General features: G+C 34.9%; 1 protein-coding gene across 1 annotated transcript; it reads left to right on the plus strand.

Moving 5' to 3' along the window:
- Window positions 1–31,729: 31,729 nt before the first annotated feature.
- LOC114288565 (uncharacterized) lies at window positions 31,730–38,663 on the plus strand. The gene is made up of 8 exons (XM_028232095.2): window positions 31,730–31,902; window positions 32,462–32,545; window positions 33,097–33,229; window positions 34,031–34,099; window positions 34,214–34,285; window positions 34,401–34,472; window positions 36,384–36,631; window positions 38,312–38,663. Exons 1-8 carry the CDS (start codon window positions 31,842–31,844, stop codon window positions 38,443–38,445), a joined length of 873 nt encoding a protein of 290 aa, XP_028087896.2. The 5' UTR covers window positions 31,730–31,841; the 3' UTR covers window positions 38,446–38,663.
- The last annotated feature ends 33,426 nt before the right edge of the window (window positions 38,664–72,089 follow it).

Raw genomic sequence — 72,089 nt, forward strand, 5'->3', positions numbered from 1 at the left:
ATCATCAAAACCATACATAACGTAGCTTAGCTTGACTTCTAACAAAACATCAATCAAATCTTAGTCTTTCAAAACTTGCTTGGAATACTTAACATACATCGACTTAAAACATGGGGTGATGACATTCCAGGCAAAACAAAAGCATAACCTCGGTATCGAGCACACCCGTTCATAGTCCGTCGGTGGCCGATATCTTAACAAGGGTGCTACTTAGGCTTAACGTCCCCTAGCACGAAAGGACGGTGCTACCTAGGCTGAAAGTCCCCTAGCACAGAAGGACTATGCTACATAGGCTTAAAGTCCCCTAGCACGGAAGGACTATGTTACCTAGGCTTAACGTCCCCTAACACGAAAGGACGGTGTTACTTAGGCTTAACGTTCCCTAACACGAAAGGACGGTTCCAAGAATGTCACCCAAAACAAATCTTATACTTGATACATAAAATAGGGATATCATTCATGCTTAACAAAATACTTTTATCAAAACAAGGCAAAGCTTTATTAAAACTTGATAACATAACTTTATCAGAAATACCACTCACATAGTTCTTGGGACGTCGGGATCAAGGCGAAGGTCCAAGTCCTACAAACACATGGCAAGGTCTAATGAACATACTCCCCAAAACAAGTCTTACATGCATGCAAATGATCTCGGGAAAACATGCTGGAAGTTAAAACACTGTTTTACATGTCAAGAAGACATGCTGGGTACCAACCAGGCCTTTGTCGAGGTCCCACACCTCCTGGCCGAGGTGTGGCTACCTAGGCTTCAGCATGCGGCTGCATGTCGAGGTGCGCACAAGACAGACTAAAGGTATAAGTGATCATGCAAGGTAGGCCAAGGTGAGATACGATGCTTGGCCTAAGTGTGAGGTCTAGGTAAGAGTGATCTCGGCGACTACACTTAAGGAAGTGAGGTCTGGAGATCTGGGTTTCCACCCTTGAAGAACATGAATAACATGAACATGGAGATCATGAAGAACATGAATGCTAAAATCATAACTTCTTTATTACAAAATCTGGGATTTCATGCTATGAGTTCGAAAACATGGACCTGGGTACCCATACTTGAAGATCATGCAAAAACAAACACAAAAACATGGATCTAGGCATGAGCCCTCGGATCAAAACATATCTTTTCTTGAAGAACACATGAAATGCCATTTTCTCTTTCTAAAACCGAACTTCAAAACAATGCATGGCTTACAAATATTATCCAATCATGCAATGCAATAGCATAAACATAAAGAACAACGTGAGCAGATCAAGAATCTAGCCTTAGAACACGGATCTAACGGTTCGATCTCTAGGAATCAAGCTTAGAAATCCACACTCTCTCAAGAACTCTTCTTCCTCTCCTAAAGCTTCTCTCTCCTCTTCGAAACAAGTATACAACAAAATGATGGGTTCTCTCTCTCTATCGGCTGACTTAACTCTCAGCTCGGACACGTGGCAACGACTAGTTGGTTCTCCTCAAAAAGGTGATAGATTGACAAGACAAGACTATGACAAAGCGTATCTAACAAGCTACTTGGAATGGCACTCCGGCAAGTGGTGACATCGGCTAAGGACAAGGCTTCGGCAACTAAGGTTCCAATGACCTCGGCTAAGAAGGACAACACTTGACTAAGCTGTGCCACACCTTGGCCTAGATGTGCCACACCTCGGTCTAGGTCATACCACTCCAGGACAAGATCGCTCAGGTGCAAAGGTAACATCTCGGCCTAGATGATACACATCTCGGCCTTGGTGATTCACACCTCGGCCTAGATAATGACATCTCAGCCAATATGCCAGGGCGAATGTGGAGGTCAAACAAAGGGGTTCCAAGATACTTCTAGACTGAAGATGACCTCGGCTTGGAACGACCTAGGCGTAACATGACCTCGGCTAGACATAACCTAGGCTTGGCATGACTTAGGCTTCAGGCAGCAAGAAAGGAAACAAACATGCAACACACTTAGGCAAAACAAGGCAAGATTCATGAATTCAAACTTAGTAAGACAGGATTATATAAATGTATGCAAGCATGGCTAAGATATAAATGTGGGTCCTTACAGAACCCTTAGCTCAACCCACTTCAAAGTAGATGGGCTAGAGTCGTGCTCCTATGCTTGCCCACTTCAGAATAGGCAAGAGGGCTAGGGTCAAATCCCTAGCTCAGCCCACTTTGGAGTAAGCGAAGAGGCTAGGGTTGTACTCCTAGCCTTGCCCAATTTGGAGTAGGAAAAGGAGCTAGGGCAGAACCCCTAGCTCAGCCCACTTCGAAGTGAGCGAATGAGCTAGGGCTGTGCTCTTAGCCTTGCCCACTTTTGAGTGCGGAAATCACCCCCGCACAATATATGTTATGTGTTTTGTAATAATATTATATTTCTTTAGTAGAGTTACAATAATTTATAGTTTAAAAATAAAGTTACGTATTTTTGTGGTAATGTTACACATTTTGTTGTTATAAAATGTTTGGATAAAAAATATACAAAAATGTATAATTTTATTTTTGAACTATAAATTGTCATAATTTTGTCAAAAAAAATATGTAATATTTATCATAAAAATATGTACCATCAAAATACAATACAAAATGCATATAGGGAAGGTTTTCTCTATAATATGTTGACATGTTATGTGTTGTTTGAAGTTCATAACTATTTTTAGTTGACTTTTTTACATTTTATGAATGAAAAAAAATATACCAAAAATAAAGAGAATAATTAACTTTTTTTTTTATAGTAATTTTTTGACTTTTAATTATTTTAAGATGTCCTCAAAATAGCTCTTAACTTCTTCTTTTTTAAGTGGAAAAAGTCAAAAAGAATTAAAATCCAATTAACAAAAGTTTTCAACTCTTTAAACAGGGCCCATCAAAGTTAATCCTGAACCATCATTGGGGAAGGTAACCCAGCCTTGTAGAGCGCTTTTAATTTAAAAATTTATTTCTATGAATAAGAGAATTTATCCAATGTGCATTACCCCTCTCTCTATTCATTCCCAAATTTATTATGGCTCGGTTTATTTAGGCCAAGTTTGACAACTTGTAAAAAAGTTAAAAAGTCAAAAAATTATTCAAAAAGTTAAAAAATTAATACTATTCACCAAAAGTCAACAATTACGGCTGCACAATTTCTCATTCAAATTTTTCCCTACAAATCAAATTTTACAATTTTTTATTACACATTTTTCCATAAAAAGTAAAAAAGTTAACCCAAACATCCATATTTTCAACCTCAATTTTTTAGTCCAAAAAGATAAAAAATGCACTTATTTAAGACATCCCAAATAACTCCTAATATGAAATAGGTAGAAAGCAAGGAGAAAAAAAAAAGTAAAATTTTTTTATGAGTTTATTTAGTTTAAAAGTGGTGAAAAGTAAATAAATAAATAAAAACTTTCTTTTTTTTTTTTGTATAACTCATATTAGCATTGTAAATAAGTTTTAATTTCTTACAAAAAAAAATATAAGAAAGCATAAGAAAAATTGAATGTGTGAGTTATCTATAACTAAATTTTTAAAACTTTATATATATATATATATATATTTAAAAAATTTCATCTTAATCAAATGCTTGTAAAAAAATATATATTTTCTTTTATATATTTTTTATTTTACTTTCACTTATTATCAATTTTTTCCCCCCTAATCAAATGCGTTGTAAATATTCCCCCATAATTCTGATTTATTATTCTTTAATAAAAAAGTTTAAGAACACTAAAAATATACCTTTAATGAAAGCTCTACCTATGTGACAGTAGGCTTCACTCATAAATAATTTGATATATGTATTCCTTTTTTTTTTTTAACTTCATACCACATCATTAAAATTATTATTAGAGTTCTAAATTTAAAAATATGAATCATTGTTCTTCTTTAATATTGCGCTAACTTGGGTCATTTCCATCGAGAGCTACCAGACTTTTCCTCATGAAACGAATTCTACCTTTTACACATGCTCAAACAAAATGAATTTTTTATTAGGTGCTTTGGAAAATTACAAAAAGAGAGTTAGGCCTCGTTTGGGGAGTAATTATTTTAGTCAAAAAGTTACTTTAAGTTGTCACATCACCCTCTCTATTTTTTTATGTATCTTTTCGTAAAAAACTAAAAAGTTACTAAAATAGCATGTTCCCAAACGAGACCATAATGATGGTTAAACCTCCTTATACATAAGGGATTTTTTTGAGAAAACGATTAAAATCTATTTTTTAATTTTTTTTGATTTTTTTTTTTTTTTTTTTTTTTGTGAAAGAGAAAAATGGGTCAAAAGTTGAAAAGTGACTTTTAATCCACTTCTCAAAATATGCCATAACATCTAGCATATCAGTTATAAACAAATGCCTCACTTAGGAGTTAGGATGAAATTAGGATAAGACTATCCTGTGAAAAAATTTATTTATCATAGTACTTTTAAAATATATATCTTATTTTATAAATAATAAAATAATCTCTCAATATAAAATATATATATCTCATTTTTTTATCATCTTATATTCTTTTTCTTCTTTTTTTTTATCAAATTTTTTTTTTATCCGAAAAGAGATTATTCTTATAGTATTTAAATATTTTTTTATGTACATATATAATTTATATATCATATTATATATATATATATATATATTTATATATATAATAAAAAAATTATTCATCTTCAACCCTTTTAATAATAAAATTCTGATTTTGTCCCATGATAGGAGGGGTCCTTAGTGACCACTAAAAATTGTCATTCTGATCTACACCTATTTGACTAAAGCATCAGCACATTGGTTAGCCTCACGGTTGATGTGTTTCACCCAACAACCAATTATTTGTAGCACGAATCTTGAATCTTCAACTAGTGCTCTGAATGGGAATTCACGTGGTGCACCTTTGATTGGCAGCTCCACTGCTTTCTAGCAATTAGTTTCCATTTGCATTTCTTTCTTTTCATTCTTTTTCGAGCATGATTGTGAGTCCTCTGTATATTCTCTAGATCTCAGCCTCTAGGCTATTAGGCCGTTTGTTTTAGAAGATAGGGATAGAATTGGGATTGAAATAGAGGTGAGACTATATATTATATTTATTTTGAGAGATAGAAATTGGATTCATAGTCTCATAGAATTAGGATGGACCTTGATATTGAGATTGAAATAGAAGAGGTGGAGATGGTACTAGAAAATTAGTCCCATGAAATTAGTTTTTTATTTTTTATTTTTTTATTTACATGTTGGGCATTTTTTTAAACATTAATGTTTAATTTTTTTGTGTATTTTTTATTAAGTAAAAATCATAATTTTATTTTTTTTAATATTTATATTTCTTTTATAGGGTAATAATTTAACAATGCTTACATTAACAATTACTATAAAAATAAACACAATTTTATTTAATCCCTTCACTATCAATCTCCTCACTAACAATCATCTCATTATTAATTTTCTCTATTCTGTCTCTGAAAACAAACGACACCTTAGATCTTTCTAACTTTCCTGTATAAGAGCATCCGCATCAGGATCACCAAAATAACAAAAAAACTAAAATATAGTTAATAAATCATCAAATGCTCCCTTCATCAGCCTCAACATTTTTTTCTAAATTAACATTTTCTTAGATTTGCTACAATACCTCAACAACTTTGTTGAGGCACTGTTCAGCTGTTAATGATTTTTTATTATATTTTCTGCAGGAGAATTGAGCCAAAAACTGTAAATCGATCGTTCACCCGGATGTCCCCCCAGACATCCCACCGGATGTCCATGGGTTGCCTGTAGCAAAGAAGGAAAAATGCCGAAAATTAGCCTAACTGGTCGAACCGCCGATTGACCGGTCAATAGCAAATTTTTATTTTTTGCATTTTTTAAGAATTGTTTGGATAGCACCTCATCAATTTAATAAAAAAAGAGAGAATAACAAATACAATAATAAATTAATATTTTAATAAGATTGAGTTAGAATAAAGAATTTGATGCAGTGAATATTAAAAATGTGTCTAGTTAAAATAGAAAAAATAATTTTAGATTAAATTAGCTTAAAAATTTGAGAAGCTTAATACGGATGCTCTAACCCAAGATCCAGTTTCCTTTCTCATCCCCGAATAAATGAAGATGACTAAAACAAAATAAATGAAGATGACTCAAAAGTTGTATTTTAACATTTTGCATAGGAGCAAACGACCTTTTATAAACTTGAGACTTTCAAGTTAAAACATCTTTTCTTTTTTCAGTTATCGATATTTAATTATTTTAATTTTTTACATAAATATTTTATTTAAAGAATTCAAAAAAATAAATGATTCAAATCGATTTCAAAATAGACCTACGAGATCTAAATGCTCTCTCAAATTGATATGATAGTTTGAGAGAAGCCAAACCTTATTGCATTGCAAATTATTTAAATTGTGTTTCAGTCTTGAATTTGTAAAATAAAAATAAAATAAAATAAAGTAGATGAAGAAGAAACAAGGAAAAAAAACTTTTCTCTTTTGTTTTAAATATTTTTCACCTTCTTTATAAATTCAAAATAAAAAAAAATTAAATCAACAATTGTAAAATTAAATAGATAAATAAATTAAACTTTATGTGCTATTCATATCTTATCAAATGGTTTGTATCGTTTTAGCACAATGCAATAATAATAATAATAATAATAATAACAGCAAAAATAAATAAATTTATTTAAGTTTTCATTGGAATAAAATTTGAGAAAATTAGTAGGTATTTTTAAAATTTTATTGTTTTGTTACCTATTAAAAATGAATGTGTTACGTAATTTTACTTTTGTATTATTTTCTTTTCTTTCAAAATCCAAATATAAGGCTCTGTTTGGCAAGAGCTTTTTTGGCTATTTTAGCTACAAAAGACAAAATAAACTATTTTAGTCACAACAAACAAAATATCACATCCAATCCATAATCATTACACTCTTCTCTCATGAAAAAAATCAAAAAATTCAAAAAGTCAAAAAATCCTTCCCAAACCAAACTTTTAGCCCAGGCTAAAATAGTCAAAAAATCAACCCACTTTCCAAACGGAAGCTTAGCTGGAAGTATGGGACACTTAGGATTCATTTGAAAAATGACTTCTTTTTTTTTTTCTTTTTTTTTTTGGAGGGGTTTAAAATATGAGATGAAAGTATAGAAAGTGTATAGGGACTATTTTTAAATTTTACAAAAACACGTACAAATAGAGATGGCAATTTGAAACCGGCCCGATGGGGATCCGACCTCCCGATCCTGAATATAACGGTTATTCCCTGAAAAATACTCCCGACGGGCCGGGGATGGTGATAAAAAAAAATCCCCGATGATATTCGGGCCGGGGACGGGGACACACGTTTCAGTCCCAGCCCGCCCCGACCCCGGCCCCGAGCCCCGCCCCGTTGGTCTCCCCGAATGATATATATATTATATATCCCCGGTCATCCTATCTTTTATTCATTTAGATATATATTTATTCATTTAGACTTTTTTTTTTTATTTCATCTCCATCTACTCTCATAAAGTAGATCTACTCTCTCTCTCTCTCTCTCTCCATTCCTCACATCTCTCCTCCTCCTCCACGGATCACATCGCCATCGTCTCTCTCTCCCTCACTCATAGCGGCTCTTCTCTCTCCTCGCAGAACCCCCGCAACCACAGCCCTAAGAATGGCCACGACGGCTCTGTTCGGCCTCAGTCCGTCGATCCTCCACCACCACATCCTCTGCCGCAGATCTGAACAACACAGCCTCTGCCCGTCTTCCGCCGCAGATTTCGACATCACTCCCTCCTCCGTCGCAGCACCACTTCTATCCGGCCTCCGTCACAGCTCCGGTGTTTGACCTAGACGACGGCATACGGCTTAAGCACTCCCTCCTCCGTCGCAGCACCATTTCATCACTCAGATCTGTTTTTTGTTTTTTTTTTTCAAATTGTTGTTGATCACCAGTTCATCATCACTCAGATCTGTTTATTTATTTATTTATTTATTTTTCAAGTTGTTGATGATGAAGATGATGATAGTTATGTTTGTGTGTGTGTTTGTGTTTCAGATTATTTTTTTTAAAGTTTTTTATTTTTAAGTTGATGATGATTGTTGATGATCATGAAGAAACAGATTTAAAAAAAAAAATTTGTTGTGTTTCTGTGTTGAACAAAATTAAAAAAAAAAAAAACAAAAACAAAAATAGGTTGGGGATTTTTCGGGGTCGGGGAAACCCGATCCCCGTCAGGGAGCGGGGGCGGGGGGGTTGATGGTGTCCCCATCGGGGATCGGGGGCGGGGACGGGGATTTTCTGGTCTTCGGGGATCGGGGACGGGGAGGGTGATCCCCGGCCCCGCCCCGCCCTGTTGCCATTCCTACGTACAAAAAGTAAAAAATAACAAAATGAATCTTTAACTTTTTTTTTTGTATAATTTTTTAATTTTTTAATTAAAATATTAACAGACCATACCAACCCTTAGATGTCATTGCATTTGCATGTTTAGTTTTTGGAACCATTATCTTATTTTCGTAGTCAAATATTTGGGAAAGTGACTACTTAGCCCCTAAAATTCAGGAAAAGCCCTAATAAATAATTAATCAAACAAACCAATATAAAAATAAAATAAGTTATGCTTGAATCTTGTATTGATTGAGGTAAAGAAATATAAAATATAAGAAAATAAAATAATTGGTCCAGTTATGTTATGTTATGATGAAAATAAAATGAATAGTTTTTGTTACAAGATGTTACTTATCACCTAACCAATTAATTAGTTATGGAATATTTATTTGAGCAAGATTAAACAAAGTTAGCCTCCGTTTGGGGTGTGGGTTGGTTTTTTGACTTTTTAACTTTTTTGGCTATTTGAGCCTGTGCTAAAAAGCTTAGTTTGGGAATGACTTTTTGGCTTTTTGACTTTTTTGTGAGAGAATAGTGTAATGATTATGGGTTGGATGTAATGTTTTGTTTGTTGTGGCTAAAATAGCCTATTTTGTCTTTTATGACTATTTTAGCTACAAACCAACTTGCCAAACAATGCCTTGTCAAAGAATTCTCACACCTTATTATTAGGAGGTTAGAGATTCAACTATTTCACACTGGACCGAGTTTAGGCCCGATTATGCTACATAACAACAAATGGGGTAGTGACTTAAGCCTAGCCCATTTTGTAATTAGGCCTACTTTTATTTTCCTGATTCTAAAATTTGAAAAAAAAAAAAGAAAAAAAAGTGAATTACAAATTTACAGTAAATCCCCTTAAACTATGACTCATTTATATTTTATTCTTTTGAATTTCAAAACTCAATAGTTAACCTACTTAAAGTATTGTCTTATTATAGTTAACTTTTTTTGTTAAAATTCTATTAGAAATTTTCAAAAAATAAAATCATGTGTATATCACATAACACATTTATTAAATTTTAAGAGTAGTAACGTCTATATCTAGTGATTTAGTTTGTAGTTTGCCATTAAGATAAAAGAGACAAAATGCAAATAAAATCATCAGATAAGAATATTATTATATTAAAACAATAATACTATAAGTAAATAAGTCTGATTAATAAGATCGACCCGTTAGTCTTCCTTTTCACACATTATTTTTTTTCCAAGAAAAACTGGATCCCATACCTTAGCCATAGTCATCCACATCCCACATCTAATTATGAAATCGATTTAAATTTTTTTTATGATCTAAACACATTGACATAAAAAATAATAAGAAGAAGAAGAGTAAATTACAAATACATCCCTGAGTTTTACTTAAAATAAGGATTATCCTTTGTGGTTTGAAAAATTATAAATATCTCCATTGCCAAATTTTTTTATTTAACATAATTAACTAAAAAAAATGAAATTCCTAACAACTCTCCTATACAATAATAAAATTACTTGAATTATTAATTAAAATATATTTTTGATATCATTAAATATTGTTAATTGGCTTTATGGTATATTACTAAAAGGGGCTATTTACTATGAAATTATAAACTTCAAGGGGTGAGATGTAATTTTCAGAACCACAGAGAGCAATATGTATTTTAATCAAACCTGTATTTATAATTTACCCTAATAATAATAATAATAGGAAAAATATTTGGGAGCGCTAATTGAGTACTCCCAATCCAACCCTAACGATATGAAATGAACCAAGTAAAGGGGTGAGTCCACACTCCTCATCTCTCCTCTCTCTACTCTCTCTCTTCCACCTCATTATGGGTCAAAATGGTGGTGTTATATTAGAGGAATGTAGCATAGTTGGTCTTGTCAAATTATTGTGATAGTAATGACTGCTATTTGTGATAATAGCTTCTTGTGTTTAACATTTGCTAGAATTTGTATTGATATAAAAGTTACTACAGAGATTCCACCATCCTTTGTTGTAAACTTAGGAAATGGCAAACCATTTGAAATCAGAGTGAAAGTTTCTTGGAAATCCCAAGTGTATGGCAAATGCAAATTTTTTGATCATACTACTAGTTTGTGTCCAAGTAAACTGAAAACTCAAGCACCAAGTAAACTCAAACAAGCGTGGAAGGCCAAGGAAGTGGCTGAGACAAAGAAGGGTGGCAAGCAAGGTGAAGGGGTTGAAGTGAAAAAGAAAAAAGGCAATGGCCTTGTTGACGCTTCTATGGTTAACTTTGTACCTATACCTCCTCCATCTTTATCGAATGTGTTTGATATTCTCAATACTTGTGTAGCTAGTGAGGAGGTCTCTTTTTCTACAGATCTTAAGAGCGTGCTTAATGTGGATTACTCTTCTTTGGAAGTGAGTTACCTCTCAAAAGATATTCTGAATGAAGAGGTTTCGAAGGAAGAGAAAGAAATTGTTGAGGATGTGAGTAATATAAATAGGTTAGCTCCTAGACGATTTTCACGTCCCAAAGGGGCTCGTCAATCCCTTTTAGATGAAACATTTATTGTTCCATGGACAAATGCATCTTCTAGAGGGGAAAATAAGAAAAAGCTCCTTAAGAGAATCGCTAATCTTAAACTTGCTCGAGAGGTTAGCCTCTCAATTGAGTCCAAGAAATCAAGTTATAAGACTTCTATGAAATCATAGGTGTGTCCGTTGATTGTTATTTGGCCTAGCTCCAAGGTTTTCTTTGTAATATTTTAATCTACTTGGTAGATTTTGTTTTGTGTAAAAGTTAGGCTTGTTTTTTCCCTCTACGAAAGGTGTGTTGCCTCTGGGCGTATAATGAATTTCACTATAATATATATATATATATATATATATTTTTTTAAATATAAATATGACTTACGTATCGAAAAAAAGAAATGATAGCTTATTGTTACAAAAAAATTGAAAATTTATCATTTTCCACAAATCTTCAGCAAATTCAAATATATTAGTACTCATTTTGATCTCAACCAAATGACATAAATACTTATTTATTTATTTATTTTTCTTGAAGGAAAACAATAATGTAAATGTTAATTTGATCATTTGTTGTTTGATCTCACTTTTTTCTAAATCCCTTCCAAATTTAGTTAATTAATTATATTTTGAAATTATGGTTAAAATTCCAACTGCTTATTTGAGTTGAGACATCAATTTCATATGCAGTTCAACTGAATTTACACAAAATTTTCTTAATCGGTGGTAAATATAAAAGGAGGCTCACACATATATATTAGAAAAACGAATTGCTAATTAAAATTATTATTTGTACTTATAAATAATGCGACAAGTGTGGCACATTGAAGGCACACTTTTTATTCCATCCCATAATTCTTTCCACAGAAATGCCTCATACACCCACTGGGGGTCGACCCCCAGTGAGGTGGCGCCCTGTGATTGGGCGAAAAAAACAGTTTTTCTTTTTTTTTTATGTTTTCAGCGAATGAGAGCTGGACAGCTCACTGGGGGTCGGACCCCCACTGGGGGTCGGTAGCGCTGTTGTTCTTTCCACCCTATCTTAATTTGATTTTTCAAATCAAGAGTTTTCTTAATCTTTTGACACTTGGTTTATCAAACCTCTAGTTCTTCTTAGTCATTATATTTTGTTGGTTTTTCGCTCTACCCTCAGTAGTGTAGTCGTAGACAAAAGACCATCAAGATCAATCTTTATTGTATCCTGAAAACAAATTTGTTGTAATTCGGTGCATAGCATCTAGTGAAGACAAATACTATTTAAAAAAAAAAATGATCTCATAATATGACTCAAAATGTTTTCAATAAACAATTTTACCAAGAGTTAAATCACCTATATCAACATCTAGAAGTCATGCTCCAACATGTATTACATTTTATGATTTAAAGTGTCGGAATAAAATTAACCCACGTACCTTAACGGAAAGATCAACATAGACATGAACCACATACTTTTAGATCTACAAAATAAAATATAATTAATGCTACACAATCGAGATATGAATATCATCTTCTGTAATACTTTACACGGCATTAATAAACTTTAATTTAATCTAAAAAGTACCGATAATCTATTTTATGGAGCTCATTACATAATTTGGTTAGTACATTAAGGTGCCATGTCAGGTGGGTAAATGTGATCATCATAGGGTTTTATTTTTAATTTTTATGTATGTAAATAAAATATGGTAAAAATTATAATCATCATAGTGTTATTAAATTATAAAATTAAATACCCTCCACACACTATCTTAAAAAAAAAACCCTTCACACAAAAATGAAATGGCTGTACAGGTGCCCTATTTGTTTTTTGTTTTTGTTATTTGATAATGTTGACCTTGCCCGTAAGGCAATCAAAATAAGAAAAATTATTGTTGCGTTTGGTAAACTTTTGTAAATATGATTTGAGAGTAAGAGTTGTATTTTGAGTTTGTGAGTTGTGGAATTATGATTTGAGTGTAGAAAATTTGATTGGTTATAGTTTTTGAATAGAGTGTTGAATGAGTTTTGAATTGTATGTAGAATTGAATTTTAAAAGTTTGATGTGACATGTAAAATAAGAAAATTTGTTTGGTGATAAATTTTCAAATAGTTTTCAAAACTTAATTCAACCTATAATTGATAATCAAACACACAACTCATGACTCGATATCCATATTTTTGATTAGCAGTCATAACCAAACTAGTTTTAAAATACTCAAATAAAAAAATGATTTTTTTTTCCAATTCATTGTTTTTAAGCAATTTTTTTTAATAATTTTTTTTCAAATAATTTTTTTTTTGAAATAACTTCTATGTCAATTATTTTATGTCAATTAATTTTTCTGTCAATTCATTTTTTAGGCCTGTACAAACATTTTGTGCAATACGTTTTTAATATTTTTCAAAAATTTTGTTCAAGTCAGCACGTTTAGAGATTACATATTGATAAAAATTAACAAAAATCAGTTTGTTCAATTTTTTTAAATACAAACCAAAACGTAAACATTACCAAATATTATCAACATTTTTTCATTTGTTAAATTTTATTAATTTAATAAAAAAATCCTTTATGTTGTATCTTTTTGTAGGTTCATTATTGTCTCTCACTCCTAACTCTCAGCCACCCGTGAAGCTTATATTATTGGGGGCCATTGAGTGATATTTGACTACAAAATGACAATTCGCCCCTTTTTCATAGAATGCCAGGTTGCTATGTAAGTATAAAATGAAAAGGGCAATAGTGTAATTTCACTCATTCAATAGACCCACTCTCTCCTCTGCTGGGTGTCAGTTGGTCACTGTTCGATAAAGGAAAAGAAAAAAGAAGCCAAAAACAAGCCACAGATTGTCAGTGATCAGTATACGAAAGAAATGAAAAATAAATAAGAAGTTCTATAAGTCAGTATTGGATGAAAAAAAAAACCTTCTAGACCTAAGCCTTTATATAAGTCAGTATCTCTGCATTTGTTTAATTACACCATCTTCACCATCTCATTCCAACAATTTCAGCAACTTCTTCACCCTACAATATTGACTACGTTCAATGTAGATATCCGTGTAAAAGAAGAGAGAAGAGCTTTCATAAGAGGTTAGTTTGAACCACAGTTTCATATTCTTGATAGTTTCAGAGCTGAGTTGTAGAAAGGCAAAAAATCCACCATATGGGACAACCGGCCGATCATCCCGCCGGTCAACCGGTTTCAGTCAGCTACCACCAATTTTCTTGCCTTTTGTGCTCAGCTTCGCTATCTGTTAGTTGCCTTTTAGCAGAGGCTCAGTTTGCCTATTTGTTCTTTTTTTTTTCACACCAACATAATACATTTTGCTATACATCTTTCATACATTTTTGATACATTTTTCTTAACTTTTGCAGTTATCATGTCGAGAACAAAAAGAGCAAGACCCAAACGTGGCGAAACCTCTAACCCTTCACAACGTCAACAACAGCAACAACATCATCGCTATTCAACTGTTGATTTTCTCACATACAATCACGAACAAGCTTATTCAAATTTTGCTAATCGACTAATTGTTACGAGGAGAAAGGTAAATCTACCTTCTCAATATGATCCACTGTTGCTTGGCAGAATGGGTACGATGGGATGATTACCCTCAACTAAATTACCACATAAGGTATATCCCTGTCTTGTATATTTATTTTACCTTCACTTGAGAGCTACTGAGGGACAAATGGAACAGTGTAGTCTGACCTCTTATGTGAAAAGGAAAGTAATCACACTAAACCCCCACACTTTCGCACAAATTATTGGAGTTCAGACAGGAGATTTGTAATGCCATTTTCAAACTGAGGCTCAGTTAGCTAACATTGTTGGTGATCTAACTAAGGTTTATACCACAATTTGTGAGAACCGATTTACCAGCACTAATGTACAAACAAGACATTTAAAACCCCACCTTCGTATTCTTCATCGATGGATAGTTAAAAATGTCACTCCTAAAAAAAGACATTTTGATTCTGTTCTATGTTTTAATGTTTATTTGTTATATTGTTTTGAAATTGGACAAACATTAGATTTATGCTACATATTACTGAAAGAAATGATGGTTGGAAATATTGGTACTCTCAGTGGCCGATCACTACCTTTTGGAGCTTTGTTAACCAAAATTTTCAAAACGCATCATGTCAACCTTGAAGGTGAAGTAGATATGAAAATCACTTCACCAATTTCTGAGTACTGACCCGAGCTGGTGGTGCTGAAAACTTACTGGGCTCTATTAATTTTGAATATGAACCAATACCTGATGAGGAAGAACCCAATGACAATGCCATGCCACCAAATGAACACCTTAATACTAGACTGATTATTCAGTATTGGAACAAGAACGGTACAATCAGTGCCTACAATGGGAACAACAAATGGCTAATCAGGTCAATACATTGGGTACTCGGTTCGATGAATTTGTCGCCGCTCAGAACTCACTAATTCAATAATTTGGTGAGTTTTGTGTAGACTCTGGAAGACGTGATGAAGTGACAACTAACTGCATTGATCAGATTGACTATTGAGTCACTCAGGTGTACTATCACTACTTCTCTTCACTTCCACCACCACCACCTGACAATGATGCTTAACTTGTTTCGATGAGCGTTTAAATGGTTCACACATGCTGTGGTTATTTTGTTATGGTTATTTTGTTTTCTCATTTTGTTGTGATTATTTTGTTCTCTTATTTTGTTGTAATATTTGTATTAACGTTATGAATAGTTTTTTTTTTTTTTTTTTTTTTTTTGCACTGTAAAATTAACTAGTGACAATGTTATAACAATTTGTGAGTTATATTATGAAGTGAAGATGTCATATGCAATTTTTTAGAAAGTGCATATTACACATGTAAACATTAATATAAAAATAAAAATTAATAACAAAACCATTATTTTAATAAAATGAAAAAAAAAATTAATAAAAACTTATTTCGTATAAAAATTAATATAAAAATTTGTTTTTAATAACAAAACCATTATTTGAATGAAATGAAAAAAAAAATTTATTTCATCTAAAAATTAATATAAAAATTAAAATTAATAACAAAACCATTATTTTAATAAAATGAAAAAAAAATTACTAAAACTTATTTGGTATAAAAATTAATAGCACAGTTAAAGTTGATAATAAAACCATTATTTTAATCAAATGAAAAAAAACAATTAATAAAAAATAATTCGTATGAAAATTAATATAAAATTGTATTGAACAATTAAAGTTGATAACAAAACCATTGTTTCAATACAATGAAAAAAAAATAATAAAAAGAAATTAAAATTAATAACAAAACCATTATTTCAATAAAATGAAAAAAATAAATTAATAAAAAAATGTCGTCTACAAATTAATAAAAAATAAATAAAATTAATAACAAAACCATTATTTTAATAAAATGAAAAAAATAAATTAATAAAAAAAATTGTCTAAAATGAAATTAAAAAAATTAAAATTAATAACAAAACCATTATTTTAATAAAATGAAAAAAAAAATAATAAAAACTTATTTGGTATAAAAATTAATAGCATAGTTAAAGTTGATAACAAAACCATTATTTTAATAAAATGAAAAAAAAGAATTAATAAAAAAGAATTCGTATGAAAATTAATATAAAATTGTATAGAACAATTAAAGTTGATAACAAAACCATTCTTTCAATAAAATGAAAAAAAAAATAAAATTAAAGACAATTATAATAAAAAACCATTGTTTATACCACAATCAAACTTTTTTTTTCTTTTTTCCCAAATGGTGGTCGCACGAGCAACTTTTGCTGTTTTTTCAAAAAAATTAATAAAAACTTATTTCGTATAAAAATTAATATAAAACTTAAAATTAATAACAAAACCATTATTTTAATAAAATGAAAAAAAAGTGAATGAACATCATAAACTGAATGAATATCATAAACTACAATTTTTGTATGCATCATTCAACCATCAAATTCAATAAAGTGTTTGTCCCTGCATATTATACATTGCATCAATAACATATTGGGCAAATTACATATACACCCCTCCAGGTTTGGTTAAATTACAGATATCCCCCTGAGATTTCGGAAATTACATCCCGCCCCCTGAGGTTTGTATTTTCATAACAATTTACCCCCTGAGGTTTATATTTCATAACAAATTACCCCCTAATTTCTTATGCAAATATAGCATTCAGGGGGGAATTCGTAATTTCTCAAACCTCAGGGGGGTATCTGTAATTTTGTCAAACCTGGAGGGGTGTATATGTAATTTGCCCTAACATATTTAAGTGTCTTTATTCACGTAATTACATTTTGTTGATTGACCATGTGATGATGTTTGGGAAAGAAATTTGATTTGGGTTCCCTTTCCTTTAATTGCCATTTAGCCCAATCCTTGTCCTCATTGTTAGTTATCCTATAAAAAGAGGAAAAAAGTCATTAAATTCACAATTACAAAAAGTGGGCGAAGTTATGTAATAAAGGTGTCATAACGATTGAAACTAGTAAAATAATTATACATTTTCAACCATTAGTCACCACAAAATTCACTTGCCTTGTTCACATCACAAATCTAGCCATGGCCAACATGATTTTGCCACATAGCAGTAGCAATTGCATCCCTAAAGTTCGATTGGTACATCAACCCATGTTATGGCATGTCAACATAGTCAACTTGGTCTCTAACAAACTCGTCTACTTCTGCTTCTGCCGCCATTTCATTATCAGCTTCTATGAAGAATGGGTCAATATCTGCATGCAAACGGAACCAATTGTGCAGTACACAACATGCAATCACAAGAGGGCCTTGCCTTGTAAACTTGTAATTTGGCATGGACCGCAACATTGAGAATCGGTTTTTCAGAACACCAAATGTTCTTTCTATGACATTGCGTAATGACGAATGTTGATGGTTAAACAATTCCTTGGGTCCTGAATAATGATGGCCATGAAACTCTTGCAAGTGATAGCGTTAGGAACGAAATGGAGCAAGAAATTCAAGCATGTTCGTGAAACCAGCATCCACTAAATAATACTTGCCTACACGTAAATAATGAATGCACTGTTTTGTCAAATAGATGTACAAAAAAATAATTTCAAAAAATGTACCGTATGTTATTTGGTGACACTCACCATGGAGTGGGTGTGGGAACTGTAAATCAGCTCTTGTAATAGAGTCAACTAAAATAGCGATGTCGTGAGCGCTACCTTCCCATCCAGAATTAATAAATGTGAACAACATGTCGAAGTCACAAGCTGCGAGTATATTTTGCGATACCATAGATTTGCGACCGCGGAATGTATTTTGTCTTGAAGTAGGGACCCATGCATCCACCAATGTGCCATCGATAGCACCGACACAATCCTACTTGAAAGATATTTGTTTAACATTAAAAGCGAAACAAACTTGGATATTACTTTTATAACAGGAGAAAAAAAAAATATCGTCCTTTATTGTTATTGAAAACTTACAGGACAATCATTAAATTCATACCTTGAACCAAACCTCTTGTCATTTAAATTTTTGCCAGTATCTCGTCTTGGTTACATGGTTTGATAATCGTTGATGCAAGCTTGCACAGTGCCCGCATAACAATTTTGATGTGCCGACAAATAGTTTCCGTGGAGTGTTGAAATCTATCGGCCAGTAGTCGATGGCGATCATTTTGTGCGAAAGTGTATAAAAAAATTCCAAGCGATTCCTCGACACTGATATGCATATGTTCAGTATCGATAAAGTCATTTTGAAGTAAGGTGTCTTTCAATAAAATGAATGTTTGTGCATCTATTCGCATGATGTCCATAATTGTTTCTGGATGGCCATTAATAAGCTGGAGATATAATCATCACCTTTGAATGGACAAGTTCGCTATAGTCGCCTACTACTTGACGCGTTGATATAGTCATGCATGAAATCAATCATCAAAAAATTCATAAAATCTTCAATAACCTCATCCTCCTCTGATGAGATCTCCATTGTATTGTTTTCTGTATCGGATGACATATTATTTCGTCTACATCACAGTAAAAGCATAATTATAAAATAATGTTTGACAATATGCTAACTCTTACCATTATTGGTGAAACTGAATTAAAAAGTGGCTACATGAATAGTCGGCCTTAGTCATTTACTAGCATCCACTAAAATATATATGCGAAAAAAATTTGTTTAATATGTATTCATTTTGTCATAAGAATACGGACATAAAAGAACTGCGAACAATAGCACAACATATTGATGTAAAACAGAAACTACTTAAAAGTTCAATAAAAATAAACATACGAAGATGGAAAAAAAAGAACATCTCATGGGATGAAAAAAAATGATAAAAAACAAATCAGGAATCATCAAATCATCTTGCAGAACGACAAGGAGAATCGCTAACTCAATCAAAACACAACTTCTCACTTCACTGCAAAGCTAGGCTCATAGCTAGGCGCATATGACTAGGAGTACGCATAAAAATCCTTCACCATTCCTTGTCTTTAAACAATGTCAGTGCCCTAACACACTGGACCGATGGTATGTCCCTAAGCTCTAGCAATGCATCTTGACATGCATCAAGGGAATACTCATCACCACTTGCACTTACAGCCTCTGTGTCAGTTGATCATGCATGTGAATATTCTGTTTTTGCCTGTACGTAGGATGTGAAAGTTGCGCACACGTCATCGAACCCACTTGACCGTGATTTTTTGGAACAACCACTGTCAGTCTGGCTGCTTGTAGGGCCCCTCTTGTGACTTTTGTCCTTCGCTAGATCCATGTATTCATCGCCGAATAAGTTAACAAGAATGGCTTCAGCAGCATTACTCTCACCAACTTCAGGGTTCCAAAATTTATTTAGCATTTCATCTTCTTCATCTAAGTCAAGAGCTCCTTGTATGGATGCACGAGACAAGGCCCCTGTGGTACAACAATTTTCAACAATTTTCATCATTTCTTGGAAATACTCAAATCCTTTTGTCCTAAACTTCTTTACATTTCTGGTAGCCTACAGCAATTGAAACTATTGAAATAAGCATACTGTACGTGTGATGAAATGTTACAAAAAAAAAAAAATTGAAAATGGTACAGGTTAATGAAAAACCTTATCCAAAATTCATTGGGAGCAATAACAGTTCCTACAATGGGATCCTATCCTAGACTAGTCTGTGCCTATAGTCGCTTTAACGTTTGGTAATCAGCTTTCAATCGCTGATTCTTTTGTCGCACATGCTTTGCTGTATACCGAAATCCATACAGATTTTGCAACTAATTTGCAAAATAATTACAATGCCTAATTGTCCATGTTACCCAAAAAGCAACCTAAGAGGGGGGGTGAATTAGGTTTCTACAAATTAAAATTAATAATACCCCAATAAAATTAACTACTAGTATAACAAATTATTAACAAGCACAATGATGAACTTAGCAGTAAATAATCAAGCAAAATAACAATGAAGTATAACTAACATACAGGGTAAATCAAATGATTAACACATAATATTAGATAACTATAGTAGTAGTAGGAAAGTAAAGAGATTAAGGAAGATGAGACAAACAGATTTATAGTGGTTCGGCTTCAACCAAGCTGACATCCACTCCTCAAGTTTCACTTGAGATTTTCCACTATCTTCTATCTTCACAGGAGTGCTAGCAATCTCATAAATATGGAGCAATCCTCCATAGATTTTACACAGACTTCACAAGCCCAAACCTTTGCAAATCTTAGGTGATTCATAATCACTCTCAACATTTCAAGAACACAGTATTTGCAACACTTTTACAAGATGAAATCGTATTTTTGCTTTCAAAGAAAGCTTACAATGAATATCTCTCCCAGATGGATATACAAAATGAAGCTTTGGTTTTTCTATAAACCTCACACATGAAAGATAGACTTAAAGCTATACGTCTTAGTGTATAATTTATGAAAGAGGATGTAAACAAAAATTGAAGAACACTCCTCAAAGAATTTTTCAGAGAATAGATGTGAGTGATTATAAATCAAAGAATATTTTCTAGTTTTTTTTGTAACTTTGTTTACATTAGAGGCTTTGGTATTTATAATGAAACTTGTAGTCGTTTATAACCGTTTATAACCATTGTATTCATTTGAATTTATAGTCGTTTATAGCCGTTGTATTCATTTGAATTTATAGCCGTTGTACTCCATCATTACTAATTTGAATATCTTCCACTCCATCATTACAAATTTGAATATCTTTCACTTGAACTTTTTGAACTGCTGTTGTACTGGGCTGTTTGGACCTCTGTTCTGGGCTGTTTGAACTCCTAATCTAATCAAATATAAAGGCCTCGTTTGGGAACAGGCTATTTTAGTAATTTTTTGGCTAAAATATGAGGTAAAAAAAACTAGCATGTTTGGGATGACTTTTTAGCTTTTTACGAAAAGATGTGCAAAAAGTAGAGAGAAAAGAGAATCTTTAATTTTTTGGCATAAGTTATTGGCTTTTTGGTCTTTATAACTTTTTTGCTTTTAGGCTAAAATAGTCACTTGCCAAACGTGGCCTAAATACATTCTAACAACATTTAAGATAAAGGTTTAGGTGATAAATAATGAGACAAAATAAATTTTGATTCTATTTTTCTCTTTCAAATAAATTAAAACATAATTAAATAAATCATCAAAATAAATGTTGATTCTATTTTTCTCTTTCAAATAAATCATCAAAATAAATTTTGATTCTATTTTTCTCTTCCAAATAAATTAAAAAATAAATCATCAAAATAAATTTTAGATTCTATTTTTCTCTTTCAAATCAAATTAAAACATAATTAAATAAATCATCAAAATAAATAAGTCTAACAGTCCACGCAGTAGTACGGCCTGTTGTTTGATTGTTTTAACCACTTCTCCTAACATGTTTATTAATTTCATTTTAATTCTGGGAGTCCACATTTTTGTATCCTGATTGTTATCTGAATTGTTTCCATCCATCTAAAAATACAAAATTTATATTTAAACTACTCTGGAGTGGATATAAAAAAATAATAGAGCAAAAATCAATTACAATTATTTATGTTTACGTACGAATCAAAATTAATATTTATTTGAACTTGTTAAATAATGTTAGGAAAAGCAGATGGTTTTAAGGGCAAAACAGAGGCAAAATAAAAATCATATAACATTAATGTTTATTTGAACTTGTTAAATAATGTTAGGAAAAGCAGATGATTTAAAGGGCAACTGTGACAACCCTCACTTCTGATTAGCGCTAAATTGTGATTAAGCATGATAAATAATTGATTAAGATGAAATCCTAAATTGATTATATGAGTGTGTTGTTTTAAATGCATTTCTATCTGTTTGTTACTGAATGATCTGTTCATGTTTTAATTTCGAATTGCGAATTGAAAGCCTTATCGGCGACCGATTCAGAAATTGATTAGTATTATATGCTAATTAGGATTTATAGGATTTTATGGTAGGTTTAATAAAAATTTAATTTGGAATGATTAAATTGGAATAAATAATGTTAAATTACATTAGTTGAGCCTAGTTATTTACAAGTGTGCCATTGAGTGGATTTATACAATTGTTGACACACCATTCTTCTTCATTTCATCTTCTTGACCAAACCGTGAGTGAGAGGAGAGTAGGAGGAAAGAAATTGATTCAACAAGAGTTTAGCTTGAAATTTAGAAGAAATTGAAGAAGACTTGAGAGATTAGGCTTCTATACTTGGAATTCAAGACTTAAGGTAGGAAATTCATCCTCTTAGTTGTGAATTTAAGTTGTTACATGCATGATTCATGGAAAAATTGGAGATTAGAATCAAGAGTTAGCTTAAAGTGTTGATTTGAGAGTTCATTCATACATGCATGTCCATTTTATTGAAACATGAGATCATTTTCATGTGAATTTCCACATGCATCTCCATGTTATGGTTGTACTCTAGAAATTCACCATGTTCTTGAGTTTAATCTTGCATTTGATTATGTTTTGGAGCATTAGAGTTATTGAGAACTCATGCATGTTATGTTCTTGCATTGTTCTTCAAGTTTTAATTGGTATTGGTGTTCAATTGTCACACTTTTGGGCTTGATTTTATGAAATGATCTTTAAAACATGTTGTATTATGAGTTTCTTAGTATTTTCCAGAAAATTGGCCCAGAAAAATCGAGTTTGAAGCTTTTAAGGTTGAGTTTTGTGTTTGAGGATCAATCTGAAAATTTCAGATTTTTGATCAACGCTCGAGCGGAAGACTTCACGCTCGAGCGTACACTCTGAGTACATGCACTTCCGCTCGAGCGTCGAGAGTCAAGCTCGAGCGTGAAATGCATATGCCCAGAAGTTCATGTGTTTTGCAGTCCGCTCGAGCGAGGTAATCTGCGCTCGAGCGACGGTTTGAGTCTCATGCTCCATCGTGGGTCGAGCGTCCATCGAGCGTGAAAAACGTGCAACCAGTACTTTTTCATGAGTTTGCAGTCCGCTCGAGCGAGGGAAGTCACGCTCGAGCGGAGCTTCATTGTCTGCATGTCCTCTCGAGCTGGAAAATCCACGCTCGAGCGAGGCCCTTGTTTTCAGCAAGTTTTAAAAAATGTTGTTAAGTGCATTTTTGCATCCTCATCCCATCCTAGGCATTCCTAGGCCATGTTTAAGGCATCTTAATGAGGATGTTGATGTAGAATCACACCAAGTCAAGTTAGGGGCTAAGTTATTAATCCTGAGTGTGTAATTTAGTGTATGTTTGTTCTGCAACTGTGTAGGGCTGACATCCGAGGACGCTGATTAGCCTGCCTATAGCCCAATACTCTGTGAGTAACAATGTTGTAAAGATATGTTCAACTATAATTATTTTCTGAATGATCGACTGTACTGCTTTCTGAAGCGACATTGTTTATTGAATGAATGTTTGTCCTATTTTATGAACTGTACATGTGGCATCCATAGCAACTTGTTGTTACTGTTACTGCTACTGTACTGTTACTGTTACAGAGATCTTTGTTAGTTCCAAGGTTTGGAACCAATACTGTTTACTGTTATGATGGCCATCAACTGACTGTTCGGTCTATTCAGACCTACTGTATTGTTATGCTATTGGATGTACCACGTATGATTGATACGATTTCTAAATGACTGATAGGGCATGAAATATGAGCCACTGATTGAATAACTGATTTACTGATGCAAATGACTGTTTTAATTACTGAAAGGACATTCATTCTTAACCCCTTTACACATTTGTTATTCACTGGGCTTTCGCTCACTGTTTATATTTATATGTAGGTGGCCCAGGCACCGGACCGAAGCTAGATGCGTCGAGTTAAGCTTTTGTTTTGTCCAGCCAACCGTTGTGCCTTACTTCAAGGTTTCGAGTCTGCTCAAGCCAAGGCTGTTTTTGGGGTGCTTTAGATTCACCATTTTATCCCTGTTTTGTACTAACTGAATAAGACTTGATTGTACAGATAATGTTAAGGGATTAGGTCCCTAACCTGGATGTTATGCGTATCTGGTATGTGTATATGTTTTATGGTTATGAATGTGGTTTTGTCCATAAAAGTCTTTTCCATTTCAGTTTTTTTTCACAACTTATTGGACATCTTTTATTTACTGTTTGGCTTCCGTCAGCCCCTTACTCTGTACTATTGTTATCACTGTTAAGCAAGCCTTTGGTAATCACGGATTATTGGCTGGTTACGATGCTAAACCCTTAGGGGCGGGTTTAGGTCGTGACAGCAACACAGAGACAAAATAAAAACCACATAACATTAATGTTTATTTGAACTTGTTAAATAATATTAGAAAAAACAGATGATTTTAAGGGCAAAATAGAGACAAAATAAAAATCACATAACATTGTCTGTAAAAAGTTTGTGAAACAAGTGTACACAGTAAAAAAAAAACCAGAAATAAGAAGAAGAATAAATAAGAGAAAAAGAGAAGAATGAAGGAGCGGAGCACGGAGGTCGACCGGCCGGATGACCCGGGGGACGACCAGCTCAGCTTCAACCGTTCAAAAAGTTCAGATAGATTAGAAACGATTTCTATACTCGTTTGGACTTCTCAGAAACCATTTCAGAACTCATTTGTACATACCAGATGATTGAAGGATATACGTACCAGATCAGTGAGAGTTGAATAGTTATCACCAGTGATGGAGTGGGTACAGTGACTGAATGTACGACTCTTTGGTAGTCGTCTGATTCGAGAATAGGTTTGACAAATTTGACCTGTGACAAAAAAAAAAAAAAATTGGGAATAAAATTAGGGATGTTTCAGAAAATCAGTGAGCTGTAAGAAAATATTTGAAACAAATTTGTGATTTATTTGACCTCGGTGTCGTTATTGTTTGGTTGCCCGGAGAATGAATCCTCCACAACGCACAAATTGTAACTCACTTGATTTGTGAGAGATGATATGCGTAGGGAGCAGGTTCACAAACATAATTTATAAAATGGTCTGAGTTCACAATGAACACTACCCGTGACGAATCGTCAGCCCTGATCTTTAAAACAGAGAAAGACGAGTAGATCAGTTCACCTGTATATTTCTTTTTGCACGTGAACTTTTTTAGAGACGATAAACGTGGAAGCTTTTCAGAAAGGAAAAAGACTGAAGACGTTGAAAGCTTTTGACAATGAAGAAGAAAGCTGCCAAACGAGAAGTCGAATTGTATTTTGAATAATATGGTGGAATTCTATTTTCAAAATCGTATCCAAACGTAAAACTTGAATGATAGGGTGGAAATATAATTTGAAAATACAACCAAACAGAGAATTATTTAAAAATGTGAAGGAAAAAAATAATGACAAACAGAGAGTCATAGTGTGAAGGAAAAAAATAATTAGAGAATTATTTTTAAATGTATAATTTATAATTATTAATATTAATAAAAAGCTATTAATATATAATTATTTTTCTAACATTAGACTGGCATGTAATATTCCTACCAATATAAACAATGACAAGACTTTCAAGAATTGGTTACTGATTACACAAATCAAAATAAACAATGACAATCTCTTGAGTCTTTTAAGAATTGGTTAATGATTACACAAGTTGAATAAGAAGGTTTTCTCTTAATAAAAAATTACTTCAATAATGAAAAGAATATGAACGAACTACCCTGATTAATTTCAAAGTTATATATATTGTCTCATGTTGACTAAAAAAATTTGAGAGGCTTGTGCAGTTTATTATAGATTTTATTTTGTGATTCGAATCATTCATTTTATAAGACGCTTAATATATATCATATATAAAAAATAAAAAAAAAGTTTTATCTAATAGTTGTATCATTTTTATTTTATCACATTTGTTTCTGAAAAAATAGAAAACAATATATTTTTGAAAATAGTCACTCATTTTTTAAAGTTAAACACGATAAAATGAAAATTTTATAATTATTGAATCGAACTAATTTTTTTCATAATTATATATATTAAAGGTCCTATAAAATAAACTATTTATATTATTGAAACAAAACATGTGATAGACTTTATAAAATTTTTAAATTCTCTTATATTATGATGTAAAAACATGAAAGAAATCAACTCTATACATATTGTCAAGTAATGTTTAGCGAGAAAAAATGTAGCCTTTTTTAGGTTAAAATTTATAAAATAAAATAAAATAAGTTAAAAAATTAATAAGACAAAAGGTCACATTAAATTCATAATTATTTTATTTTTTCTTTCACATACATCATATTCTACTATAAAAAAAATTCAATTATCTTTCCAAATATAAAATTTTTAATCTATTAAAATAGACAAAAACTAAAATAACATACTAAAATAGCAACTTCCCAAACATCCACTTTGGCCTCTTTTAGAAAGTAAGTTAAAAGTTATTTCTCAATTTTTAACTCATTTTAAATCACATTATCTCATATTTTTTACATATTTTTTCAAAAAAATAAAAAATAAAAAATAAATAAAGAAGCCAACTTTTAACTATCTATTTCAAAAACTACCATTTATTGCATCCGCGTCTTGGGTGTCGATGGTTGACTTTACTTTTGGCAAAATCAATTTATCATCCGTTGATTTCGCTTACAACCCGCTTCAGATCACACCTTCCATTGCCTGGCAAAAGTCTACTTTGAGCAATCCGATCAGTTGATTCTATATTAAAGAAGGCTAGAAAAAACCAAATAAATAGATGTATTATATAAGTATATTTTTTATCTTTTTATTTTTTTTAAGTTATATCATCTCTTTATTTTTTTTATATATTTTTATAAAATTTTAAAAAATATACTTATTTAGATAATCCCAAACAACCTCTGGCCATAGTCAATAATGCAGAACAAATGTTAAAATAATAATTTAGACAATCAATTAGGTTGCCTCAGGCTATGTTTGGCATGGTTTTTTTTGGCTCTTTTAGTCACAAAAAAAATAAATTAATTAAAAAATCAATAAGAAAAAATGTTATATCAAAACCATAATTGTTCATTTTTTTCTCACAAAAGTCAAAAAATCCAAAAAGTCTATTCTAAACTAAACTTTTTAGTCCTAAACTAAGGTCTCGTTTAGGAACATGCTATTTTAGTAGCTTTTTATTTTTTTGGCTAAAATATGAGGTAAAAAAATTAGTATGTTTGGAATAATTTTTTGGTTTTTTACCAAAAAATGTGCAAAAAAGTAGAAAGAAAATGGAATCTTAACATTTGATAGAGTTTTATAATTATGATTTGAGAATAGAATTACATTTTGAATTTGTGAGTTTTGAAATTATGATTTAAGTGTAAAAAATTTGTTTGGTTATGAGTTTTGAAAAGAGTTTTGAATTGAGTTTAAAATTTTTGATGTAGCATATAATATTTGATTCAAAAACTTACACCTAATAACCAAACACATAACCCAAAATTCTATTCAAAACTCATAAAAAAAATTTAAAAAATCTGAAAATATTTTTTATTTAAAATATAAAAATAACAGGTGCTAAAAAATATAAATAAATAAATAAATAAACACGAACACTGTTCTGGTCAACTGGCCGGACATCCAGGAAGATGACCGGATAGACATGTTTTCAACTGTGAGTGTAGAATCAATTGTTGAAAGCTCTCACCAAATACCACACACAAACCAAAGGGTGGAACTATGATTCCTTAGCTCTACCAAATAGATGATATATATGTTCTAGATTTTTTTATTTTTTAATAACTTTTTGACTTTTTAACTAAAACAAGCACATGTCAAACGAAGCACAAAAATACTCAAAAGTTAAAAAAAACTAAAAAAACCAATCCATATTCCCAAGGCTCAAATGGTTAGTGTAACGCTCTCAGAATAACAACATTAAACCCATCCATATTGAGACATGCATTGATACATAAAAGTCCACATTTATCTATTCATCAGAGTATTTCATTACAAAAGTATTACATGGTTACAACAGAAGCAAATGCCTTACGGGCTTACAGCTCTCCAAGTTAACACTTGGTTACAAAAGAGGGTGCTAGCTTAAATACACATTAAGTCCTAGGCTCAAATCTATATGAAATACAATCAAGAAAGAATAAGGCAACAAAAGTATGTCTGCCTCTAGCCTCCCAAACTATGTCCTCAGAGGTGGCATGCTACCTGTACCTGAAAATGATGTTCCCATAATGGGTGAGCCACAGTCCAGTAGAAATATACTAAACCGACTATGAACAATGCCTAAAAGATTAGCAACAGATAGATGGTCAACACTTACACTTCCGTTTACATCTTATTAAAATTCCATGACAGCCAAGTCTATGTTACAATTCACTTTTCATTTTTTTTTTTCAACTTTGAGTTTGAAAACAAGGCTCAATACTCTGGCCAAAACATTTGATGAGATTCTAGTTCATCACTAGAACACTTTCGAAATCCAAGGTGGATACACATTTTGGTGTTGTATCACTAACACATAAACTACTTCCACACTTCGCAAACAATGATGATATACATTTTAGTGCTATATCAAATCAAACAAACTTTTCAATAGATAAGCATATGAGCTATATCACTACTACAACAGATAAGCATATGAGCTATATCAATACTTCAACAGATAAGCATATGAGCTATATCAATACTACAACAGATAAGCATATGAGCTGTATCAACATTCCAATAGATAAGCATATGAGCTGTATCAACACTTCAACAGATAAGCATATAAGCTATATCAACATTCCAATAGATAAGCATATGAGCTGTATCAACACTTCAACAGATAAGCATATGAGTTGTATCATCACTACGATGGGAGAGCATATGAGCTGCATCCCCGGGTTCATCCCCCATCTCCCCTTAGCCATTAACCGGTTTAGAGGTACATCCTCCATCTTCCCCTAAACCGTGGAGTACATCCTCCATCTCCTCCCATACACAAGTAATGCATATAAACACAAAGTCACATATGCAATCAATCAATACATAAAATTAATGTATTCTATCAACCGTCTACACATAATGCATATAAACACATTGGTCACATGCACAATCCACAGATACATAAAGTTAATGTATTCTATCAACCGTCTACACATAATGCATATAAACACATTGGTTACATGCACAATCCACAGATACATAAAGTTAATGTATTCTATCAACCGTCATACTCTATGACACATCCAATTGATTAGTTTTAGTTTGCCTAATTATCATGCATTGTCTACAACAATCAACACTACCCTCCACCGGTAGCCCAAAGCAATTATTTCTAAGCAGGAAATAAATGCACAAGTGGATAATATACCAACATTTCAACTAGATGAGTAATAAAAGATTTGACTACACTCTTTAGTCTCATACATTCCCAATTTCAACATTCTCAATTCAATTCCTCGTTTTCTTCAATTAATTAAATGCATTAATTAATTAAACCAATTAGGGCAAATTACCATAATTCACAAAACAACCCTAAGGTTCCATTTCCATCAATGTCCCGACATTAATCTCATTTCTCTATGCCTAACATGCATATAGGTTTATATATCTAAAACCCAACTTTTGTAAAATTTCACAAAGGCCCAAACTTTCTCAAAATTACCCAACAACCCCCAACATATCAAAATGCTAAAATTCAAAGACAAAGTTCATAAGATGGAGTAGGTTATCCCTACCTCAAATAATGGGACCCAACGAAGGAGGTGAACAAATGGAAATGCTCCAAATCCCGAAATTTTCAGATTAAAAGATAGCCCTCGACGATCAACACAACTTTTGTAAAGGCCCAAGGTGAGAAAACAACTCCTACTAGATAAATCCTAAGAGAGAAGTTAGGGTTTTAGTGTGAGGAACTCTCAAGATAGCTTTTTGGAAAAGTAAGAGAGAGAAAGGATGTTGAAAAGTGAACAAAAAGGTCGGATCTCGGCTTTATATAAAAGTCGCCCCGCTCGAGCGGCAAAATCCTCGCTCGAGCGTCACTCACAGATCCTCGCTCGAGCGTCCATTCTCCCGCTCGAGCGGCGGATGCACGCTCCCAGAACTTTTACAGACGTGGTTCCCGCTCGAGCGTCAAACTCCCCGCTCGAGCGTCAGACACAAACTCTCGCTCGAGCGGCCAATCCTCCGCTCGAGCGTCTACCGCTGCAGACGAAATACTGGATGGGTGATTTCCCCGCTCGAGCGTCAAAAGCGTAGCTCGAGCGGAGAGACCAAAAACTGGGCGAAGATTCTACGTTTTAAACACAACCAACTTATTCCCAACTTGCCCAACACAACTCAAAGCTCGAACACAAAGAGTAAGGGATAGAGAGAGGATAAGACAACAACACCCTTACGAAACCGAATCCGGATTATAGTTAAGCACAAAAAGGAAAACCGGGATCGCTATAGTTAGAATCCTTACACTTCCTATCCAATAAGACCTCTCAATGTTGATTTTTTTTTTAAAAAAAAAACCTAGTCCTACAAAAAAAAAAGAAAGATGTCATATTAACTCAATTTCAATTGCTTACCTCGTTTGAAAATAAATTATTTAAATAATTTTTTAATTTTTTAGTTAAAATATAAGGTTAAAAAATTAATATATTTGGTATAACTTTTTTATATAGTTTGTTGAATTTTTGACTTCTTAAATAATTTTTTCACTTTTAAACTAAAATATAATATTACCAAACGAGACCCTGGTAGATAAGATATTTTCTTAGCGTCTGAGGTCATCAAATTACCGAGTCAACTTTTCGCTAAGTTGTGTTAATGCAATCCAAAGGATCGATCACAATGTGGATTCACTCGCTCATTTGTGTTTAGGTTGTAATGTCTTCAAGTCCTAATGTTTTGCAGTTACAATTGATACACTTTTCTCTACCCCTATGTCGCCAATAGTAATTTAAAAAAGAAAAAAGAAAAAGAAAAAGAAAAAGAAAGATCAACTTCCCTCTTTTTGGAGGGTCCAGTTGATAGGCTGTAAGCCAACTCCGGGCTCACTTTTGTGATCTCAACCAATAATTTTCTAATATTTTTCGAGTGGATCATTTCAAAAAAATAATAATAATAATTGAATAACAGTAGTTATATAATTAAATTGTATTTGTCTTAAGATAAACCGAAGCTATGTATGATTATAAGAGTAAATCGTTTATTTTTAAAAAAAACAAATATGGTTCAATTATGTGACTAATAATATCCGATCAATCTAATTTTTTTAAAACAATTCACTTTGTGGACACTAAAAAATAAACTATTGAGATTACTGAAATAGACAGTGTGAGCTGCAGCTTCAAGTCTAATTGCTGGAATGGAAGGTAGCTTCTTTCTTAAAATATAATATATATATATATATATATATATAAATATAATGATCATGAAGGAGTAGTAGAGAAAACTTTATATTATTTTATTTGTTTTTTGACCAGTTGAAATTTGGAGTATTGGCATGTTTGAAAAAATAAATAATTTGTAAGCAGAAAGTGAGTGAACATGGGTGTTGGGTTATCAGCTTGCTCCATGTGTGAAAATGTCACCAACCACCAAATTCCCTATGAAAAACTATGTCAACTATGTTCTGGCATTGGCAATATTATAACAGAGATTAGAAGTCAATGCACACCCACACACACACATATATATACTCATCCTTACATAGCGCTCATCTTTAGCCTCTGAATCTGCCATTGCTCACAGCCTATTCACCATGGCTAACCATTTTGTGTTGCTTCTTTCAGCATTGTCAGTTTTATCAGCATTAGCCAATGGTAAACTTATGCTCTCCCAAATCCCATATTGCAATCTCTCTCTCTCTCTCTCTCTCTCTCTCTCTCTCTCTCAATGAATCATTTTTTTGAACATCCATCACATGTGTATGCCTTTCTTTCATTCTAATGAGGGTTTTCGGGACTTTTTCTCAACTAATTTTTTTTTATATGCTGTCACTTATCTCACACATATCAGGTAACAAGTTATGAGAATAGCCCCAAAGAGAGTAATGCATTTCATGGGATCTAGTCTCTTGACTTACACATTTTGAAATTTTATCGTGACTCAACTTGTCACTCACATAATCTCTTAGGAATTTCATTACTGATTTTTGGAAAATACTATTTATATGGAATTTATCACCAAAACAATATGAAAGTAGTGTTTTTGTAATTAAATGTAATTTAAATAGACATTTTTATTTAAAATGATAAATTCCAATATATCTATGTCAATGTGCTAATAAATTTTATATATATATATATATATATACATATTTTTCCCTATTTCTGTGTGTGACTACTACTGATATCTTCAATGGTGCAAATCTCTCAACAGGTTCAATTTTCACACCTGCCATCAATGCTAAGAAAGTCTCCTATGTAAGCCATGCTGTTACGCAAGGAACCAACCCCAATGATGGTAGTGTATCTGATAACTCCATATTCTTTTTTCTTTTCTTTTTTTTTCCTTCATAAACTCTTTTATTTATTTATGATTAATTAGCCTGATTTATATGTATATATTTTAAATTTAATGGGATAATTACACTAACAAAAAAAAAAAAAAAAAACAGAGTTTGACCCTTATAATAAAATAAATCCTGAATTTTAATTTTGTCAATTTAAATTATAATCTTTTGATTTGCTTTCAATATAACCGTTTGTTTATATTCGTTAACTAAAACCGATGAAAAGAAATAAAATTTTAGTTATTAAACTCAATGTATGTATGTATAAAATGTCTAATATGTTCATTTTAATTGAATTTAATAACTAAAATACCTATTTTTCAGTTGATTTTACTTAACAAAAATAAGTAAATGGTCAGATCAATTGAAAACAAATCAAAAATTTTGAATTTAAATTGACAAAATTCAAAATTTATTTTGTTAAAAAAGTAAAACTCTAGGGTTTTTCTTGTAATTTTTCCTTCTTTATTTTATGTGAATTTAATTGATAATTTATTTGTAGTGAAAGGATTGGCTGCACTGCAAAGCCAATTCAGTTTATTACAATCATGGACTGGCGACCCCTGCCTTGGGTTGATTACGTGGCTTTGGATCCAGTGTACTTCTGACCCAACAACACCCCGTGTAACTTCACTGTATATCTTTTCTTTCTTTTGCCATTCAATTAATTACTTCTCCCACTTTTTTTTTAAAAAAAATAATAATTAAATAAATAGTTATGTGAGATTTTGAGAGCAAAGTGAGCATTTTTTTATTTTATTTTTTAGGATTTGGGGTCACTTTAATGCATAACAGTCACTATTGCACCTTTATGATATTTATTTTAAGTTTTATTTTGATAATTTAAAACGTTTAATTTTTAAGAAATATCATGTATAACGTAATTGTAAAAAATTAAATTGATTAAGTATCAATATCTCTATTATAAATATATTTGTATTCAATTTGATACTTACAAATTCATTTTCTCTCATATATACAAATGTAATTTGATAAAAAGCTATCGAAATTCAATTAATTAGATTTTTTTACAAGTATACTATACTTGATATTTTTATTTTAGAATAAATGATTCAAATTATGAAAATAGATACGTCATAAGCTGCACAACACTGTTGTGCATTCCTCACTAAAGTGACGCCAAGTCCGATATTTTCACCCCTTTCATCAATGCCACGAAAGTCTCTTAAATAATTACTTCTGCCAAAAATATTAGCACAATTGAAAATTAGTGGCGAAAGTGAGATTTTGATGAAAGTGTAAAAATACTAAATGTAATTAACGCACATGTTTTCTTTTTCTTTTTTTTTTTTTTTGTGTCTGGTTTGTTTGTTTCCAAAATATGTGTCCCAAGCATGTTTATTTGTCAATAAAAAAATGAAAAACATATTTTCTATTTTCTATAAGCTGACAAAAAACAGTAAAATAAAATGCAGGGACCTTGGAAGCTATGGTCTGGTGGGATCATTACCTGATTTTAGTTCCATGGATGCTCTTCAGACAATGTAATTTATTTTTTATTTTTTTTAATTCTTATTTTGCTTGGAACAGACAGATATTCCAATTTGATTTTGTTCTTATTTATCATTATCTGTTTCCTTATTTTATTTTAATTGCAGAGATTTCAGTAATAACTTGTTGAATGGACCTGTTCCTGATTTCCTTGGCACCTTACCAAATCTACAAGAATTGTGAGTTTAAACTTTAAATTCAAGCACTGCCTTTTACATGTTACTTTGCATTCTGATCAGATTTAACCAACAATTTTATTTTCTTTTCTCTTTTTCTTTTTCTTTTTTTCTTCAGGAACTTGGCAAACAATGATTTCCAGGGAAAATTACCAGCTTCAATATTAAAAAATAACAACTTAACAATAGTGTAAGCTTACTAATAACTTGACTTTCATCTATGTTGGTGGTTAAATTTTTGGACTAGAATGTGCTATTCCTCATTAGGATATGGCTTGTTTCTGGTTGGAATTTGGTTAGTTTCTTATTCGGTTTTCAACTAAACCAAACAGTTTGAGTAATAAAATTGCAACACATTAGCTTTAATGCCAAATAGAAAATCTAAATTTGTTCATGCACTCACACAACTCAATATTAGGTATGTAAAGACACGCTAGAATGTGTTTTTCCATTAGTGTTTGGACAAATATGTATCTTTCATATGCCATTAATATCGACGAGTCGAAATCTTATTGAGCATGTTGTTCAATATTAATGCCTAACAAAAAGTCTAAATTTGTCCAAGCACTCATATAACTCAATATTTAGGTCTTTAGGGCCTATTTATTTTCAGAGACAGATTGAGTGGGATTATCAATGAGGGGATCATTAGTGAGGAGACTATTAATGAGGGGACTGATAAGAAAATTTGTGTTTGTTTGATAACCAATGGACTGGCAATAATTGTTGTTTGTTTTGAGAGACAGGAGTATGATTAACATGTAAAATTTCACAAATACCCTTGTCATATTTTTATCAAATTTGGGAATTGATAGTGGGTTATGAAAAATTGCATTTATTTGTGATATATTTTAATATTAAAAATTATGTTTTATAAAGATATTATTATATTAAATTATTTTTATGAACATAATTATGAAATAATGAGAGAATGAAAAAAAACAAAAACAAATCAGCCCATGGTTTTCCAAAACCAATCCATGGTTTTAAAACAGTGTATTGCTTTGCCTTCATCCATCCATCCACCCATTGTTCAATTCAACCGTGCTGGGACCCCAGCACCCCCTAGCTCCACGTGTCTTGCTGTGAGAGCAAGACTGGAAAAAAAAATAAAAATAAAATAAAAAAATAAATTTGAGCCAATCAAAAACTAGTAAGGGTGGTGAGGGTCACCCCCACTGAGAGTCTGGGCATTTTCCTATTCAATTAAATGTTGCTTTGCCTTCATCCATCCATCAACATAGCTCTCTTCGAGACATATGCCACAATCATCACCGTCAACAATGACACAAACGCCAACGCCAATCATTACCGTCAAATTTCAATTATTGCAAAGTTTCATCCATTATCCATCAGCAGAGCTTCTTTCTTGCAAATTTCAATTTTGGAAACTATGAAATACCGTTGATGTGGCTAAATCTTGTTGTGGGCAAAATTGTCTTTCACATTGTAATACCAACGGCTTCATCTTTAATACCAAGTCCCCTGGGCCTATGCTAATCCGCTCGTTGGAGGGATTTAGAGTCCGTTGGGACTGTGACCCTGTGGGTCAAAAAAGAAAACAATGATGAACTTAGTGAGGAGGAGTTCACTGTTAGTCCAGCCCAGGGGTGGATCTCGGAAAACAAACGGACCCTTACAGACAAGTTAGAGCATGCTTTGCCATTAGTGCAAAGATAAATATTCACTTTTCATATGTCATTAATATTGACGTGTCGCAATCTTGTTGATCATATTGTTCAATACTAGTAATGAAATTGACTTGTCTCTTGCTCAGTTTTCAAGTGGAGCAAACATTTCAAGTAACAAGATTGCAACATATCAGCATCAATGACAAATAGAAAATCCAAATTTCCCCACACACTCGCAAAATTCAATATTAGGTCTTTACTAATAGGTCAGTGTATATTCTGCCAATAGTGTGTGGACAAATATGCGTCTTTCTTATGCCATTAATGTCAACGTGTTGCAATCTTGTTGAGCAAATTATTCGATTTAGGTCGAGACAATCAAAAACCCTTATATAGATGGATTGACTTTAATTTTCCGTGATATCTAACTTTCACTGCATGTTTTTTCTGATTTCATTTATATTTTACAGGGTATCAGGCAACACTAATTTGTGTGCATCTGACAATTCATGCCAGACAACAAATACAAATAATAAGCCTAATAGTACTCCACAAACCCCCTCATATTCAAGCACAAGCAATAATGGGAGTAGCAGCAAGCTACCAGCAATTCTTGGAGCCTCAATTTCAATATTCCTTGTTTTCTGGGTTATTGTGGGAATTGTTGCTATATTGCACCATAAGCGTAAATCAGCAGCTGTGGCCATACTTGGCGCAGGTTAGTAACTCACAATTCTCATCATATCTATGAATAAAGTATCTTTTTGAAAAAAAAATAAAAATAAATAAATAAATCAATGAAATGGACCATACTTGTCTTTTAGTACTTCATTGGATTAGGCCAGTGACTTTGCAGTATACAATTAAAATAGCTATATATCTTGAAAATTACTCCATTTATTAGAACATTCACGGGTTGAATAAATTTTGAGCTAAATTATAATTAAAATTTTATTTTTTTATTTTATCTAATATTTTTTATATGTACACCTTTATCAGACTCTTTATTTTAAAATTTAATTTTCTAAAATATTCATTTTTATGATTTGCTAGATTATACAAACAACCCTGCTCAAACAGCTTCTAGAAGATTTTTGTCATATTCTTCAAAAAAAAAAAAAAAATAAATAAATATATAATGGTGCACAATCGGTCATCTAGCAGGATGTCCGGCTGGATAACCAGCCAGATATCCGGTAATAAATGATAAAATATTATGTTTCATATTCCAAAAGAAAAAAATGGTGTAGTAGTCGCTTGTCCGACATAATGTCTGGTCATTCTTAAGAATAAATGATAAAATATGGTATAACTTTTGAACAATATATCGCTATATGTAGCGATTTACTATAACAATGCCAAATTTAATCTTGGTGTAACGAGACTAATGGAGGAATGATTTTGCACCTTACTAAGCAAATTTTGTCCTAAAACCACAATAGCTAACATGTGGATGCTCTTAGTATTTAATTTTTAACATAGTCGGTCCCAAACACAAAATATGGAAGGTTGTGTGTTAAGTAATTTGATTGTGAGGCATTTTGAACTGATATTTTATATCTTACTTGACACCTAAAGGGCAAAAATTGACACTTCAACAATAATTTCCCACCTAAGAACCATCTCCTATATATCAAATTTGGCATATGATAAAGTGGATGTTAATTTTTTTTTATTTGATTTCTTTATGTTTGTGGGATTCACAATAAAGTGGGTTCTTAAAATACTTGTCATGTAAATCTAACAAGGTTAAATAAAAAATAAAGTAATAAAATATATTTAGTATATTGATAGCTGGTTTTCATTTATAAAAGTCATGTTTATATATAATAGTTTGGGACTTAAACTTTCAAAAAATAAAAATAAAAATTATCAACTTCCAAAGTTTGAATAATGATGCTTTCGCATTGCCTACCATATCCGCTTGAGTTATATATGTGAGTTCACATTCGTTTCAAATAATAATGTGGTTTTAAATTCGTAAAGATCTACTTTATGACTGAGTTGTGTTATGTTTTGTGAGAGTAGTTTTTTTTTTTTTTTAAATCTTTAGTAATTTTTTAAAAATATTTTGGGAAGGCAACATTTTACTTAAATTTCAAAAAAATACAACAAAAAGTCAACTATTCTGTCTATTTTTTTACACATCTTTTTATAAAAAATTAAAAACTACTAAAAAAAAGTCAATTTTCAAAACACTTCTAAAATGCCCTAAAAAATTCAAAAACATGATCAAATTTGGGGGGGAAAATACTAAAGACAACAAAAAAGTTTTTTTTTTTCTTTTCTTTCTTTTTTTTTTTTTTTTTTTTTTTTGTCTTCATTAAAATTTGATCCTTCTTTAAGGGCTTCTAGTTTTTTAAAACATTTTGAGATGTATGCTTTCCTTGTTTGACAGGGTCAATTAATGGCACACCACAAGGAGCAGCAATGAACGCTCAGATGACAGATCACAAAGGTGAAGCTGTGGCCAATGAGCAAGTCATGATGGATCAACAAGGCCATGAAAATGAAAACAGAAATGCATGTTAGCATATGAACATTTTCAACACTCTCTGTCCCTTTTCCCATTTTTTTTTTTGTTTCTCAACCAAGATTCATATTTCATGTTATTAGTGTGAAATCATTCAATGTTTGTTGCTATTATTCCAGATATCCTTGAATTAAACACAGATTGGTATGGTTCAATACGAACTTTGTTGCTATTATTCCAGATATCCTTGAATTAAACACAGATTGGTATGGTTCAATGTGAATTTATCTACATTTATGAATGACAAAGACATACAATATAAATTGTAGAAATATGAGATCAAAAGTATTCTGAAATTTGACACTAATACCTGAGTCTAAAACATACCCATAAATTTAAACTCAATATTTCCATTTGTGTTTTAATGTGAATAATGTGATCCTTTGTAAGCCGTTGGTAACCATTTTGAATAAAAGAATATAATGAATAAAAGAATATAATGTAAACTCACTTGAGAACTTTCCACATAAGAAAACAAAACTAATAAATTATATCGAATTTTGTGTTATTTTCCATCCAAATTGTTAATAATAATTGACGGAGGAGGGTACATATTAAAACAAAATTTAAAATATAGTTTAAATTAATTAAAAAATTATAAATACTAAAGTAGAATTTCTCTTAAATTAAAAAGATCAATAATATAATTTTATCCCTCTCAAATATCAATGAATTACATCATACTAATAATATTAACCTACATAAGAAATTGGATAAATGTCACTAGTCTCTCTTAAAATTTGGAGAGAAAAAAAAAATCACAATTTTTACATAATTATATCGATCTTCTTTTTAATATGGTGAAAATGATCAAAATTAATGCAGATCATTTTAAAACACAATAATAATTAAGAAAAAAAATATTTCAGTGAAAAATAGATGGCAATATCATTTTTTCATCAATATGACTAAAGATATTGATGAAAATAAAATAAAATATGATGTGAATTAAAATCTTATAAAAACCTAATGTAATTCAAAATTACAAAATTTGCTATATCTTTTTGTTAATCTTAGGGAATATCAGTATAGTTTATCCTAAAAAATTTAACGAAAGTTTACACAACACATAATAAGAGTTGATTTAAGAATTGACTTTTTAATAATTTTTTAATTTTTTTAATAAATAAACGTGTAAAAAAATAAAAAGAATAATTAATTTTTTCGTATTTACTTTTAACGTTTTGATTAAAAGTTTGATTTTTTAAAATAAGCCTAAATTCAACAAACATGAAAATAAACAATATAAATAAATAAATAATAATAATAATAATAATAATAATAATATAAATAAATAAATAAAAGTGGGAATTGACCCACAAGAAAATCAATGGAGATAGTCAAACTCTTGGCCCAAATCAAGAAGGCCGCTTTTAAGATTAGATGTCTTATCTCTAATGATTTTCTGTATCGCGCCCACCTCACCTCACGTGACTCACCAAGGATCCTCTAGAGTTAAATTTCTCTAAAGTTTTTTAGAGTGTTATATTGTGTGGTTAAGATTTATTGGCAAGTCACATTGATGTGACTTGCCAGTAAATCTCAACCACACAGTATAGCACTTTAGGAAACTTTAAGAAAAAATCACTCTAGAGGATCCTTGCTCCGCGTGACTGATGGAAGCTCAAATAATCATGGTTATTTTGGTTGGAGGGATTCCTTCTATTGTATTAATTAATTAGGACAGTAATTGGTTAGATATATGCCTTGTTTGATTTGGTTTTGAAAAATAAATTTTAGAGAAATTTTTTAAAATTTTATCTGGCTTAGTAATTTTAGAAAAAAATTTCAAAATAATTTTCTATCTATTCTCTCTTTGTTAATCATTTTTTTCTCTTATAAACACCTACTCAATTATAACAAAATATCAAATTATCCAAAACTTTCATATTCTAAAATTATTTCTAAAATATAAAACTAAAAAAATTTCTAAACTCTTTCCACAATTTTTTTAAAAAAAATTATCTGTCAAAACCAAAGCAAACAAGGCCATAATGTCCTTAAAAATAAAAAAAATAGTTTCATATTAATGTAACTATTGTCATGATTAATGAAAAATTTTATAAATTTTATTTATGAAACCACTCAAATTTTTATTTACGTACTACATTTTATTTATCACCAACTATTACATCTTGAGTCTCATCACTATTTTTTACACTCATTATTACATTTCGTAAAACATCAAAAAATTCTGTGGAATTCATAACAACTAATCCTCTCCGATCAACTTCTTCTTTTCTAACACTAACCTTCGAATTCGACAGACCAAGATCAACATCACTAGTTCCATCACCACCTTTGCGTACATCAATCTCAAACAAACTCAGACAACCTCTGCGTTCATGAATAACTGAACCACTTTCCCCAAAACCTCCTAACAACAAATCTCTTCGCCTCTCTGATAAACCCACAGACATAGTCCGTGTCAGAATCGGAATAGCCTTGGTTGGAGCACAGTGCCAAACATCAACATTATCATTAGTATATTTTTTGGATAACACAACAATAGATAAGGCCCTCATCTGCGAATCTTTTGATATGTCATTCGTAGAATACTTCAAATACCCATTTATTTTACAATGCGTAATCTCCCTTCGAATTTTCAAGGCGATACTTCACCATTTATGGCACCTGTGTTGTCGTAAATGGAACAATAACCATTTCCATAATACAATAACTCACATTGACAATCCACAGAGAAAATAAAATACGCCTGCAAACTGTCATTACCATCCGATCATACACATTTACTCTGACGAACCCACTGGCATTAGGTGCATAAAGGGAAAAATATTTTATCAATATTTTATCAACCTTAATACTCTTTTGTTTGTATCTCAGCCTCAACTGAGAAAATAAATTAGGCAAAGCAAGTTTAATACAGCTGAAATCACTTGCTGAAACACCTTTTACAACACCAGTTTTTGTATTGTCCACTTTCATTCACCTGAACATTACAAATAAAAATACATAAAATTAAAATTCTAAACAGTTTTAAAATACATTTGACTTCTTAACGTAATTTTGCATTCTTTTCCACTAACAGTAGCAGCCACTAAATATATGGCACCCTTTTGAATACTTCCAACATTTCCCAACAGCGTATTTTTGTAGTCCGTCCAAACATCAACTAGGAAGAACCGGTCCACAACTTCGATTCTGTGACAAACGTACTCTTTGTCTTTCCCACCAACGAGCTTGAATCTCATTTTCTTTAGCATCTGAAACCTGTCAGACTGGTCAGGATCAACAATCCATGTCTCAGGATTACCTTCGCCAACTCCAATAAATATCTTATCAGGTGTGGAAACGAAATGTGACGGACTATTATCACTTATGACGAAAAACAATACGTAATGGACCACAGCTTCGTCTTTAACATCTTGTCCTAATTGAACATTCCCAATTAATTTTATACCCTTAACCACAATATTGTCTAATTGACGGTCACATCTTCTATTACCCAACTTAATACCATTAAACAATCTCGCCATACCTTTATTATTCATCATACAATTACAATTTCTTTACTCCTCTCTTAGTCTTCTTAACATATCGGGAAATATTCTGAATGTACCTTCTGCAAATGTACGCCGCCTTAAAAGGTGCACGGCCACAGTAACTACGCTTATATCCACTAGCCAGCGGTGTCCTTAACCTCCGGTACGTAAGGGGAGTTTGATACTGGCTGTTTATTACTCCTTCCATTTTTGATAAAACACTCCAAATCTTTTATCCTACAAATTCTGTAGATTCTTTTACCTTTGCTAACCCTTCTGTTCAAACACTTTAGCTTTGATATATTTTCCCTCTGCTCCTCGTACACTGGAACAAACTTCGCCGGAGCTAATCGACGACTCTCTTCCCAAAGTCCTATTGTCACGTCAAGAAACGATCTACACACATTTGAGTGAACTGCTCGTAATTCTCGGGATATTCTTCTAAGGAGTATAACATTGTATACCAATACAATAAAAAAAAAGGCGAAACAAGGTAGCAGAAAACAACTTATCACAATAGCTATCCCACTAAAAAAGTATATTTCTCTCTCCTATCAAATGTTTTCAAATACCAAATAAATAACAAAAGTGACCAGCGTATAAGGACAAAGATTCCTCATTTAAAATAAATCAAAAGCATAATCATTTTTCCGCCTTTGCTTTATATCAATCATTCTGCAAGAATCTTCACTTTACAACCACGCAAACTACCAGAAACGCGACATGTGTACCGCACTATTTAGGAAAGGAATCAAAAGTACTCACACCACTTATACCTAGGCTCGAGTGTGACTTCCTTTTAACCCCATCCATACACGTGTCCACAGGTACAACAATGGACAACCCAGATCAGCGCGGACGGGGGCGTTAGTAATACAGCACCCCCCAGTCACACTATTCATACCATTCACACCGGGTTTTTTAACTAATAGGGATGCCTTGTACGGTTGGTGTGAGTTCACTGTTTACCACTACAAAATGCCTCACCAAGCCTCATTTTGTTTCTATGCCAATAATATTTTCAGCACTTACTCACAATGCCCTTGCTCAAAAGAACAATTCTTAGAACTCCTCCAATCCCTACTTCAACTAGCCTATCAGCCATACTATATACTTGTCGCAAGGGAGCTCCGCGAAGATGGAAACCCTCACCTTCATACCATGGTTCAATGCACAAAGAAGATCTAAACCTCCAACCCGAGAATTTTTTATCTCACTCGAAGCAACAGCAGAATATATCATCCAAATATAGAAAAACTCTATTCTCAAACAACAAGTCGACAATATATACAAAAAGAGGGTGACTTCGTTTAATTGGGAGAATTTTCATCTAAGGAAAAAAGTCCTTTGAAGAACAGAGATGAACTCTGGCGGGAAATATTTTTAGAAGCAGAAACGGAGGAACAATTCTTTGCACTCTACAAAAAAAGATGTCTCACTGATTACGTCACAAAATACCCCAAATTATAAACATTTTCAAGCGATCATTACAAACGAGAGTGGCTCTCATATACTAGTCCCTTTAATTCATTTCATTTTTTAAATAAAAAAGTAAAAAAAATGGGCAGAAAATAATATTTTGTTTGTAAGTCAGAATTTTGTGAAATACAAACTATGTCAAAATTGTTTTTTCTTTGTAGTCCGTCCAAACATCAACTAGAAAGAACCGGTCCACAACCTTTATTCCGCAACGAACGTATTCTCTGTCATTTCTACCAACGAGCTTGAATCTCATTTTCTTTAGCATCTGAAACCTGTCAGACTGGTCAGGATCAACAATCCAGGTCTCAGGATTACCTTCGCCAACTCCATTAAATATATTGTTAGGTCTGGGGATAGAATCTAACGGACTATTATCACTTATGACGAAAAACAATACGTGGTGGGCCACAGCTTCGTCTTTAGCATCTTGTCACAATTGAACATTCCCAATTAATTTTATACCCTTAACCATGATCTTGTTTGATTGACATTCAAATTTTTTATTACCAAACGCAAAGCAATCTTGCTACACCTTTATTATCAAATTCAACATCCCTTAATTATTCATCGTGTAGTTACAACTTCCTTACTCCCATCATGGTCTTCATAATATATTGAGGAATATTCTAAATGTGCTGTCTGCGTACATATGCCGCTTTAAAAGGTGCACGATCATGGTAACTATGTTTATATCTACTGGTTGCCACCTAGAAAAGAAAGAGAAATAATAAATATGTTATGTATGGTGATACAGTACAATAAGATATATATTTAAGGTAAATAGATATGTGGCATAATATGATTAGAGTTAGAACAAAATTGACAACTTTGATTATCAAAATAATAAAATTAAACTTAAGGGACTAAAATGACAAATGATGCATACTTTAGAGACTAAAATTATCTTTTGTCCATATTGTTTTCGTTATTAATATAGACAGACGTTAGAGTTATGGCCAAATTGACAATTTTGATAATCAAAATGGTAAAATTGAAATTTAAGAAACTAAAATGATAAGTAATGATACTTTAATAACTAAAATGTCTTTTATCATAAATATAAAGGTAAATTACATTTTTTATGCTCAACCTTTTAACTTAAATTTGAGTTGCTTCCTTTTTATTTTTTAATTACAACAATTGAGCAATCAAACTTTAACCTATATTTTAATATAATCTTCATATTATTTCACCATTTACAAATTAAGTGAAAATTAAAAATAAAATATTAAAATAAACTTTAAATAAAAGTTAGAGAGTTAAAAAGTATGACTTTCCATACAATTTTTTTCTCCAATGTTATTTATGTGACTTTCGTGTAAATACTTTGACCAGATTTATAGGGAAAAGTGACTGATACTTTGACCAGATTTATAGTGAAAAGTGACTGATGGCCATATTAAGGTCAAGTTTGGGAAAATTAAATAAGTATATTTTTTGATTTTTTATGAAATATAGGTTAGATTTGGGTTGGATTTGAAGTGATGTGTTAGAGAAGTGATGTGACTTAAATAAGATGATGTGACTTAAATAGGATAGTGACTTTTTCATTTTTTAAATTTTTTGAAGGATGCCAAACTTGGCCTAAGGCCTGATTTGGTTACTTTAGAAAAAATCAAAAATTAAAAAATTACTCAAAAATTAAAAAATTAAAAAATTACTCAAAAATTAAAAAATTATTAGTATTTACTCAAAAAAAATATTAAAAAATTAATTTTACATAACCTTTATTTTCAAACAATCATAACGGCAGAACAGACGGAGCATTGTTGTGGCCTAAATTGCACTTATTTATGTGTACACATAACACCGTACGGTTCGGCCTGTGGGGGCCATCACAAGTCCCGTTTTAATAATCTGGACCGTTCAATGTGTAGAACTCGTCGAGTACTATACAATTGTCAAAAATCACGTTCATCGGATATCGGTAACTATATGATCAAATCAGTTAAAATTTATAAAATGGATGGTGTTATAGTTAACGGTTGAAAAAAAAACTAATCTGATAAGATAGCTATCAATATCCTATCAATGTGATTTTTTACAAACATATAGTACTCGATGAGTTCTACACATCGAACGGTTTTGATTAGCAAAACGGGACTCGTGGTAGGCCCCCACGAGCCGAACAACACCTTCAATTCATTGCCCGAAAAGCAGGGAATCATCTCCCCTCCCCCACTCTACGCACACTATCCCGCACCGCACAGCTATTCCATCACTTCCATCCCAATCTTCTCCTACACACTTATTTATACAATTTTTTAATACATATATTTTTCATTAAAAGTAAAAAAATTAACCAAAACATTCATATTTTTTTCTCAACTTTTTAGTCCAAAAAGACAATAAGTACACTAATTTAGAACACCCCAAACAACCCCTAAAAATTAGTTGGAACATAAAGAATTAATTATATAATAAAAATATAAAAGATTGGAGTAAAATTATAAAATTGAAAATAGAAAGTGTAATTTACCAAATATGTAGATAACGGAATTTACATTTACTTCTTATACGAAACTCATTAAAAAAAAAAAAAGAAAAAAAAAGAGAGCATATGTTAAGGTTTTAACAATACTTTTATTTAACATGTGTTTAAATAATCAAATAAATGTTTTAGTTGAGTAATACCTTAGATTAGTGGTGGCCTTGTTAGCAACAATTAATATGGCAAACATTGTAATATAAAAATAAAAATAAAATTAAAAAAAACTACAATATAAATGCATGCGTAATTATAAAGTTGGCACAATTTGATTAAAGTAAAAAACAAATTGAAGAAAAAAAACATATAATCATGGAGGAGAATAAGATGATGAACTGTGGAAGTGATCGGGGGTGTTTGGGAAGAAAAAAAATAGCCTAGTTTAGGTTAAAAATCACAAAAAGACAAAATAAGCTAAAATAGCTAATAAGACAAAATATCACATCAAACTTATAATCATTTCACTTTTTCTCTAACAAACATCACATCCAACCACAAAAAAATCCAATCATCTTCCCAAACATAAAAAATTTAGCCTACTAAAATAGCCAAAAACTAAAATAGCTTACTAAAATAGCCACTTCCCAAACGAGGCCTTATAAATATTTAACAAGTGATTGTCTAATGAGCATGGTTACTTGAATTAAATTGGACAATGGCGAGACTCACTTTATTAATTTTTAATGACATTGCAACACATTAATCATTTTTTACTCCAAATGCAGCATGTAAATCATATTATAAAATGCTCATTTACCAAAAGTCCTATACAAGCAAGAGTCTTATGACTGTTTTATGCTACTTTTTCATCATTATTTATCTCCTATTATTGATATTGGTTGTTAAAAAAATAAAAAATAAAAATACAATCAATTATCTTCTAAAATTATTATTATTTATTGATATTGTAACTTATTTTGTTGCTTTATGTAAATATATACTTGTAGCTATGTCGTGCATCAACAAAAACACGTGCGTAAAGATTACCAAATTTAAAATCCCTTTATGTATACTTTTGACCTAAACATTAAAAAATCTCAAGTTTAAAATATTTAAGCATTTGAAATTAATTTTTAAATTCAAATTCATGAATTCAAACTCAGCGTAAAATCCCTCAAGTTATATTTTAATTTTACACTTTTGATTTATTTTAAAAGTCAAACTCACAAATTTTTGATGAGAAATAGCAAGTTTGCCCACCAAAATAAACTCTATCAAAAATAGCTAAAATGCATTTGGTCGGGAACGGTTATTTTCATTTTGAAAAATGTTTAAAACTTTAAGAGTGCATGGATCATAAATTTGAATCAAAATTTCTATGCACTTAGAAAATAACTTAGAATTTCAAATCTACAATTTGTAAAATTGTTATTGTGGGTCACACTATGAATGAAAATTTGGGCAATTTATAATTTATGGTTTTTTGGTTAGTGTAACTACTCAATTTGAACAAAGTGTGGAATGAAAAAGGAAAATATGGGAGAACTATGAATAAAATATAAATTAACATTTTTCTTTATTATCTTCATTTTTTGTTTTCATTTTTCAAATCGTTACTTATATTTACGTTCCAAAAACAGACTAGTAAGCACACAAATGGCCGCAATCATTCTAAAGGATATTTAGAATGATCTAAATATATTTTTTTAAGTTTTTATAAAAAGATTGGCAGAAAAATATAGAGGTGATGTGACACAAATAAATGCACTTATCCAAATAAGTGCACTTATATAAATTATGCCAAACACCTCTTAAATATAAATTAGACCACAAATTTTAAATTTAAATAGCATACCTTATTTACAAAATTTATGATAGATAACATATTATGTCCTCATTCTCATGTAGTTTTTTGAGCAAAAATTCACGAATGCATTTATATGTAAATTTAGAAGTGATATTATGAAACGAGTTGTGATATAAATGCATAATTTTGTCATATAATTATTCACATATCGGATGTAAAGGATGGGTCCCATTTTGTATATGATCTGTGAATGAGACCCACCGTTTGTGTTTTATATGTGAATAATTTTATAATATTTTTTTTAATGTTTTTGGCTTTTCACTTATGAGAATTTTAGCATTACTTTATCATAAAACTCTATTTATAAAAAAAAAAAAAAATACAAGAATAACTTGACAAATTACAATTTTGCAAAAAATATTTGATAATTTTTTTAGGGTAATTATAATTTTTTTTTTATAGAGTTTGACCCTTATAATAAAATAAATCATGACTTTTAAATTTGATGATACAGTTTATTCCCGGTGAATGGAGCGAACTGGTCCAAGCTCCTCAAGCCCAAGCCCAAATGATCAAGCCCACCGGATACCCTGCAAACAAGTTCAACGGGGAACGGGGTAGTCCCCCAGTGAACCCTCCAACGATCAAGTTAGGAAGAGAAGTAGAGTATATGGGAGAAGATTAGAGATAGAAAGTTTAACCTTTTTCTTGTCTACAACGTTCGCTTATATCCTTTGGCAATCATTTCGTTGTCCCTTCCGACCTGCTCTCCTTGCCGAAAGCCTATGCTGTAGCCTACCTTGCTCAGGGTAAGGGGGTCCTGTTCCGGCGGAGAGGTGTTGTCGTAATAAATGCTATGATGGGCAGCATTAATGGTGATGTGCAATGGCAATAACTTTGCAGATCTTTGTCTGCTGATGTGGTTCGTCCTTCTCTTGCCGTGTGTCTAGATATCATTGGCTCTTTATACCATGTTGGACTCTAGCTGTCCTGGACCTCGTCAGCTGGGTTATGCACTGAGCTTCAAGTGATGGGCCATAGGTGATTCATGGCCTTTATGAGCTTATACATGTCAGTAGTCCCCCATTCCCGAGTGCAACTTTAGTCCAACGAAGGGAATATTAGTGACATAGATGAGTGTGTTAGGGATTGGCGGGATGGAGGTCGAACGGAAGGAGTGATCGAGGGGGGGTTGCCGACCGCGGTGGTTGGCCGAACGGGAGGGCCGACTGCGGTGTTGGCCGAGTGGGAGGGCTGATCACGAGGAGGGGCGACCGCGGCGTTTGGCCGAGCAGGAGGGCCGACTGCGGTGTTGGCCGAGTGAGAGGGCTGATCACGAGGAGGGGCGAGGCGTTTGGCCGAACGGAAGGGCTGATCACGAGGAGGGGCGACCACGGCGTTTGGCCGAGCGGGAGGGCTGACCACGAGGAGGGTCGACCGCGGGGTTTGGCCGAGCGGGAGGGCTGACCACGAGGAGGGCCGACCGCGGCGTTTGGCCGAGTGGGAGGGCTGACCACGAGGAGGGCCGACCGTGGCGTTTGGTCGAGCGGAGGGCTGACCACGAGGAGGGCCGATTGTGAAGGGTGAGGTAGAGGGGCGTGGGGCTCGAGACGCGACGGGTCACGTGGTGAGTTGAAGTGGAAAAGACAGGGTAAGGGAAGGGGACAGTGGATCGTGGACGTACACGTGGAAACATCCCGTAGGGGAGGAGATTAGGCGTTGGATCAGAAATGAAACGGTAAGTCATTATGGGTGTTGAGGAGACAGTTTTGGCGGATGATTTTGAAAAGTTTTCAAACTGGCGAAAATTAATTGGGATCCTTGGAATACGGGCAAACCGTGGGCTTTTTGCATTATTCGATTCACCTACCTGTTTACGAAAAATCAAAATATTCCAAGTGTGGATTCCTTTGTTGCTCACAATACACCTCTGCAACACTTTTTTGATTTCCTTGTTCCAGCCGCAGAAGCGATTCGCAAACAAACCACAGAAATGGCCCAAGAAGGGAATACGATTGTCAGGGTGGACCCGCTTGGAGATGATGATGTTGTGGAGCTAGCGGCGCAGTATAGGACAGAGAGGGTAGGGGAGTCGGTGGTACGATCCCATGGTTCCACCATGATAGCAGCTCCAAAGCCAATCAGCCAGGCAGAACCAGATCATTGGCACACAAAGGCTGACAAATCCATGATTACTGAGGCGGGGTTGGAGGCTATCCGCGAAAAATACCAGATCCCTGAAGAAGTGGAGTTATTGCTGCCGACATCAATGGAAAGGCCGTCTGACGCCAGGCCAGGAGAGTTTTCCCTTTATGAGGAAGCTCTGAAGGTTGGACTGAGGTTGCCACTGCCGCAAGTGGTGGTAGATGTGCTTAATCATCTGGAGGTAGCACTGGGGCAACTAATGCCCAACGCATAGAAGATCCTGCTGGCCTGTGCAAGTGCGTGGTCGAAGGCAAATGAAGGGGAGGTCATGACGGTAGACGAATTCTTTGCGTGTTATAAGGCTTCGGGTAGCAGGAGACGTGGGTCACTCTGCAGGCAGCAATGGGGAAGGGGTTGGTGGCGGGTCTGCCGTCGTCGATCAAGGGGTGGCGACCGCAATGGTTCTACGTGTCTGCCAATGGGGGGCTTGGAGCGCGCACCGTTTGGAAAGTACCCATCAGGTCTGTGGAGCTAAAACTGGGGGCAGCTACGGAGGGGAGGGTGAAGAGGGTGAAGGAGTGGAGGGAGAAAGAAAAGACCAAATGGGACGAGCTCGTTCAGCCGTCGGCATTGTTTGAGGCGGGGTTGGGGCCAAAGCCAAGTAGTGGGGACCTCGACCGAGCGGAGTTGGAGGCGAGGAGAAGGGCTCAGGAGGCGGAGGATCAGGCCATTCTTGCTAAAGCCCAACAATTCAAAGAGTCCTAGGCCAACCGACCACCAAAACCGGTTGCGAGAAAGAGGATTCGACCTCGCCCCAAACCCTTGGGAGAGAAAAACTTGGGCGATTTTGTGCCGCAGCCGCCCCCAACAGACCCTTTGAAGGAGAGGTCCTTGAAGGAGATGGAGGCGTTGGGCGTGGGGAATAGAGATGGCAATCTGAAACCGGCCCGACGGTGACCCGACCCCCCGACCCCGAATTCGGCGGTTATTCACCGAAAAATATCCCCTGTGGTCCGGGGATGGTATTCAAAAATTCATCCCCGAAGATATCCGGGCCGGGGACGGGGATATGTGTTTCAGAACCGGACCCGGCCCGGACCCGGCCTCGACCCCCGGACCCGGCCCCGCCCCGCAAGGTCCCCGAGGTGAAATGACCCTTTGGTCCCTGGATATATAAATATGCATCTGCTTGTTTTGTTAGGGTTTGACAGAAAACATTTCAAAGGAAGCCTCTCACTCTCACTCTCACACAACACTGTCAACACACGCCGCTTCTCTCTCTCTCTCTCGTCTGTCCATCTCCGTTTCATTTGTCACCGCCGCGCCGCCCTCCATCACCGACGATCCTCCCTCCGTCACCGACGATCCTCCCTCCATCACCATCGCGCCTCCCATCTCTGTTTAGGTATCTCTCTCTCTCTCTCTCTCTCTCTCTAGGGATTTCGATCTAGGTTTACATATATGTATATTATATATATGTATATATATCTGAGTGTTTAGATCTGATCTGAGTATAGATCTGTAAAAAATACAATATAGTTCTGTTTTTTTTTTTTCCTGTCTCTAAATTTATTTATTTTATATTAAGATGATTATCAAACCTGATGTGAAATCTGTCTATTAAGATGATGTAGTTCTGTTTGATAATTTGATAATCTGTTGATCATTATTTATTTATTTTCTATTATCGGATAATCTGATAATCTGTTTTTTTTGTTTAGATCTAATAATCTGTCTATTAAGATGATGATCTTATAATCTGTCTATAATCTGTCTATTAATCTGTCTATAATCTGTCTATAATCTGTTGATCATTGAAGTTTGGGAGTGTTTGGGTGATGATGGAACATTTTGGTTGACCAATTTGCTTAATAAGATCTTGAATTCTAAGAAAATGGTTGATGAATGGATAAAAATACATTAGTTCCAACTGATAAGAACAAAGGTGATATTCAAAGTTGCATCAATTTTGTTGTATTAAATTTAGCAGAAGTAGAAATAGACAGGGATGAAAGTAGAGTATAACTTGATGAGCATGAAATACATGAGTGATCTTTTTTTATATTATGGGTGAATTATTCATAAAGACAGAGAGGTTGAGGAGGACATGAAACAGTTTTTTAAGCTATATTATGGGTGTATTGAAGTTGTTGATGATCTTCTTTTAGCTCTATCAAAGGAAAAGGTGAAGGTGACAAGTTCAGATGGGCAGGAGTACTCATGGAGAGAAAGTGTGTTATACTGTAGCTTTGTCCAGGAAAGAAGGACACAGTGTGGGGATGAATAACAAGGGCTAAAAGGGGGGGGGGGGTAATAAATAGAGGGTATAAAGGGTTTTATAAAGAAAAACTGAGATGTGAAAACCGGAGCAGCTTGGGTTTAAGGTGTACATCTTTCATGGTGTTAGATTGAAAATCTCGAGTTTAAATAATTTCTCATGAGTAGTTCATATGGAATTTTGTCACAATTTTAATTAAACTCTTATTAATGAATAGTAAAATTGATCTTTCAATTAAGCAGTCCATTAATCTGGATATTGAGTTTTTTTTTTTGTAATGTAGTCGATTTGGAATTCCTTATTATATCATAAATCTTCTGTAATGCATTTTCTAATTGTTTCAATCATGTCATAATTTTTTTAAAAGATCATGAGTACTTAATTTATTTATATTAATTCAATCCATATTATTTTTATAAAGGTTAAAAATGTCAGATGTTAACTCTGAAGCACCAGTTAACTCTGAAGCACCCGTTAACTCTCAAGTACCATTTGAGAGTGACGCGTCACAACATTCATCGCCAGCTACGAACACACCTACGAACTCACCGTCTCCCCTCTCTAATCAACATGTTATTGATTTAGAAGAATCTAATACTACTTGTGGAGGAACTAAAAGAAAACCTAGTATTGTGTGGGAACATTTTAAAAAACAACAAGTCAATGGGGTGTGGAAGGCAATATGTAATTATTGTAACAAGCATCTTGGAGGTGATTCAAAAAATGGAACTAGGCATTTGCATGATCACCATAAGAGTTGTACTAGGAAAAAAGTGATGGACATGAGGCAAAAAGTGTTAACTAACAACTTTAGTAGAGAGATTCCAAAAATGAATTCTTATATCTTTGATCAAGATTTTGCTAGGAAAGAGTTATCACATGCCATAATCTTGCATGAATATCCCCTCTCTATCGTAGACCATGTTGGTTTTAAACGATATTCAGCAGCACTTCAACCATTGTTTAAAGTGCCTTCTCGAAATACGATAAAGAGTGATATTTTAAATATTTATGATTATGAGAGGGTGAAGACATTGAGTTTGGTGGAGCATAATAAAAGTAGGGTAGCAATCACAACTGATATGTGGACTGCTAGCAATCAAAAGAAAGGATTCATGGCTGTCACCGCACACTTTATTGATGATTCATGGACATTGCAAAGTCGCATTTTGAGGTATATTTTTGTAAATTTGCAAATCATTTAAAAATTCAATCTTATTCAGTTCAATTTGCATGTTATTAATACTTGTTTATGAATATCATATTTTAGGTTTATTTATGTTCCATGTCCACACACAAAAGACGTTCTTTGTGATACTTTGCTTGAGTGTATGATGGATTGGAATATTGATAGAAAAATCTCGACTGTTACTGTTGATAATTGCTCCACAAATGATGCCATGATTACCATGTTGATGGATAAGTTAAGTAATTCATCGCTTTTGTTGGGTGGTACTTTGTTTCATATGCGTTGCTGTGCGCATATTTTGAATTTGATAGTGAAAGATGGATTGGATGTCATACGAGTTGGTGTGGAGAAAATTCGAGAGAGTGTAGCTTATTGGACAGCAACACCAAAAAGAGTAGAAAAATTTGAAGAAACAGTCAACCAATTGCGTATTCCACATACCAAGAAATTAGGACTTGATTGTGCAACTAGGTGGAATTCAACGTACTTGATGCTTCAGACAGCCTTATTGTATAAGGATGTCTTTTCTAGGTTGAAAATTAGAGAGCCCCAATATAAGACTGTGCCAACTGAGCAAGAATGGGAGTTTGCTAGAGAGATTAGTGGGAGGTTTAAGATTTTTTTTTCTATTACCGAGTTGTTTTCTGGTACAAAGTATCCCGCAGCCAATGTTTGTTTCCCAGCCTTATGTGAGATTAGGATGACACTGTCTCAATGGCTCTCTTGTGAAATTGAAGTGATCAGAACAATGGCATCAAAAATGGTGGAAAAATTTGATAAATATTGGTTAGTGATACATGGTGTTATTGGGGTTGCAGTTGTACTTGATCCTAGGTATCGTATTGGAGTTTTATTTTGAAAAACTTTATGGAGACAAAGCTGAAGATGAAGTTGATAGGGTTCGTCATATTTGTTATGATTTGTTGCAAGAGTATCAGCACCGAGTTGGTATGGAGACCGATGTTGGTGGTGACTCTTCTGCTCATCTAGAAATTGTTACAGAGACCCTTTCAGAATTTGATTTGTTTGTTAGTAGAAAGAGAAGTAAAAAAATGAAGAATGTAAGATCAGAGTTGGACCATTATCTAGAAGATGATGTTTTGCCAAGAACTTCAGGTTTTGATGTTTTGAATTGGTGGAAAGCTAGTGGACCAAAATATCCGACCTTACAGGCAATAGCTAGGGACATTTTAGCTATTCCTGTATCCATTGTTGCTTCTGAGTCAGCATTTAGTACTAGTGGAAGGTTGGTGAGTCCACATCGTAGTAGACTTCATCCAAACACATTAGAAGCATTAATGTGTGCACAAAGTTGGTTGTGGGGTGAAGAGGTGAAAGGTATTATTTCATCCAATTTACATATTATTATTTCACTTTTTATTATTTAAATTATCATGGAATAATTTCACTATTGAATTTATATTCTTTACTTTTTAGGAAATTCAACATTGGAATCGGTGGGCTGTGCAACTATATATGATGATAATGAGATCGATTCAGATCAGTCATGTGCCACTTTTGTGTTAGTTGTCATCTTTTTTGTTTTAATTCACATTTTTTACATTTTATTATTAATATTAATTATTTGTTTTTTTTTTTCTTTTGTTATTTAACAGGAATTCAAGTTGAAGGAGATGATGGAAGTTGTGTGGTTTGTATGGGTTTGAAGAAACAATGGATTTGCTTTTTTATGTTGTAATGGATTTTTTTTTTTTAATTTTAATTTTTGGGTAACCTATCCTTTGCGGGTTGTGCTTGGGATTAATTATTCTCTTTGCTACTTGTTGAATTTTCTTATGTGTGGGCTGCTGGACAGATATTTTGTTTATGGGCTGCTGGATTTTTGCTACAGGATGTTCTCAATCAGTGATTAGGTAGTTGTGATTCACAGGATGTACACCCAATCTTTACATTTTTAGTTTACAATCAGTGATTAACTATTTTTGCTACAGGATGTTCTCAATTAGTTATGGATGTTCTCAATCTTTACAATCACAGGATGTTTTGCTACAGGATGTTTATCAATAATTATTCTCTTTCTTTTTTTTGTTTTGTTGTGGCTGAGTTTTAATTAATTAAAAAAATGAAGCTATTAGGGGTTGATATTCCAACTGAAAAATTCCAAAATTTATACATCCAGGATGATTGAGAATGTTTATTAATGTTTACAGATTTTTACAAAAAAAAAAAAAAAAAAACCGGGGATTTTCCGGGGCCGGGGATCCCCGATCCCCGATCAGGGGCGGGGATGGGGCCGGGCTATGGGTCCCCGTCGGGGATCGGGGATGGGGACGGGGGTGGTATTATTTTCGGGATCGGGGACGGGGGGGGTAGTCCCCGGCCCCGCCCCGCCCCGTTGCCATTCCTAGTGGGGAAGAAGAAGAAGAGAGTGAGTCGGAGTGAGGAAATGCCTGCCCAGAAGAGGAGGAGGGAGACAAGCGTGAAGGAAACCAGTGCGGCCGAAGGGGCTGAAGGGGGAGAAGTGGAGGGGGCCCCACGAAAGGTAGGTGGCCCAGAAGTGGTGGACGTTGCCTCAGAGGGCATGGAGGTGGTACCAGTGGTGGCGGCGATCGCCGCCGGGGTCGCAAAGGCCGCCCCCGAAAGGCAAGTAGAGGACGAGGCTGCTGGCCCTGGGCCAAGGAGGGAGGAACAACCCCAGGGGGGGCTTGCACTTCAAGAATGAGGAATCGATGCGACCACGACGATCTACCATGCTCGTGCGGTGGCGGGGCGGCTGGAGGGAGAAAAAGGCCCAGCCAGGGCAGGGGCAGACCGTCTTGTAGAGATTGTAGAAGAGGAAGCCCTGCGCTCGACCTCTAGATTTAACGAGGCTGAACTGCTAAGGGGGTTATACTCCACTCAAATGGAGGTAACCACCTTAGCAGGGGCCCTGCTGAGGAAGGCGGGGGCTGCCAAACTCAAGGCAGATGAGGCCAAGGCTCAGCTTGCAAAGTTAAAGAAGAAGAGTGCAAGTTGGGAGAGTGCCAACATTGAGCTGCCAATGGTTAAGGCGGAGCTGGAGGACACACGCCGCCAGGTTGTGTCGCTCGAGTTCCAACTTGCTGGCGAGCAGAAGAAGTTAGACGAGGCCCAAAGAGCCTGCGCCGTCGCAGTCGAGCGACATGAAGAGGCTATGAGTAGTAATGAAGAGCTGGTGAGGCAAAAAGATGAGGCTGATGGCAAAGTGGGTGATCTCCAGAGGGAACTGGAGGGCGAGTGCGCCAAGGCGGTGGAGGAGAAAGGGAGGCTTCAGAGGGAGTTAGAAGCAGAGAGAGTGTAGGCGACGGCGGAGAAGGAGAGCCTGAAGAAGGAACTGGAGGCGGAGAAGGCAAAGGCGGCGTCGGAAAGGGCGGCCCTACAGAAAGAGCTGGACGAAGAGAGGGCAAAGGCAACCTCTGAAAGGGCAGCTTATCCCGATCTGTGCGTCGCAGCAGTGGAGCAATTCAAAGGGTCTTCCGAATTTCAGATGGCGGTTGATGCCACGGTCGCGAGTAGCCTAGCTTGGCAAGAATCTGAGGGGGCTGGCCCATCGAGGACGACCACTGGAGGCAGAACTGAAGCAGAAGTTATTGAGAGCTTCCAGCAGTCAGACTTTTATAAGCACGAAATGGCTGAGTACTGGGACAGTGGCTGGAAGATGTTCAAACGTAGAGCTGAAGAGCTGTTCCCAGACTTAGACCTTAGTAATGTAACGATTGGCGAAGACGATGTAGCCCAAACCCCCCTAGATAAAGGCATTGAAGAAGAAGACCTCCTCTCCAGTGAGGAGGAGTAACTGGGGATGAAGGAGAAAAAGATACTTTGTTGTTTTGTTTTTATTTTTTTTGTTTTTGAATTGTTGTAATGAACTTTTGTACATGAATTGCTGTAATGAACTTTTGTACAAAGTTGTGAACGAATAAAATTTCAGTTGTGTTTGTTATTTGATTATTTCTGCTTGTGGATCTTAGATAAATAAGGCGTAGGCGAAGTGTGTGCAGAACTCCTTGTTAATAAGAGTGAAATTGAAGCTTGTAATAAGGACTCAATGCAGAGTGAAGTTAAGAATTCCACAGTGCAGAGTGAAATTTAAAATGTAATAAAATGATAGGCCTGAGAAAGTTAAATGCAATAAAATGATAGTGAAATTTAAGAACTCCACAATGCAAAGTGAAATTTAAAATGTAATAAAATGATAAGAACGTCTTTGGAATTTGACTAAACAAAGAGTGGTGTGAAGACTTGGACCTGGAATTGTGACTAAGTGTGTTAGTTAATTCCACAAGTATGAAGTTTTGCACGGATGGTTTTGACCGAGCCCTACATGTTAGGTCTAGACGAGTGCTTCACGCTCAGTCTGGATGGAGCTTTTAGCGCTTGGTCCGGCAGAGGGTGTTAACGGTCGGACTGCCCGAGGCAGCTCATGCTCAGTCTGGATGAGGCTTTAAATGCTCAGTCTGGCAGAGGCTTTAAGTGCTCTGTCTGGCAGAGGCTTTTAGTGCTCAGTCTGGCTGAGGCTTTAAGTGCTCTGTCTGGCAGAGGCTTTTAGTGCTCAGTATGGCTGAGGCTTTAAATGCTGCAAATAAGAATGTTACTGAGACAACATATAGATAACTGAGATATATAATCAAGAAGTTACATTGCGTGGGGGAATATCAAGAATGTGTGAATTTCCCGAAAAGAAAATACAATAACTGAGCAATACAAAAATAGGAGATTATTGAAAGTAACGTTTAAGGTGTTTGGCGTTCCATGGGTGGGGGAGGTCTCGACCTTCCATGGCCTGAAGTCGGTAAGTGCCTAGTCGGGGTCGGGCTTTCACAATGTAAGGTCCCTCCCACTTGGCTGCCAATTTACCCTCAGTCGGATTTTTGGTAGCAAGAGTCGCTTCTCTCAAGACAAGATCCCCTACAACGAACTCCCTCGGTCGGACCTTGCGGTTGTAATGTGTTCTCATTTTCTGTTGGTATGAGGCCAGTCGGACAGCGGTGGTCTCTCTGAGTTCTTCAATTAGGTCGAGGTTAGCCCGACGGAGTTTTTCGGTTAGTGCTGGATCCGGATGTGAAACCCTGGGAGTAGGCAAACCGACTTCTACTGGGATAACCGCTTCAGCGCCGTATGTTAAGCGGAAAAGGGTTTCCCCAATGAGAGTCCAAGCTGTAGTTCGATAAGCCCAGAGTACATTCGGTAGCTCCTCAGCCCAAAGTCCCTTAGTAGCTTCTAGCTTAGTTTTGATGATCTTCAGGAGAGAGCGGTTGGTGACCTCAACTTGGCCATTGGCCTGGGGATGGCCAGGGGATGAGAAATAAGGTTGAATCTGGAGGTCGGCACAGAACTTCCTGTACTTGGCGTTGTCAAATTGTTTACCGTTGTCGGAGATGATGGCCTGAGGAATGCCAAACCTGCAAACGATTGACTGCCAGATGAACTTGGTTGTGTTCCGCTCGGTGATGGTGACAAGGGGTTCTGCCTCTACCCACTTGGTGAAGTAATCAATGGCGACGATCGCGAACTTGGTCTGGCCTCGGCCAGTAGGGAGTGGATCGACAAAGTCGATCCCTCATTTGGCGAACGGATAAGGGCTGCAAAGTGTGATCAACTCTGTAGGGGGTGCATGGGGGATGTTGGCAAAACGTTGACACTTATCACATTTGAGCATGAAATCGATCGCATCGCGATTAAGAGTGGGCCAGAAATAACCAGTACGGAGTATCTTGTGGGTTAGAGACTTGCCACCCGAGTGATTGCCGCAGATTCCCTCATAAATTTCTTGCATCACATAAGTTGCTTGAGTCGGATTGAGGCACCGCAGATAGGGGCGTGAGAAACCACGTTTGTACAAGATGCCGTCGACAAGGATGTAATTGGATGATCGTGCCTTGACTTTGGCGGCTTGCTGGTGGTCATCTGGAAGTTCCCCCGCTGTCAGAAATCGAAAGATGTCCAACGCCCAAGGGATGGGCTCATTTTAGAGGAATTGTACTTCATGCTGGTCGAGAGAAATGGCGGGGTGGGATAGGTATTCGAGGCGGACACCACTACTGAGGGCAGACTGGTCTGTGGAAGCCAACTGGGACATCTCATCTGCCTTAGATTTCTCCGCCCGAGGAATGTGCTTGATGTGGAAGGTGTTGAAAAGGCGAACTAAGGGAAGTGCAAGATCCCTGTAAGTCCGCATTGTGCCCTCATTGGCGTCGAATTCGCCCGTGATCTGTCCGACTATGAGCTGAGAGTCGCTGAGCACTCGGATGTGGCTGACACCAATGTCCCTGGCTAGGCGAAGGCCTGTTATCAGTGCCTCATATTCGGCCTCGTTGTTACTGGTCTCAAACAAGAAACGGAGCGCACATTTGAAATAACCACCCTCAAGGCTGGTGAGAATGAGGCCAACCCCACTACCTTGCCTGCGGGATGATCCGTCGACGTTGAGAGTCTAAGAATGAGGGTCTTCTGGCTCGATGGGAGCTGGCAGGGGTGGAGAGGTAGTGGTTGGGGTAGGATTAGTGAATTCCAAGATGAAGTCGGCGATAGCCTGTCCCTTAATTGCTGTTCGAGGCCGGTAAGAGATGTCAAACTAGCTGAGTTCCACAGACCACTGCATGACCTTCTTCAAGGGTTGGTCGGTGAGGACCACTATGGAATGAGCTTGGAAGTAAGGACGAAGTCGTCTGGAGGCGGTGACCAAGGCCAAGGATAATTTTTCTAACAGGGGGTAATTCTGCTCAGCTCCCCTGAGAGCCCCACTGATGTAGTAGACCAGCCGTTGGACAGAGTCGTCTTCCCTGATAAGAGCTGCACTGACGACGGTGCTTGAGATGGCTAAATAGAGGAAGAGGGACTCGCCCGTAATCGCTTGTGAAAGGAGGGGTGGATTGGCCATGCACTGCTTTAACTGCTGAAAAGCCTCTTCAGATTCAGTTTTCCATTCAAAAGTTTGCCGAAGAACTTTAAAGAACGGTAGGCACTTATCTGTTGCGCAGGAAATGAAACGGTTGAGGGCTGCAACTCGGCCAGTGAGCCTTTGAACCTCCTTGACCGTTCTGGGTGACTGCATCTCGACCAAGGCCTTGATTTTTTCAGGGTTAGCTTCAATGCCCCGCTGACTAACCATAAAACCCAGGAACTTCCCAGATCCTACGCCGAAGGCGCACTTCTCTAGGTTGAGCTTCATTCGGTATTTGCATAGGGTAGCGAAGGTCTCCCGCAGGTCGGTCAGATGGTCAGTGGAGAGTTTGCTCTTGACTAGCATGTCTTCAACGTATACTTCCATATTCTGGCCTATTTGGTGATGAAAGACGGCATTGACCAACCGTTAGTAGGTGGCCCCAGCGTTCTTCAATCCGAATGGCATTACTCGATAATGGTAGGTACCTCGGTCGGTGATGAAGGATGTATGTTCCCGATCAGACGGGTGCATCAGGATTTGGTTGTAGCAAGAGAAAGCATCCATGAAGCTGAGCATTTGATGACCGGCCGTGGCGTCGACCAGTAGATCTATGTAGGGCAGAGGATAGCTCTCTTTGGGGCAAGCTCGGTTCAGGTCAGAGTAATCGACATAGAGTCGCCATTTGCCATTGTTCTTGCGGACGAGGACCACGTTTGACAACCATTTAGGGTAGTCGACATTTTTGATGAATTGGGCCTTAAGGAGTTTGTCGACCTCTGCGGCTATAAGAGTATTGCGCTCCGGATGAAAGATGCGCTGCTTCTGGCGGTAAGGTCAGAAATGAGGTTCAATGCTGAGGCGATGAGTTATGAAAGAAGGGTCGATGCCTGGCATATCTGAATGAGTCCAGGTGAATACATCATTGTGCTCGGTCAGAAGGGCAGTAAGGTCGGCCTTAGCTTGAGGGGATAGTTGGCTGCCAATCTTGGCAGTTTTCATTGGGTTGGTGGGATCGATGGGAATCTCAACGAGCTTCTCCACCGGTTCGCCTCGGACCAGCTCGTCCTCATCTCGGGTGTCAAGTCCTTCAATGATCATGGCCTCCTTCAGCTTGACTTCCTTGAGTGAGGCGACATAACATTCCCTGGCTACGATCTGCTCTCCCCGTACTATCCCGACCCCCTGGTCGGTGGGAAACTTTACGGCGAGGTGGTAGGTTGAAGTGATAGCTTGGAAAGCGTTGAGGGTGGTGCGACCGAGGATAATGTTGTAGGTAGAGGGACAGTCAACCACAAGAAAGGTGAGTAACTTGGTAGTCTGCCATGGGTATTCGCCAATAGTGATGGGGAGGTCGATGGAGCCGATGGAGGTCACCCGGTCGCCAATGAAACCAACCAAGGGGGTTTGGAGGGGGGACAGGCTTTCCTCCCCAAATTTGAGCTGGCAGAAGCAACTGAGGAATATGATGTCTGATGAACTGCCGTTGTTGATGAGAATCCGTCTGACCTTATAGTTGGAGAGAAGGGCAGAAATGACGAGGGGGTCATCATGAGGATAACGGATGCCTGTACAATCGGCGTCCGTGAAGGTGATGGGCTTTGTCCATTGCTTTGTCAGCTTGGAAGGTCGGTCTACCGTGTCCACTACTTTGTCTGAGCCTTGCCTTATTTTCCTGAGCTCTGCCTTCTGAGCGGAACAGGATGGTCCGCCACAAGTAAGGTCACCAGAAATGACTCGGATTTCACCAACTGGAGGAGGGGGATTACCTGGGGGCCGAGGCTGTTGTGGGGGGCAGTCACGGCCTTGGTTAGGTTGGGCTGGCTGCCGGGGTGGGGTACGTCGGCGGTTGTTTCTGAGGAGCTCGGTTCTTTGCCTCTGTTGTGGGCGGGTGTCCGTGAACCGGCTGAGACGCCCTTGGCGAATGAGGGTCTTGACCAGATCCTTGAGGTTGATGCAGTCATCAGTGTTGTGGCCATGATCCTGGTGAAAACGACAATATTTGGACTGGTCTTTTTGGTTGGAAGGGGTTCGTGAGGGCAGGGGCCATTTGAGGGGGTAATCCCGTTGGATTTGGTGGAGGACTTGTTCAATGGGAGAATTAAGGGGCGTGTACCGCTTGAACCGACCGGGAGGTCGGGCTGGTGCCGACCTTTCAGCGCGAGGAGGTCGGTCGGTATATTGGGGTGTTTGGCTATTATACTGGGTGTTTCTGGGTTCCGAGTCTTTTCTCTTTTCTCTAGGGGCCGGGTTTTTGGATATTGGATCCTGCCGAGCGGCTAGTGAATCTTCGGCATTCATATACTTCTGGCCTTGGATAATAGGGCTGCCATGGAGGTCGGGGGGTTTTTGGAGAGGGAGAAAAGGAAATCGGACGATCGTAGCCCGGCCATGAAAGTCGTGAGGATGACCTTATCATCATTCTCCGCTACTTGCAGGGCTTCGGTGTTGAAGCAGGTAACGAAGCTGCGCAGCGACTCCCCCTCGGTCTGACCGATATTGAGGAGTTGGGTTGCAGGGCGGCGTTGGTGCTGGGCTCCAATGAAATGGCTGAGGAAGGAGTCGCTAAGATATTGGAAAGTGGAAATAGAGTCCGCTGGCAACTGACTGAACCACAGTCGAGCTGACCCCTTCAGTGTCACGGGGAAAGCCCGACACATGATCTCGTCAGGGAAGGCACGGAGGATCATGAGGGTACGAGAGGTCTCCAGATGGTCGACTGGGTCCATCGTATCGTCAAAGGAGTCAATGGTGGACATCTTGAACTTGGTGGGCAAGGGTTTGTCCCGGATGGAGGCAACAAATGGTGAATTTGCCGTGGTAGAGGGTTTATGCTGAATATTCTGCATGACCCCTTGGAGTTGGAGCTTCATTACGCGGAGCTCAGCGTCCCAGAGGGGAACGTGGTCACTATGGTCAGTCAATGGAGGCTGGACGCTGCTAGCCTCCCCTTCAGGGGCTGGTGCTACGACCGACGGGTGTGGGGGTGGTGGTGGATTTATATGTGGGTGGGTGTAGCGACCCTAATTTTCTTAAGTCATTTATTTATTATTATGATTATTATTATCTTATCTTATTTTATTTTTGATTTTATTAATTATGTGGTCACATGAGAATTTAATGTGTTGTTTAATTAATTTAATGTGTTATTTAATTATAGGTAATTAATTATATTGTTTATAAAAAAAAAGAGGGTGTCACATGTATTGATTTTATAAAACATATTTATATATGTTGTAGTTATTTAATAAAATAAAATATATATCATATTTATTTATGTTATATTTACATTGTATTTATATTTTATAATATAATAGCCATTTGTTATATTGTAAGTGATTAGGTCATAATCTAAGACCATCTCCAACGGTGAACCAAAATTGACATCAGATTCAAATTTTGATGAAAAAGGCACTTTTTTATGCTCCAACCGTTGCACCAAATGAATATCAAAATGAGAATTCAGCAAAAAAAGTATCAAACTGAGAACAAGTTATGGATTTTACCAAATCACTGTTACTGACCGTTGAAAGAGGTACACCGGTCAACCGGTTCATCAGATTATGCGACGGGTTTGGACTGTGACGGGTTTAAACTGGTTGAACTGATGGGTTTGAACTGGTCCGTGGCCTGAGCGTTGTTGATGAACCGGTCAACCAGCCGGTTGACCGGTTGGTTAACCATCCGGTCGCCCCGTCTAAGCATGGGAATGGTAGGTTTCAACTGCTTTCAACAGGTTTGGTTTGAACAGGTAGAATTTCAGATAGGTTTATTTTTAGATAGCTTATTTTGTGGACTTTGAATAATTTGAAATAATTTGAAGGGTGATATAAATTTTAATTTCATTGAAAATATAATTCAAATTGTTATCTTTTATATAAATATTTTAAAATTAGTCATTTCAGTAAATTTACCGTTGGATAGACAGAGTTTTTTGACAATTTGCCGTTGTTATCTCATATACATATTTTAAAAAGTAGCCGTTTTAATAAATTTACCGTTGCATGAACAGAGTATTTTTAAAATTTACCGTTGATAATGTGTTCTATAAAATATATCAGTTTTGTATATCAAGATGACAGAGTATTTTATTTTGAGAAGAGCATTACATTGTATGTTGTGAATTTTGTTTTTTCTGTGATTTTTCTCCTTTGAAACTTTAATTTATATTATCTGACTAAATTATCTGATTCCGAGGTTCAATATTGATTGTATATCATTCTAATATTTTTTACTATTTTACATATTGTATGTACTGTATTTTTTTGAAGTTATGGAAGATTTTCAAATGTTTGAAGAATCACAAATGTTTCAGCACAACACTAATATTAATTTTATGTCGGAAACTTCGCGAGAACAGAACACGCAGGGCAGTGATAATCATTTCATTTCTGAAACTTCTCGTGTTTCTTGTGGTAAAGCATTTACAATTATAGAAGATGAAACTTTATGTAGATCTTGGTTAGCAGTCTCTCAAGATCCCATTACTGGTAATAGTCAGACTATGGTTATATTTTGGGAACGAGTACTTGTTAATTTTAATTCACAATTGAGTGGTGAATCAAATCGAAACCGTATTTCTTTGTCTCACCGTTGGTCTGCCATGCAAAAGGCAATTAATAAATTCTGTGGTTTTCTTGAACAAATTCAACTGAGGCAACAAAGTGGAACAACTGAGGCAGACATGGTAACATTTATTTGTGTTATTAAATATCAAATTTCTTCTCTAAATGCATATTTGTTATTAAAATTGTTGTAATTTTTTTTGTAGGTCGCTGAAGCAAAGCGGATGTATCATGCAATATAGAAAAAACACTTCACATTTGATACATGTTGGGATATTTTGCGCCGAAGTTGTAAGTGGGATGAATTTCGAACACAATCCAAAAAGAGTACTCAACATGCTTATCCATGTTCTAATCCACCAACTGGAGAATCTGATGCATTTCAATCCAACCAGAATAATGTTCTACACGAAGAACCATCTAATCCATCAACACGACCAATTGGTACTAAAGCAGCGAAAGAGAAGTTGAATAATCAAACAACCCACGATAGTAGATTTGATGAAATGGCTGCCAACCAATCCAAAATGGTTGAAGTGTTATCAACTATTTTCGCTAGAACTATTGAGCGAGATGAACAAAAGGCGATCGACCGTAACCAGAAAGTTGCAGACCGTCGAAGAGTGGCCGAAGATAGGGAGGAACAACTAAAACTCCTATCTATGATGAATGAAAGAGAACAACGAAATGAAGATCATAAAATAATGTCAATGGACATGACAAATTTAAATCCAATGCAAAGGGCGTACTACGAAGATCTTCAACGACAGATTTTTTTTCGAACAACTAATAGATTACCTCGAAAGGTTCTGTATTTACTGGTTTCATCTATTGGTGTCATCTATTGGAAAATGAAACGGAAAAACTGTGTACAATTATATGAAATGTCTCACTTGCCTTTTCCATTTATGTAAAATTAGAAATTAATTAATTTGCTCTCAGTTTTTGTTTCTTGAGATGGTTGCGTTCTATTCTCCACTGCTTCTTTAGATACCATATTGATTGGTAAAAACAAAACACACCAATTGCTAAGTAATTATCATGAATGAAATTCTTCTTCATGGATATGTCAGATAAGGGGCTCATATTTTTATTTTTCTTCTACAATTTCCTACAACTATCTAAATGGGGGTTGTTCTTCTGTTACGCAATCAAGTCCAAGGGCTACATCTTCATATTGTTATAGATGATTATAATTCCAAGGTTTTATAATTTCACCCTTCATTCAATCTGCGTCTTATCTTCATCTCAATGAATCTCCTTTGTCTGATTTCTCAAATAAGAATATGTTGTACATGTACATACAGTATTACATATAACTACTTACATATAAATACATCCTTTATTCTTTTCTTTGGTTACCATTACACCTTTAAAAAACTTTCATACAAATTTAAGTAATCAGAAACATTAATAACATATTACAGATTATGGTATGAGTGAAGCTCGAAAAGATGGTGCTAAAGTATTACCAAGGCAAGATCATTTTATATCACATAATATTACAAAATCAGTACATTCATAAAAGAAATTTACCTAACAAAAGGTTGTGAAAATAATACAAGACAAAACAATGGAAACACATAATGGCACACCGATCAGCAGTCATTATCTGGTTGTGGTGGAGGAGGGAAGTAGTGATGGTATATGTCATTTACGCGATGCTCAATTCTATCAATGCGATTGTTTGCCACGTCATGACGTCTTCCAATGTCCAAACGAAACTCACCAAATTGTTCAATTAATGAGTTCTGTGCAGTGGCAAATGTCTCAAACTGAGTACCCAACAAATTGACCTAATTAGCCATTTGATGTTCCCATTCAACGCGTTGATTATAACGTTGTTCTTCTATGGCCAAAAAATCAGTCCAATATTGAGGTGGTTCAGTTGATGGCATCACATTGATAGGAGGATCTTGTGGACCATCATCTGGTGGGACTTCATCCTCTGAATCTTCTGCAGCATTATCATTTCCCATTAAATTGGCGGCTGCACCAGCACGATTCACAGTATATTGCGTAATGGGTGAACGGATTTTGATCTCCATTTCATTTGCAAGATGAACCTTAAAATATTTGAAAATTTTTGTCAAGAGTTCCCCAAACAGTAATGACCGGCCTATTTCTTGATTTGCCAGCACCATTTCTTTCATAATTATGTAAGACAAATCTAACTTCTGCCTAACCTCAAAACAGTATAACAAATAGGCATTAAAATATGGGACCGTATCATGATGTCCTTTTTTCGGAGTGACATTTTCTACAATCCACCGGTGGAGGATCCGAAGATAAGATTTTAAATGTCTTGCTTGTAGACTAGTTCCAGTAAATTTGTTCTGACATATAGTAGTATATACATCAGTACCATTACCGACAATATTAACTAACTCAGCCTCAGTCTGAAAATAGGTATTTTCATCACCTACCTCAACTCCAATAATGCGTGCCAAAGTAGGAACATCAAACTGTACACCCTTTCCTTTCACATATGACAAAAGAGTAAAATTTTCATCTTCTTCATGAGTAACTCTTAGGTGAACATAAAAAAGGGATACTAGCCGTGGATATACCTTTTGGGGTAAATTAATTAAATTTAGCCATCCCATTGATTCAAGTTTACTAACTAGTAGTGCATCATATTGAGGTGGCAGATTGACCCTCCTCCATGTTATAATAGGTCGGCTTGAGAAATTTTGAAAGGCTAGTTCATGACTTTCACTGAGAAATTCATCTGTAGGATATGACTGATTTTGAGGCTGCTGTTGTTCGCGTCGTTGAGGGTTAGAACTTTCACCAGCTTCTGTTCTCACTCTTTTAGTTCTAGGCATGATGTAAATATCTGTTGAATTTTAATAAAAATGTGCTATAATGAAGTAATTAACATAAACACTGTCTTTTAAAATGCTTACTGAAAACATGAACTTAGAATTAAAATGTAGACATGTATTTTTAATGAAGCATGGCCACTGAAAATTTAAGAACATAGTAATGTAGTATAAAGCATGCAGACTCTCTATTCAGTACATATCAAATGAATGTAGCTCATGTTTTAATAAAACATGCACACTGAAAATTCAGTATTGTAGTTCAGGTTTTAGTAAACTACATTCATTTTATAAAACTACAAAGTAACATCAAGTAAAAATCAAAATCTTGTTCTGTAGTTCAGATTTTAATAAACTATATTCATTTTAAAAACATTAAAGTAACATGAAGAAAAAATCAAAATCTTGTTCTGTAGTTGAGGTTTAATAAACTAATGTCATTTAAAAAACATTAAAGTAAACTCTTGTTCTGTGGTTGAGGTTTAAATAAACTACATTAATTTTCAAAACATGAAAGTAAAAAACATTCATTTTCAAAACATGAAAGTAAATAAATTCATGTTCTGTGGTTGAGGTTTTAATAAATTACATGCATTTTCAAAACAAGAAAGTAACATCAAGTGAAACTTAAAATGCAATTATTGTGTGGTGCAGGTTTTAATAAACTACATTAATTTAGAAAACATGAAAGTAACATATAGTGAAATTATGTTCCTGTCTTCTGTAAACCAGTTGAACAATTGAGTGGCATGCACATTGGAAGGGAAGAAAAAAAAAAATTTGAAAGGGCCGGTTGACCAACCAGTTGCCCAACCGGTTGCCCCGTGAATCACCTTGCTCTTTTAATGCTGCCTTTTTGTTATGTTTTGATGATCCTGCCTTGTTCCTCTGTTCCTACTGATGCTGCTTTCGTGATGATGTGGATTCACACTTGAAAATGTAGAGTGTGTGGTTGGAGGGCTTCAGTGAAAACATGTGAAATGTGAATGTGGTGATGGCAATGTTGAGCTGATATAGAGGATGGTAGGTGGTTAAATTGATAGGTGGTTCATATAATGAATTGTAGGTGGTGTGATCTTCTGAATGGTAGGTGGTTCAATAGATGATTTGCCACATATAGTACAATGACTGTCGGTTAAATGTTCAATGTCGCAGAAAAGTAGGTTGAATGTTCAATGCATCAATATCAATAATTTACGGAATGGCACAAATAATTGATGCCACAAATAATGCACAAATAATGTATGGCATAAATAAATTGAATAATGCACACATAATGAATGCACAAATAATGAAAATGCATTGAATTTAAAACAAATATACATACAAATACATTGAATATACATACTGAAATGCATGCAATCAGTCCAATTATAAATATTGAAGATAAATCCTTTCAAAAGCAATTATTCGAATGCACAAATAATGGCATGCATGATGAATCCCACGAGCCAGACCCTTAATTAATTGAATGCTTCATTTGATGAAAAAATTGAATGCTCCAATCCTCACTTCTTAAAAATGCCAAACCCTTAATCATCAAATCTTTTTAAAAATTCCAAACCTATTCCCAAAAGTTTGAGAATCACAAATTTGGTAAAAAGTTTTTTTGCCTTGATTTGATGAAAGAAATGTAAAAGTTTGATTTAATACAAGTTTGATGTAGATTGGAGGTGATTTTTGCCAAATTTGTCATCAAATTTTAATTTGATAAAAGATTGAAGATTCTTAGGAAATGTGTGATTCACTGTTTAAGGATGGAAGGGAATCAATGAGTAATGGTAGGAATATAAATACAAAACACGAGACACATATGTCTCATATGAAATGTGATGTACATGATATGAGATCCACATATAAGACTCATTTCATGTAAAACATATATGTCATATTTTATATTTCATATTTGTGTTCCTAGACTTATTGGGGAATCAATAGTGAAGCAAACTTGCAACTCCAAAACAGAATTATAGAACTCCAAAACAGAATTTTCATACTGAAATAAATTATTTTGATGATTGTTATAAATTGAATAGAGAACAATTATGAATATTGAAGATTGGATCACCACAATAGCACATCTAATTACATAACTTCTGCGTTACTTGGTTAATATAGTGCATCATAATGAAGATTACAAACAAGACAACCTTCTATTTCTTTACTAAACAAAATTACAAAATATATCTGTGGTGAATCTAGTTTTCACCGCGAAGATGCCACATTTGTTCTATTAAATCATTACGGAGGGCATGATATGCATTTTTATCCCTAATACCTAAATGATGAGACAAAAATGATTCAAAGTCATTGGTAGGAGTAGAGGAAAGTTGCACTGGTGTGTTGGTAGATGAAATTTCATAATCAAAATCAAGGTGCTCCTCCCTCTCATCTTCAACAATCATATTGTGTAATATAATGCAAGCCTTCATTATGTTGGCAAGCATTTTTGGATCCCAAAAACGTATAGCACCACCTATAATTGCGAATCGAGATTGGAGGACTCCGAATGCCCGCTCTACATCTTTCCTGGCAGACTCTTGCATCATTGCAAAATGTTGTCTCTTTGCTCCTTGGGGAGAAGAAATTGTTTGAACCAGTGTTGCCCATTGCGGGTATATACCATCAGCAAGGTAATAACCCATATCGTAACTATGTCCATTAACAGTGTAGTGGACAGGGGGAGCCTTACCTTGGGCAAGATCAGAAAACAAAGGTGACCGGTCTAATACATTCAAGTCATTGTGTGACCCAGGCATTCCAAAAAATGCATGCCAAATCCATAAGTCATAAGAAGCTACTGCTTCAAGAATAATGGTTGGCTTTTTTTGATGGCCTACGTATTGACCTTGCCATACTTTTGGACAATTTTTCCACTCCCAATGCATGCAATCTAAACTTCCCAACATACCCGGAAACCCTCGAATCTCGCCAATAGCAAGCAACCTAGCAATGTCAGTTGGTGTCGGAGATCTCAGATATTCTACTCTAAAGATTTCAATCACTGAATAACAAAATTGTTGCAAACTTTGAATCGCAGTGCTTTCCCCAATACGTATGTAATCATCAACTGCATCTGCTGTGACACCGTATGATAATATTCTCATCGCTGAAGTCATTTTTTGTAGGGCAGATAATCCAACTACATGAGCTGCATCTTGTTTTTGAATAAAATATGAATTGTGTGCTTCGATTGCATTCAAAATTCGCAAATACAAAGGACGACGCATTCGAAAACGTCTCCGAAATATTGTAGCTGAATACACTGGATTTGCAGCAAAATAATTTGCAAACAATCTGTCATGACCTTGCTTTCTATCTCTGCGTATATACTTGTGACCTATAATAGAACCCCCTATTTTCTTTGAGCTATCACTTGACTTAAGAATCTGAAGCATACTATTGGTATTCTACTTATAAGCTGCTAAAAGTGTGATCATATATTCATCATCAGACTCCTCATCAGAGGAGGAGGAAGAAGAAGATGATGAAAATGAAGTAAATATCATGGATTTTAAAGTATCCATTACCCTCTGTTTTGTTTAAGATATAATCCTTGTGTTTAAGCTATGATCCTTGTGTAGTTGTCTGGCATATAAATAATAATGTGTTTATATGAGATTTTAGAAGAAAATAATTATTACGGGTAAACCAATGGAGGGAAAAACAAATAGGAAAAGAATTAGGAACAGAAATGGAGGGAAATCAAAAAATAAAATAAAATAAAATAAAGATTACCGGTCGACTGGGCGGTTGACCGGCCGGTCAACCAATCGGTCGCCCCCTACCAGTTCACATCGGTCAGTTCACAATGGTTGGTTCAAACAGTTCAGTGGTTGGTTCAAACAGTTCAGAAAGGTTTAAAAAAAAAAATTTCCTCTCCGGTTGTCCTGAATGAGATTTGATGAAGGTGAACCGTTGGAGCGTGAAGTATCAAATTAAGGAAATGGCCATTTTTTAACTCAGATTTGGTGAAATATTAGGTGAACCGTTGGAGATGCTCTAAGAGGAAAAGAACGAGAGAAGCAGCTGTACGGCGAGAGAGAGAGAGAGAGAGAGAGGAAAAAAGTGTTTAATCAACAAAGAGAGTGCTCTGCATGGCGTGAGAAAGAGAAGAACGGTGGCAGGAGAGGAGAAAAGAAAAAAAAAAGATTAGGGTTTTGTTTTGGTGGCTTCTTTAGTTCTCCAAATATTTTATTGACCTTCAAAATAATATTGTAAGTACAAAACCCACTTTCCTTGATTTATGTTTAATTCGTTATTTTATTTATTTATTTATTTTTATTTGTTTGATGTTAGTTTGATTTTGTTTTACATAAAGATGATAGATTAATTTTAATTATTTTGATTAGTTGTGGATATAAGATTTAGGATTTATAGATGATAGATTGATTTTAAGTATTTTGACTAGTAGTATATGTAAAGTTTAGGGTTCTTAGATAAGTGATTGATTTTAATTACTTTGATTAGTTGTGTAGGTAAACTTTAGGGTTTCTAGATGATTGATTAATTTTAATTACTTTGATTAGATGTATATGTAAAGTTTAGGATTTTTAGAT

Source organism: Camellia sinensis, chromosome 3 (genome assembly GCF_055761805.1).
Source record: "Camellia sinensis isolate YWXY chromosome 3, ASM5576180v1, whole genome shotgun sequence".
Taxonomy (NCBI): Eukaryota; Viridiplantae; Streptophyta; class Magnoliopsida; order Ericales; family Theaceae; genus Camellia; species Camellia sinensis.

What these genes read in the sequence shown, in the direction of transcription:
- LOC114288565 (XM_028232095.2), top strand. Translation starts at nt 31,842, where the DNA reads ATGGCTAACCATTTTGTGTTGCTTCTTTCAGCATTGTCAGTTTTATCA. An exon ending in AGGAACCAACCCCAATGATG is followed by an intron (nt 32,546 to 33,096) that starts GTAGTGTATCTG and finishes ATTTATTTGTAG; the next exon opens with TGAAAGGATTGGCTGCACTG. An exon ending in TTACCAAATCTACAAGAATT is followed by an intron (nt 34,286 to 34,400) that starts GTGAGTTTAAAC and finishes TTTTTTCTTCAG; the next exon opens with GAACTTGGCAAACAATGATT.